Source organism: Anomaloglossus baeobatrachus, chromosome 3 (assembly GCF_048569485.1).
Source record: "Anomaloglossus baeobatrachus isolate aAnoBae1 chromosome 3, aAnoBae1.hap1, whole genome shotgun sequence".
Lineage (NCBI taxonomy): Eukaryota > Metazoa > Chordata > Amphibia > Anura > Aromobatidae > Anomaloglossus > Anomaloglossus baeobatrachus.
This window is the reverse complement of record NC_134355.1, coordinates 697002833-697074921: the sequence shown is the minus strand read 5'-3', so window position 1 is coordinate 697074921 and position 72089 is coordinate 697002833. Positions and strand designations below refer to the sequence as shown.

The window sequence follows — 72089 nt, the reverse complement described above, 5'->3', positions numbered from 1 at the left end:
GGTATTACTGGAGATTTCTCCGGTAGCCAGTCTGACGCGATATGCAAGTGTCAAGGATCCGTGTGACATGCGTATGCCATCTGTATGACATGCGCATGCCACCCGGATTCTGATTTTTTTTCTCGCTCCCGTAGGATTGTATGGGGGAGCGAGAGCTGAGACTCGATGAAATCGCAGCATGCTGCGATTTCACCGAGAGCACGAGACGTGCCGTAAAAAATTTAGCAAGAGGACACGGCCTCATTGATTAACACTGGTGCGAGTGCGATCCGATTTTCTATCAGATCGCACTCACACATAGAAATCGCAAGTGGAGAGGAGCCCTTAAGAGGAGACTTTGTGCAGCAGGCCTTCATGGTAAAATAGCTGCTAGGAAACCACTGCTAAGGACCGGCAACAAGCAGAAGAGACTTGTTTTGGCTAAAGAACACAAGGAATGGACATTAGACCGGTGAAAATCTGTGCTTTGGTCCGATGAGTCCAAATTTGAGATCTTTGGATCCAACCACTGTGTCTTTGTAGAAAAGGTGAACGGATTGACTCTACATGGCTGGTTCCCACCGTGAAGCATGGAGGAGGAGGTGTGATGGTGTGGGGGTGCTTTGCTGGTGACACTGTTGGGGATTTATTCAAAATTGAAGGCATACAGAACCAGCATGCCTACCACAGCATCTTGCAGCGGCGTGCTATTCCATTCGGTTTGCGTTGGACCATCATATATTTTTCAACAGGACAATGACCCCAAACACACCTCCAGGCTGTGTAAGGGCTATTTGACTAAGAATGAGAGTGATGGGGTGCTACACCAGATGACCTGGTCTCCACAGTCACCAGACCTGAACCCAATCGAGATGGTTTGGGGTTAGCTGGACCTCAGAGTGAAGGCAAAAGGGCCAACAAGTGCTAAGCATCTCTGGGAACTCCTTCAAGACTGTTGGAAGACCATTTCCGGTGACTACCTCTTGAAGCTCATCAAGAGAATGCCAAGAGTGTGCAAAGCAGTAATCAAAGCAAATGGTGGCTACTTTGAAGAACCTAGAATTTAAGACATATTTTCAGCTGTTTCACACTTTTTTGTTAAGTATTTCATTCCATGTTTTAATTCATAGTTTTGATGCCTTCAATGTGAATCTACAATTTTCAGAGTCATGAAAATGAAGAAAACTCTTTGAATGAGAACAAGCTTTTGTTCTGTACTGTACATGTCTACACAATGTTTTAATAATGAATATTAATCAAGTACAAAGAATAATTATTGGGAAAAAAAGTATGGTGATCACAATGCATTTATATACTAAAGAAGAGTATTATCTGGAAAAATTACATGACTTCATTATTTTTTATAATTTGATGATTTGCTAGGTATGGGAATCATATAAGAAATTGGTAATATTAAAGTTATGTGTTTATCAAGGACATAAGTGTCATATACATAAAAGGCCTTATTTGTATTCCAACTTTTATCTTTTATTTTTATTCCGATTTTCATTTTTCCTTTTTATTCCTATTTTTAATTTTATTTTAATTCAATATTTGAATTTTTAATCAAAATTTTAATTCTACAATTTTTATTTTTCCTTCTAATTTTTAATATCTCAATTAAGAAAACACTGCAATATTTAGTTAAGTAATATCTAATATAAGAATATTACTTTATTAATTATGAATTACATTAAAAGGAAAAGTTCCAATTTTTGGAAGAAAAGAACACTTCATTCATCGAGAAATTCATTCATTTACTTTCTAGTAATACATTATTCTTACATTAGTATGTTAACACAATAAGAATGAAATATTGGTTATAGTTACACATTTTCTTATATAGTAGGTTATTTAATAAATAGTAGACAAATTGAATAAATTAAATTAGAGTAATAAAGATGGAAGATCAAGGTATATCTAGGTTTACCTTCCTATATTAATATATTTTTAATCAATAATAATCATTTATAAAGAGTAATATTGTGTTTTGGTGGAATCATCCAGTCTTTACCTAAAGGTTATTTTATTGATTGTCAATTATTACCCCTTTGGTTTAGCATTTTAAAATGATCTAGCTAAATAAGCCACACTGTTGTCTTTCGTATTTATAATGTGGTACATATTATAGGTGCATATTATATTATTTCATATTTAGTATTACATTTTGGTTACATTCAAACACATGGCCACCTAAGGGTTGGAAAAGTAATTACACCAATGACGAAAAGGGTTATTGAAAATACTATCGTCTATACCATTATTACATCATTCTAAGTATCAATTATATTAATACTTTTACGATAATAATAATGACATGGTATTATAGTATTAGAGTTATGATACGCTGTGATGTGTATTAGTGGTAGTATCATTACCATATTTGGTATTTAGATTAGGGAATGAAGTCTTCAATCAAGTTTACAGAAAGATAAAAGACTTTTACTAATTTTTTAAGTCAAAAGTGATTCTAAAGTAAAAAAAAAAAAAAAGTTGCAAAAGCTGATACCCAAAAGTCCAAAAGGTAACGTCTCACATAAGACTGTGGAAATTACAATGCACTGAGCGCTTCTGGACTGCAGCAGGACGGTGATCTTATGATGCCAGGATGGACAATGTTGCAACCCTGACACATGTTCTGTGCATTAAGACTTCAGCACAGTTACCGAGGAGAGCAAGAAAGTGTTAACCCCTGTCATACTGACCAAGAACGTCTCATCACCTGTTCCAGGAATGACAACAGGCAGCACAGAGGATCCAAGGTGACTAATGTAAATTTCACTGCACAGATATCAGAGGCCTATGCTATTCTTCTACAATTATGAACTGTGGTTTATCAACATTGATTATGGACTTTGATTAAATATATGGATTTTGTAATAAAGAATAAAGTTTATGGATCTAACAATGATAAATGCAATATTGGACTGTATCAAATCGATAACCATTCATCTTTTATCAAAGGATTTATTTCAAAAGACTGTGTTTATGTCAGATTACATCGGAGGTAAGAAGACATCATCCCAGAGGACATCAGATGGTGACCGGATCTGTTTTGCATCTTTTTAGTTTTAGAAAAGTATAATTATGTATTTTATATGATTATCAGTCACGGCCTACCATAACATGAATCCACATTATTATATTGTTGAACATACAACATGAATAATGCAAAATAATGATTATTATTATTATTATTCATTATCATTGATATTAATCCACTATCACCAAAGAAGGAAAGAAGATCTGTTATCTTAATGATGTATTAATTTATTTGGAGGGTTTCATGTACATTTTCCCTCCACGTGGGGAATTGTAAAAAGTTCATATTTATTAAATAATTTATAATATAAAATAATACATCCAGATAATAGATCTATAGATGGCAGAATTAATAGATAACAGTACTTAAATTAATATTAAGGTATCTGTATTGAATATAGATAAATGCTTATATAGTATGGTATATATATATATATATATATATATATATATATATATATATACAGTTAGGTCTAGAAATATTTGGACAGTGACACAAGTTTTGTTATTTTAGCTGTTTACAAAAACATGTTCAGAAATACAATTCTATATATAATATGGGCTGAAAGTGCACACTATATATAACCAAAACTACCATATATTGATAGGAGTAATTGTAGCACAAACCAAAGAGAAAAAACTCCTAAAAACAATTTTTTATTCTAATCAATATTAAAATTATAGATATAAAATCACTGCTCATTTAAAATAACTACAGTGATATATTATAGTGAGTGTAATAGGGTGATAGACTCGATTGGTGGGGACAGTGTAAATAGTTTCCTGTTCTCAGGGTAGGGGCAACCTTAATAGTGCACACTCCCAGCTGCAATATGAGAGTTTTCACATCCAAATCGGAGAAAGGGTTTAGGAATCATAGCTCTGTAATGCATAGCCTCCTCTTTTTCAAGGGACCAAAAGAAATTGGACAAGGGACTCTAAGGGCTGCAATTAACTCTGAAGGCGTCTCCCTCGTTAACCTGTAATCAATGAAGTAGTTAAAAGGTCTGGGGTTTATTACAGGTGTGTGGTTTTGCATTTGGAAGCTGTTGCTGTGACCAGACAACATGCGGTCTAAGGAACTCTCAATTGAGGTGAAGCAGAACATCCTGAGGATGAAAAAAAAGAAAAAATCCATCAGAGAGATAGCAGACATGCTTGGAGTAGCAAAATCAATAGTCGGGTACATTCTGAGAAAAAAGGAATTGACTGGTGAGCTTGGGAACTCAAAAAGGCCTGGGCGTCCACGGATGACAACAGTGGTGGATGATCGCCGCATACTTTCTTTGGTGAAGAAGAACCCGTTCACAACATCAACTGAAGTCCAGAACACTCTCAGTGAAGTAGGTGTATCTGTCTCTAAGTCACCAGTAAAGAGAAGACTCCATGAAAGTAAATACAAAGGGTTCACATCTAGATGCAAACCATTCATCAATTCCAAAAATAGACAGGCCAGTTACATTTGCTGAAAAACACCTCATGAAGCCAGCTCAGTTCTGGAAAAGTATTCTATGGACAGATGAGACCAAGATCAACCTGTACCAGAATGATGGGAAGAAAAAAGTTTGGAGAAGAAAGGGAACGGCACATGATCCAAGGCACACCACATCCTCTGTAAAACATGGTGGAGGCAACGTGATGGCATGGGCATGCATGGCTTTCAATGGCACTGGGTCACTTGTGTTTATTGATGACATAACAGCAGACAAGAGTAGCCGGATGAATTCTGAAGTGTACCAGGATATACTTTCAGCCCAGATTCAGCCAAATGCCGCAAAGTTGATCGTACGGCGCTTCATAGTACAGATGGACAATGACCCCAAGCATACAGCCAAAGCTACCCAGGAGTTCATGAGTGCAAAAAAGTGGAACATTCTGCAATGGCCAAGTCAATCACCAGATCTTAACCCAATTGAGCATGCATTTCACTTGCTCAAATCCAGACTTAAGACGGAAAGACCCACAAACAAGCAAGACCTGAAGGCTGCGGCTGTAAAGGCCTGGCAAAGCATTAAGAAGGAGGAAACCCAGCGTTTGGTGATGTCCATGGGTTCCAGACTTAAGGCAGTGATTGCCTCCAAAGGATTCGCAACAAAATATTGAAAATAAAAATATTTTGTTTGGGTTTGGTTTATTTGTCCAATTACTTTTGACCTCCTAAAATGTGGAGTGTTTGTAAAGAAATGTGACAATTCCTACAATTTCTATCAGATATTTTTGTTCAAACCTTCAAATTAAACGTTACAATCTGCACTTGAATTCTGTTGTAGAGGTTTCATTTCAAATCCAATGTGGTGGCATGCAGAGCCCAACTCGCCAAAATTGTGTCACTGGCCAAATATTTCTGGACCTAACTGTATATATATTGTGTTTTTCCAAAAATAAGACACTGTCTTATATTTTTTTTTTTGCCCCCCAAAAAAGCACTAGGGCTTATTTTTGGAGGAGGTCTTATTCTTGGAGAAACACGGTTGGGGGTAAGTTTACCCCCCAAAAAAAGCAGACCCCCCCCACTTCCCAGGAGACTCATATTCACCAGACCAGGACGTCTGCGTGGCTCCCAGGTCCTCCTGTGATCTCCAGTCAGTGCTGCACGCCGTCCTACCCTGCTGCTAGCTGACACGCTGACACACACAGCAGATCACACACACACAGCAGATCAGACACACAAACACACACACACACACAGCAGATCAGACACACACAGCAGATCACACACACACAGCAGATCAGACACACACAGCAGATCGCAGATATACACAGCAGATCACACACAGCAGATCGCAGGCACACACAGCCATCACAGATACACACAGCCGTTCACAGATACACACATCCGATCACAGGCAAACACAGCAGATCACAGGCACACACATCCGATCACAGATGCACACATCCGATCACAGATACACACATCCGATCACAGATACACACAGCCGATCACAGGCACACACAGCCGATCACAGATACACACATCCGATCACAGATGCACACATCCGATCACAGATACACACATCCGATCACAGATACACACAGCCGATCACAGGCACACACAGCCGATCACAGATACACACAGCCGATCACAGGCACACACAGCCGATCACAGGCACACACAGCAGATCGCAGATATACATAGCCGATCACAGATACACACATCCGATCACAGATACACACATCCGATCACAGGCACACACAGCCGATCACAGATACACACAGCCGATCACAGGCACACACAGCCGATCACAGGCACACACAGCAGATCGCAGATATACATAGCCGATCACAGATACACACATCCGATCACAGATACACACATCCGATCACAGGCACACACAGCCGATCACAGATACACACAGCCGATCACAGGCACACACATCCGATCACAGGCACACACAGCCGATCACAGATACACACAGCCGATCACAGGCACACACAGCCGATCACAGATACACACAGCCGATCACAGGCACACACAGCCGATCACAGATACACACAGCCGATCACAGGCACACACAGCCGATCACAGGCACACACAGCCGATCACAGGCACACACAGCAGATCACAGATACATACATCCGATCACAGGCACACACAGCAGATCACAGATACATACATCCGATCACAGGCACACACATCCGATCACAGATGCACACATCCGATAGCAGGCACACACATCCGATCACAGATACATACATCCGATCACAGGCACACACAGCCGATCACAGGCACACACAGCCGATCACAGATACACACATCCGATCACAGGCACACACAGCCGATCACAGGCACACACAGCCGATCACAGATACACACATCCGATCACAGGCACACACATCCGATCACAGGCACACACAGCCGATCACAGGCACACACAGCCGATCACAGATACACACATCCGATCACAGGCACACACATCCGATCACAGATGCACACATCCGATAGCAGGCACACACAGCCGATCACAGATACACACATCCGATCACAGGCACACACAGCCGATCACAGGCACACACAGCCGATCACAGATACACACAGCCGATCACAGGCACACACAGCCGATCACAGATACACACAGCCGATCACAGGCACACACAGCCGATCACAGATACACACAGCCTATCACAGATACACACAGCCGATCACAGGCACACACATCCGATCACAGATGCACACATCCGATAGCAGGCACACACAGCCGATCACAGATACACACATCCGATCACAGGCACACACAGCCGATCACAGGCACACACAGCCGATCACAGGCACACACAGCCGATCACAGATACACACATCCGATCACAGGCACACACAGCAGATCACAGGCACACACAGCCGATCACAGGCACACACAGCCGATCACAGATACACACATCCGATCACAGGCACACACAGCCGATCACAGATACACACAGCCGATCACAGATACACACATCCGATCACAGGCACACACAGCCGGTCACAGGCACACACAGCCGATCACAGATACATACATCCGATCACAGATACACACATCCGATCACAGATACATACATCCGATCACAGATACACACATCCGATCACAGATACACACAGCCGATCACAGATACATACATCCGATCACAGATACACACATCCGATCACAGGCAAACACAGCAGATCACAGGCACACACAGCCGATCACAGATACACACATCCGATCACAGGCAAACACAGCAGATCACAGGCACACACAGCCGATCACAGGCACACACATCCGATCACAGATGCACACATCCGATAGCAGGCACACACAGCCGATCACAGATACACACATCCGATCACAGGCACACACAGCCGATCACAGGCACACACAGCCGATCACAGATACACACAGCCGATCACAGGCACACACAGCCGATCACAGATACACACAGCCGATCACAGGCACACACAGCCGATCACAGATACACACAGCCTATCACAGATACACACAGCCGATCACAGGCACACACATCCGATCACAGATGCACACATCCGATAGCAGGCACACACAGCCGATCACAGATACACACATCCGATCACAGGCACACACAGCCGATCACAGGCACACACAGCCGATCACAGGCACACACAGCCGATCACAGATACACACATCCGATCACAGGCACACACAGCAGATCACAGGCACACACAGCCGATCACAGGCACACACAGCCGATCACAGATACACACATCCGATCACAGGCACACACAGCCGATCACAGATACACACAGCCGATCACAGATACACACATCCGATCACAGGCACACACAGCCGGTCACAGGCACACACAGCCGATCACAGATACATACATCCGATCACAGATACACACATCCGATCACAGATACATACATCCGATCACAGATACACACATCCGATCACAGATACACACAGCCGATCACAGATACATACATCCGATCACAGATACACACATCCGATCACAGGCAAACACAGCAGATCACAGGCACACACAGCCGATCACAGATACACACATCCGATCACAGGCAAACACAGCAGATCACAGGCACACACAGCCGATCACAGGCACACACATCCGATCACAGATGCACACATCCGATAGCAGGCACACACAGCCGATCACAGATACACACATCCGATCACAGGCACACACAGCCGATCACAGGCACACACAGCCGATCACAGATACACACAGCCGATCACAGGCACACACAGCCGATCACAGATACACACAGCCGATCACAGGCACACACAGCCGATCACAGATACACACAGCCTATCACAGATACACACAGCCGATCACAGGCACACACATCCGATCACAGATGCACACATCCGATAGCAGGCACACACAGCCGATCACAGATACACACATCCGATCACAGGCACACACAGCCGATCACAGGCACACACAGCCGATCACAGGCACACACAGCCGATCACAGATACACACATCCGATCACAGGCACACACAGCAGATCACAGGCACACACAGCCGATCACAGGCACACACAGCCGATCACAGATACACACATCCGATCACAGGCACACACAGCCGATCACAGATACACACAGCCGATCACAGATACACACATCCGATCACAGGCACACACAGCCGGTCACAGGCACACACAGCCGATCACAGATACATACATCCGATCACAGATACACACATCCGATCACAAATACACACAGCCGATCACAGATACACACATCCGATCACAGATACACACAGCCGATCACAGATACACACATCCGATCACAGGCACACACAGCCGATCACAGATACACACAGCCGATCACAGATACACACATCCGATTGCAGACACACACAGCAGATCACACACACACACACACACACAGCAGATCACACACACACACATCACATCACATCCAGCACTTACGGCAGCAGGGAATAAGAGCAAGTCACGTGTCCGGCCGCAGGTCCTGTTCGTCGAGCACTGCCTCTCAGGATTCTCCCGGCGAGAAGAGATCGGTGTCGCTGGATGAGGTGAGTGTGTATGCGATCCAATGTGTGTGCGATTCGATGTGTGTGTGTGTGATTTGATGTTTGCGTGTGATCCGATATTTGTGTGTGCGATCTGATTATGTGTGCGATCTGACTGTGTGTGCGATCCGATGTTTATGTGTGAGATCTGGTGTGTGTGTGTGTGTGTATGCAGATCACAGGCACACACAGCCATCACAGATACACACAGCCGATTGCAGGCACACACAGCCGATCACAGATACATACATCCGATCACAGATACACACATCCGATTGCAGACACACACAGCAGATCGCAGATATACACAGCAGATCACTAGTGATGAGCGAGTATGCTTGTTACTACTCGGTACTCGCACGAGTATCACTGTACTCGTGCTACTTGGCGGGGACCGAGTAATCTCGCGATACTTGTGCTGTACTCGTGGTCTTCATCCCTGCATGTTGGCGCTCTTTTGAGAGCCAGCCCTCATGCAGGGATTGGCTGGCAGACCACTGCAATGCCACAGCCCTGTTAGTTGTGGAATTGCAGTGATTGGCCGGCCCGCACAGCGTGACCGAGCCTTTATACCGGCGGGCGCGCTGTGCTCTGAACACAGCCATCTCATATTCCCTGCTTTCCCCGCCCACAGGCGCCTATGATTGGTTACTGTGAGACATGCCCCCACGCTGAGTGACAGGTGTCTCACTGCACCCAATCACAGCAGCCGGTGGGCGTGTGTATACTGTGCAGTAAAATAAATAAATAATTAAAAAAAACGGCGTTCGGTCCCCCCCTATTTTAATACCAGCCAGTAAAAAGCCATACGGCTGAAGGCTGGTATTCTCAGGATGGGGAGCTCCACGTTATGGGGAGCCCCCCAGCCTAACAATATCAGTCAGCAGCCGCCCAGAATTGCCGCATACATTAGATGCGACAGTTCTGGGACTGTACCCGGCTCTTCCCGATTTACCCTAGTGCGTTGGCAAATCGGGGTAATAAGGAGTTATTGGCAGCCCATAGCTGCCACTAAATCCTAGATTAATCATGTCAGGCGTCTCCCGGAGATACCTTCCATGATTAATCTGTAAATTACAGTAAATAAACACACACACCCGAAAAAAAATCCTTTATTAGAAATAAAAAACAATAACAAAGTCCCTCATCACCAATTTATTAACCCCGACAAAGCCTCCATGTCCGGCGTAATCCATTGACCTCCAGCGTCGCTTCCAGCTCTGCTGCATGGAGGTGACAGGAGCTGCAGAATACACCGCCGCTCCGGTCAGCTTCACACAGCAACTGAGGTGAGTATAGCGATCAGCTGAGCTGTCACTGAGGTTACCTGGATCCAGCGGTGGCCGCGGGTAACCTCAGTGACAGCAGCTGATCGCTATACTCACCTCAGTTGCTGCATGGAGCTGACCGGAGCGGCGGTGAGTAGCGCGATCAGCTGAGCTGTCACTGAGGTTACCCGCGGCCACCGCTGCATCCAGGTAACCTCAGTGACAGCGGGTAACCTCAGTGACAGCTCAGCTGATCGCTATACTCACCTCAGTTGCTGTGTGAAGCTGACCGGAGCGGCGGTGTATTCTGCAGCTCCTGTCACCTCCATGCAGCAGAGCTGGAAGCGACGCTGGAGGTCCGTGGATTATGCCGGACATGGAGGGCTTTGTCGGGGTTAATAAATTGGTGATGAGGGACTTTGTTAGTGTTTTTTATTTCTAATAAAGGATTTTTCGGGTGTGTGTTTTTTAACTGTAATTTACAGATTAATCATGGAAGGAATCTCGGGGAGACGCCTGACATGATTAATCTAGGATTTAGTGGCAGCTATGGGCTGCCAATAACTCCTTATTACCCCGATTTACCAACGCACCAGGGCAAATCGGGAAGAGCCGGGTACAGTCCCAGAACTGTCGCATCTAATGTATGCGGCAATTCTGGGCGGCTGCTGACTGATATTGTTAGGCTGGGGGGCTCCCCATAACGTGGAGCTCCCCATCCTGAGAATACCAGCCTTCAGCCGTATGGCTTTATCTGGCTGGTATTAAAATTGGGGGGACCGCACGCCGTTTTTTTTAATTATTTAATTATTTATTTCACTGCACAGTATAGACACGCCCACCGGCTGCTGTGTTTGGGTGCAGTGTGACACCTGTCACTCAGCGTGGGGGCGTGTCTCACTGCAACCAATCATAGGCGCCGGTGGGCGGGGAAAGTAGGGAATACGAGATTGTTTAATGAGCGGCCGGCTTTTTCAAAAGAGGAAAAGCCGCCGGAGTTTAGTGAACAGCTGTGCAGCGCCGCAGCAGTGATCGGGGAACGGTAAGTAAGAGAGAGGGGGGAGAATGACCGACAGACTGTGAGAGGGGGACAGACAAGACAGAGAGAGACCGACAGAGCGAGACCGACCGACGGGAGATAGAATGAAAAAAAAAATGACCGACATCGCTAGTAAAAAGCACAAAACGTGCGTTTTGGACATCGGAGTGCCACACAATGTTTTACGTAAAATCTTTCATGTATTAATCTCAAAAAGTAACATACACCAGCTCTATCTCACTATTGGGTTTGTGCCCTTAACATTTCCGCCATGAAAATTCATTTTGGTGTCATTTTGGAAGGTTTTCTGGTGAGTCCGTAAAAATGGCGTAAAACGCGGACAAAATTGTTCACAGCTGTGACTTTTGAGTGATAAATGCTTCAAGGGGTCTTCCCCATGCTGTTGCCATGTCATTTGAGCACTCTTCTGAGACTTTTGTGACATTTTTAGGGTTTCTACATGCTGCCGGGGGTCATTTCATAAAAATACTCGGGTCTCCCATAGGATAACATTGGGCTCGGTGCTCGGGCCGAGTACACGAGTATCTTGGGATGCTCGGCCCGAGCCTCGAGCACCCGAGCTTTTTAGTTCTCGCTCATCACTACAGATCACAGATACATACATCCCATTGCAGGCAGATATACACAGCAGATCACACACAGCAGATCGCAGGCACACACAGCCGATCACAGATACATACATCCGATCGCAGGCACACACAGCCGATCACAGATACATACATCCGATCGCAGGCACACACAGCCGATTGCAGACACACACAGCAGATCACACACACACACACACATCACATCCAGCACTTACGGCAGCAGGGAATGAGAGCAAGTCACGTGTCCGGCCGCAGGTCCTGTTCGTCGAGCACTGCCTCTCAGGATTCTCCCGGCGAGAAGAGATCGGTGTCGCTGGATGAGGTAAGTGTATAGAGTGTGTATGCGATCCGATGTGTGTGCGATTCGATGTGTGTGTGATCTGATGTTTGTGTGTGCGATCTGATTATGTGTGCGATCTGACTGTGTGTGCGATCCGATGTTTGTGTGTGAGATCTGGTGTGTGTGTGTGAGATCTGGTGTGTGTGTGTGTGTGTGTGTGTGAGAGAGATCTGATGTTTGCGGGTGTGTGATCACTGCAGATCCTGCCGCTCAGTGTCGGGTGAGTGTAATTTCTGGGTGCCGCTGTCTATAATGAAGTGTCCTGCAGTATCTGTATCTTTTTTAGCTGCACGGACACTTCATACGCGACTAGGGCTTATTTTCGGGGGAGGGCTTATATTTAAGCCTTTCTCCGAAAATGCTGAAAATCCCTGCTAGGGCTTATTTTGGGGGGAGGTCTTATTTTTGGAAAAACACGGTGTGTGTATATATATTATATATATATCTGGAAATGTCTAGTGATTACATCATGCGTATAGTAGGATCTCCTTAAATAGCCTTATGAGCAGCTGCATTGGACATATACAGTTAGGTCCAGAAATCTTTGGCCAGTGACACAATTTTGGCGAGTTGGGCTCTGCATGCCACCACATTGGATTTGAAATGAAACCTCTACAACAGAATTCAAGTGCAGATTGTAACGTTTAATTTGAAGGTTTGAACAAAAATATCTGATAGAAATTGTAGGAATTGTCACATTTCTTTACAAACACTCCACATTTTAGGAGGTCAAAAGTAATTGGACAAATAAACCAAACCCAAACAAAATATTTTTATTTTCAATATTTTGTTGCAAATCCTTTGGAGGCAATCACTGCCTTAAGTCTGGAACCCATGGACATCACCAAACGCTGGGTTTCCTCCTTCTTAATGCTTTGCCAGGCCTTTACAGCCACAGCCTTCAGGTCTTGCTTGTTTGTGGGTCTTTCCGTCTTAAGTCTGGATTTGAGCAAGTGGAATGCATGCTCAATTGGGTTAAGATCTGGTGATTGACTTGGCCATTGCAGAATGTTCCACTTTTTTGCACTCATGAACTCCTGGGTAGCTTTGGCTGTATGCTTGGGGTCATTGTCCATCTGTACTATGAAGCGCCGTCCGATCAACTTTGCGGCATTTGGCTGAATCTGGGCTGAAAGTATATCCCGGTACACTTCAGAATTCATCCGGCTACTCTTGTCTGCTGTTATGTCATCAATAAACACAAGTGACCCAGTGCCATTGAAAGCCATGCATGCCCATGCCATCACGTTGCCTCCACCATGTTTTACAGAGGATGTGGTGTGCCTTGGATCATGTGCCGTTCCCTTTCTTCTCCACACTTTTTTCTTCCCATCATTCTGGTACAGGTTGATCTTTGTCTCATCTGTCCATAGAATACTTTTCCAGAACTGAGCTGGCTTCATGAGGTGTTTTTCAGCAAATTTAACTCTGGCCTGTCTATTTTTGGAATTGATGAATGGTTTGCATCTAGATGTGAACCCTTTGTATTTACTTTCATGGAGTCTTCTCTTTACTGGTGACTTAGAGACAGATACACCTACTTCACTGAGAGTGTTCTGGACTTCAGTTGATGTTGTGAACGGGTTCTTCTTCACCAAAGAAAGTATGCGGCGATCATCCACCACTGTTGTCATCCGTGGACGCCCAGGCCTTTTTGAGTTTCCAAGCTCACCAGTCAATTCCTTTTTTCTCAGAATGTACCCGACTGTTGATTTTGCTACTCCAAGCATGTCTGCTATCTCTCTGATGGATTTTTTCTTTTTTTTCATCCTCAGGATGTTCTGCTTCACCTCAATTGAGAGTTCCTTAGACCGCATGTTGTCTGGTCACAGCAACAGCTTCCAAATGCAAAACCACACACCTGTAATCAACCCCAGACCTTTTAACTACTTCATTGATTACAGGTTAATGAGGGAGACGCCTTCAGAGTTAATTGCAGCCCTTAGAGTCCCTTGTCCAATTACTTTTGGTCCCTTGAAAAAGAGGAGGCTATGCATTACAGAGCTATGATTCCTAAACCCTTTCTCCGATTTGGATGTGAAAACTCTCATATTGCAGCTGGGAGTGTGCACTTTCAGCCCATATTATATATATATAATTGTATTTCTGAACATGTTTTTGTAAACAGCTAAAATAACAAAACTTGTGTCACTGTCCAAATATTTCTGGACCTAACTGTATACCATGACACTTCTCGGGGGGAGAGAGCTGAGGTGGAGGGGGATCGTCCCTGCAGAAGGACACATGTGGAGGCTGCAGAGTCCTAACACCCATCCAAGATGAAGCAACATATGCTGGCCAGGTCTCCAGCATGACTCCTATTCAGGATCCTGGGAAAGACGAATGAAGACTTCTATTGATTTAGTAAGATATGGACCATTATTGAACTCTTCACGTACTGTAAGCAAACAAAGAGTCCTATTTTTTTCCTTTCTGTAACTGAATTCTTTGGCAACCATTTTACTCGATATAAAATACATCTATTTATTTTTTACATTTTTGAAGTTTGTCTTTCATGCGCCTTATCACGTATTTGAAGAAAAATATATTTAAGGGATATATTTTTAACAATCAGTCATGGGGCGGGGGCACAATGGCGGTGCTCGCTGTGTACAGCAGGGACTGTCCATGGCCACCTTAGTGATTGGGATTGAGCAGCTGCAGGGAGGAAATTTCTCTTCTTTTTAATTTTTCCCCTCAGGTATTACTCTTTAATTGACAATACATGACATTTCTGTGCAGACTGAATATTCCCTGACCCTGATTTCTCCAGACTTCTGCTCCTGACTGATGTCCCATTATTTCTCTCATCAGAGTGTTGCGGGCAGGGGCCGCTGCAGCTTCTCTCGGGGGCCTGCTCGGATCCGAGTTCGGTGCTGCGGCTCAAGTGGTGACCGGACCCGGGCTTGCACGGTCGCCCGTCCTCACAACCGTCGAAAAGGGAGATATTTACAAGGGAGGTGTTGCCGGTGACGCCACCCGTGGGTTGTGGTGAGGGATGGTGACACTGCCGCTGCCTGGTGACGGGACGCCCGGGGCTGATGGAGCGGGGCAGCAAGATGGGATCCCCTCCACGGGTAGGGGAGGTGTAGTCCCAGGGCCCTGTGTCAGTACACGGGAGTGATGGTTGCTGGAGGTGGCGCGCCGGGTTGGACCGGGGGACAGTGGTGTACTCACAGTTCAGTAATTTCACACAAGTCCAGTAGTAAACCATGTTGCCAGTGGCCGGCTGCCTTAGGAGGGTGCATTCAGGTCCCACATCCAGACTGATGAACAGGCATCCCTTCCTCCTGCACTTTGTGTTTGTCCTTCCTTTTTGGACGACTTCGCTTGGAACGGAGAAGTCCACTCCCGGTTCTATGTGTATTGGGAGCTGTGGCCCACAAAAGCTAACCCTTGGGATTTTAGTGGGTTCTGCCGGACACCCTATCCCCTGTGTTGGGCTTCCGTTTCGCTCTATCTGGGCAGTTTATGGGACAATATCTGGAACCTTGTCCCCGGCTGGTCAATTAACGAGGGAGCTTGCAACCGTCCTCATCCTAGGGTCCAGGCACCTCGACTGTGCACGGCCTCCGGATCGCATTCCCGCTGTCGGCACCGGTGGGTGCCCCGGTCAACTTAAGGTTTCCCGCGACCGGATCTCCATCGCCTGTGTCCCTGTTCACTCTCTGCCACCTAGCCTGGTAGTCCAAGGGCTCCTTCCCCTGACTACACTTCAGCTGTCAGGACTTAACTTCACTTCTGTCACTACTGAGCTCTCCACTTGAACTTACTCAGACTGTTCTGTCTTGTTCCCACCTCTGACACCTCAGGACCCCTAGGTGGGCGTTCACAACCGTCTGATCCCGCCCACTGGTGTGCCCCTATTATCATGAGGGGGTGGCTAGGGTTTAATGACTGTGTGGTATGTCTGAATGTGGGTTTCTGATGGTAGCAAGGAGGATTCTTTTGGGACTACCTGGTTTTGCCAGGGCATCACAAGAGCTCGGAAGTTCCCATAATTTCAGGGTTTTTGTCACTTTTTGAGGATTCTCAATGGATCTGAGATCTGATCTAAAGAGTTTGCTGCCAAGGACCTAAAATATCAGAGTTTTGTGCCTTGAGATGTGGCCTCCATCACTGAGGAAAAGCATCATCTCCACATTGTCCTGTATGATGGGAGAAGCTGATGATGTAGAAGGTTTAGATCCCATTCTTTATTCATGGCCCGGCCGTGTTCTTAGGCAAAATTAAAGGGGTTTTATCCGAGAAAATAACTGCAGGAAGCACCGGGACCGGACGGCAGAGAAGCTGAAAAATCAGCCACGTGAGGCCGGGATTAGCTGGATGTACAATTCAGTTAGCGGCCTAGTCACCCGTCAACAGTGTGAGGTAAACCATTAACCTGGACAGTCAGTGAGGTAACACCAGCAGAGAAGTCATCACTCAGGATCCTTCGATAGCTCAGCTGGTAGAGCGGAGGACTGTAGGTAGAACACAGACATCCTTAGGTCACTGGTTCGATTCCGGTTCGAAGGACTTTTTATTATTTATTCTTAGAATTATATAATTATCTTCAGATTGAAGAAACCACATTACTGACGAGGTCACAATATTCATTTTCCTAAACAATATCACCTGACGAGGAGCTTCTATTAGGGTAATTACATCTCCTCTCTTACTACAGGTAGGCGGCAGATATAGCAGATTATCTGAACACAAGGTTCTCCTCCTCATTTTTTTCCTCCTCCTCTTCCTCCTCCTCCAATCTCTTTCCTTCTTCCCTTCTTCACATTCTCCAAAAACTACATTTGTCTTTTCCCCTCTTTGTCCTCGACTCATTATTGTGATTTTTTGTCTTTAGTCTGTTTTCATTTCCACATTATTCATAGTCTCATTTGCTCCTTTCTTGAAATCTGTTTTATCTGTTTTCCTGGCTTCTTTTATATTCACCATAATAATAATAATAAAAATCTTTATTTCTATAGCGCCAACATATTCCACAGCGCTTTACAATTCAGGAAGATCATATACAAAAAAGTAACAGTGTAACATGAAATCCCGTTCTGAACGTGGTTTGATGTTTCTAGTTGACTTTGACTCATTCAATTGGGAATTAAAAAAAAAATTGCCAAAACTTGGCAGAAATGATCTCCCAATCTCCCCTCGAGTAATTGTATGTAAGTCTTTAAATCTTTATGCAATTTTGTCGACATGTTGGAGGAAACTGACTCTTAGCTCTAAAATGTCACAGAGGAGCTGAGCAAATAGACTATCCTTCCATTAATAATCACCGAAGAGCCGAGCACCGAAACTGTCCATCCATCACTAATCACCAAGGAGCAGAGCACAAAGACTGTCCGTCCATCACTAATCAACAAGGAGCCAAGTAGCAATACTGTCCATCCATTACTATTCACCAAGGAGCTGAGCACCGAGACTGTCCATCCATTATTAATAATGAGGAGCTGAGCAGCGGGATTGTCCATCCAGCACTAATCATCGAGGACCCAACCACCAAGACTGTCCATCCATTACTATTCACAGAGGAGCCGAGCACCAAGACTGTTCGTCCATTACTAATCACCAAGGAGCAGAGCACTGAGACTGTCTATCCATTACTAATCACAAGGAGCAGAGCACTGAGACTGTCCATCCATTACTTATCACTGAGGCACCGAGAACCGAGACTATCTGTCCATTACTAATCATCGAGGAGCCGAGCACTGAGACTGACCATCCATTGCTAATAACCAAGGAGCCGAGCCCTAAGAGTGTCTGTCCATTAGTAATCACCGGGGAGCCGAGCACCGAGACTGTCCATGCATTACTAATGACCGAGGAGTCGAGCACCGAGACTCGCCATCCATTACTAATTACAGACGAGCCAAGCACAGAGACTGTCCATCCGTTACTAATCACCGAGGAGCTGAGCACCGAGACTGTCCATCCATTACTAATCACCAAGGAGTCGAGCAACGAGACTGTCCATCCATCACTAATCACTGAGGAGCAGAGCACCAAAACTTTTTGTTCATTACTAATCACCGAGGAGCAGAGCACCGAAACTGTCCATCCACTACTAACCACAGAGGCGCCGAGAACCGAGACTATCTGTCCATTACTAATCACCGAGGAGCCGAGTACTGAGACTGTCCATCCATTGCTAATGACCGAGGAGCTGAGCATCAAGATTGTCCATCCATTACTACATTACTATTCACAGAGGAGCTGAGCACCAAGACTGTCCATCAATTACTAATCACCAAGGAGCAGAGCACTGACACTGTCTATTTATTACTAATCACTAAAGAGCAGAGCACTGAGACTGTCCATCCATTACTTATCACTGAGGCACCGAAAACCGAGACTGACCATCCATTGCTAATCACCAAGGAGCCGAGCACTAAGATTGTCTGTCCATTAGTAATCACCGGGGAGCCAAGCACCAAGACTGTCCATGCATTACTACTCACCGAGGAGTCGAGCACCGAGACTCTCCATCCATTACTAATCACAGACGAGCCAAGCACAGAGACTGTCCATCCATTACTAATCACCAAGGAGCAGAACACTGACACTCTCCATCCATTACTAATCACAGAGGCGCCGAGAACCAAGACCATCTGTTCATTACTAATCACAGAGGAGCCGAGCACTGAGACTGTCCATCCATTGCTAATGACCGAGGAGCCGAGCACCAAGATTGTCTGTCCATTACTAATCACTGAGGAGCCGAGCACAGAGACTGTCCATCCATTAGTAATCACTGAGGAGCCGATCACTGAGACTGTCCTTCTATTATTAATCACCGAGGAGCCGAGCACTGATGTGGCGCCCTGGACAAGCCAGGGGCCACAGGTAACAACACACACACACCCCCACCCCCAGCAGTTCACAGCAGACATCCTCAAAGTGACCTGCTTTCTTCCTCGGGCTCAGACAGACACACCAGGTGGGCGGAGTCAGGAGATGGAGACGCCCACCCAGGAGTTTAGCTGGCCTGAGGCAGGAAACAAGCGCAGTCAAGTTCAGGCAGAGGAAGAGAGAAGGTCTGCAGAGAGGCAGACATAGCCAGGGGCCTAGGTTGGAGCCTAGGGCCTCGTACAGAAAGTCAGGCAGATGGTAGTGGCCGTCTGCAGGGAGCCGGGGAGACAGTTGGTGGAACCGTAGGTAGCCGGGGTTGGGTGGTGGCCCACCGGTACTGAACCGGGGAGCCAGCTGGAAGCCGGAACGCAGGAGGAGTGTGCATGGAGGCGAAAGAAAGGACTTACATCACCAAACTGGGTCAGGGGAGAAACAACAACCGCAGCCGTCTGTGGGACCCGTCCATCCAGCCGTGTGTTTACTGAGAACTATGTCATCATCATTACCGGCTGAGTGAGTACCACCGTGCCGTGCGGCACCGCGCTGCCCCCGCGACCCTGCACCTCACCAGGCCCCGTAACCCGCCTGCTACCCATCCACCTACCTCACCGGGCCCCGGGACAACCAACCCCCTACCCACGGAGGGGAGAACTAACATCTAGCTGCTCCATTCGATCACTCCCGGGATCCCCGTCCAGAGCAGCGGTGGTGTTCCAATCTCACCACAACCTTGGGTGGCGTCACGAACAATCTCCCTTACCAAATCCCCTTTTACTGTGGAGCCTGGGATCACAGACCGGGTCACGCCATCGTGATACCCACAGAAGTGACCCCGTGGCCCGGATATGAGTACCCCTGGTCCCCGGGCGACACACTGAGACTGTCCGTCCATCACTAATCACAGAGGAGCCGAGCACTGAGACTATCCATCCATTGCTAATCACCAAGGAGCCGAGCACTAAGATTGTCTGTCCATTAGTAATCACCGGGGAGCCGAGCACCAAGACTGTCCATGCATTACTACTCTCACCGAGGAGTCGAGCACTGCAACTGTCCATCCATTACTAATCACCAAGGAGCAGAGCACTGACACTGTCCATCCATTACTAATCACAGAGGCGCCAAAAACCAAGGCCATCTGTTCATTACTAATCACCGAGGAGCCGAGCACTGAGACTGTCTATCCATTGTTAATGACCGAGGAGCCAAGCACCAAAATTGTCTGTCCATTACTAATCACTGACGAGCCGAGCACAGAGGCTGTCCTTCTATTATTAATCACCGAGGAGCCGAGCACTGAGACTGTCCGTCCATCACTAATCACAGAGGAGCCGAGCACTGAGACTGTCCATCCATTACTAATCACCAAGAAGCTGAGCACCGAGACTGGATATTACTAATCACTGAGGAGCCAAGCATCAAGATTGTCCGTCCATCACTAATCACGAAGGAACCGAGCACTAAGACTGTCCATCCATAACTATTCACAGAGGAGCAGAACACCGAGACTGTCCATCTATTACTAATCACCGAGGAGTAGAGGACCGAGACTGTCCATTACGAATCACCGAGGAGCAGAGCACTAATGCAAGCTTCACACGAGACGATCTATCGTGCGATTGCACGAGCGATCGTACCCGCCCCCGTCGTTTGTGCATCACGGGCAATTAGTTGCCCGTGGCGCACAAAGTTGTTAACCCCCGTCACACGTACTTACCTCCCGGATGACCTTGCTGTGGGCGGCGAACATCCACTTCCTGAAGGGGGAGGGACGTTCGGTGTCACAGCGACGTCACACAGCGGCCGCCCAATAGAAGAGGAGGGGCGGAGATGAGCGGGATGTAAACACCCCGCCCACCTCCTTCCTTCCGCATTGCCGGCGGGACGAAGGTAAGCTGTGTTCATCATTTCCGGGGTGTCACACGGAGCGATGTGTGCTGCCTTGGGAACAATGAACTACCGGACGGTCGATTTTTTGAAACTGAGCGATGTGTCAACGATGAACGAGAAGGTATTTCTGCTCATTTACCGTCGCACGTAGCTGTCACACACTACGATATATCAGACGATGCCGGATGTGCATCACTACCGACGTGACCCCGACGACATATCGCCCGATATATCGTACCGTGTGACGCCGGCATGAGACTGTCCATCCATTACTAATCATTGAGGAGCAGAGTGTCCTGGACGTGTACCGCCCCAGAAGCGGTCGAACCGCTCGCCTCCAGGCGTCGCTAGTCGTGGCTCGAGGGTCTCCGGACCCGGGGGCTCAGGGTCACTCCAAAACGTGCTGGAGGGTTATTTACAGGGGAGTTAGGTAGTTCATGATGCCACCCGTGGTGTGCGGTAATAGGGAGTACCGCCGCTGCCGTCGGGAGTACCCGGGGTGATGGAGTTGGGCAGCCAGATGACGTAACCCTCCATGGTTAGGGAAAGGCCCCGGAACCCTGAATGGTGGATTGATTGCAGTGGGAGTGCAGACTCGCTGATAGCAGTGGTTAATCAGGTACTTAGAAGGAAAGCAGATGCTGACAACATGGTAAACCAAGTCTCTGGGTGCCGCTGCCCTCTTGGGGAGCTTGTCTGGGTTCCGTCTCCTGCAGCACTGCCAGATGGTCTGGTCCTGCCTCCGTGCATAGAATTTAGAAGTGTCCAAGTGGCCCGTAAGCTTGAAGCTATCCGTGCCCCGCTCCTTACTATGAGCAGCAGAGGAGCTTGCTCTCAGGAGCTCACGCTTGGGATTTCTGTGGGCTGCTTTGTTTGGAAAGCCCTATCCCCTTTGTTGCAGTAGTGCCCCCGATCTCTGAGCTTTGTGGGAACAGTCCAGAAAGGCCCTCTCCCCCGCAGGTTAATTGCCGAGTTGCTTGAAGCCTCTCCCCGACCTAGGGTCCAGTACCCGACGTGCTTTCAGCCCCAGACCGGCTATTGGACCGCAGCTGCCGACCGTCCTCGTCGACTAGCCAGGCACCCAGTCCCAATATCCCGTGACCGGGTCTCTAACTCCTCCGGGTCCAGACCACCATCTGCAACCCAATCTTCTTCTCCCCTGGGAGCTCCAACTCCCTGCTTCCTCGAGCTCCTCACTGCTTGAGGGCTACCACTGAACTGTCTTGTCACCTCCCACCTCCCTGCCTGACCCCTAGGTGGGCATCCCTATTGCAGCTTAACAGCCCACTGGTGTGCCTGACAGGGTGTGGTGCGAAGTGTGGGATTTGTGGATGCTGATGGAGGCAGTAGAGCAAGTTGGGAACCCAGAACCATGGGGGGGTGGAGTCCTGCACCGGGAGATAAAGATCGTGCAGTACTCTGTGATGACCTGACTAGTCCAGGGGTGTCACAAGAGCACCGGGATTGTCTGTCCATTAGTAATCACCGAGGAGCCGAGCACCTAGACTGTCCATGTATTTCTACTCACCTAGGAGTCGAGCATCGAGACTCTCCATCCATTACTAATCACAAACGAGCCGATCACCGAGACTGTCCATCCATCACTAATCACCGAGGAGCCGAGCACCGAAACTGTCCATCCATTACTGTCCATCCCAGGAGTCGAGCATCGAGACTGTCCATCCATCACTAATCACTGAGGAACCGAGCACTGAGACTGTCTATCTGTGACGCCCTGGACCCCAGGGGTCACAGTACACTAACAACACACACACACACACCCTCCCCCGGCCAGGTACACCAGTCAAACAAAATCCTTGTTGCCTCCCTCCAGGGTCTGATGTCCACACCAGGTGGGGCGGAGCCAGGCGGTTGGCCCCACTCACTGAGGACTTCACAGGCCTTGAGGTGGGAAAAGCCAGTTAGTTGAAGTTAGTTGAAGGGAGTTGAGTGTGGAGGAGTTGAAGTTGAGAGGTGGAAGTGAGAGGAGCAATAACTGTGTGTGTCTGGGTTTGGAGCCCAGGCACAATCAGCAAGGTCAGCAGATGGTGGTGGCCGTCTGCAGGAGTTGGTGGAGGTCAGCGGAACCATAGGACCGGGGTCGGGCGGTGGCCCGCTGGTACCGAACCGGGGATCAGATTGAAGCCAAGCACCAAGGCAGGGTACTCAGACCCCGACTAGGCTAGGAGCCGCCGTAAAGGTCAAATTCTCTGATTGCGGTCTGGACCTCAGGGGTTCATTCCCAACCAAGTCCCGTCAGAAGGCAATAGCTCAACCCGTCCGAATAAGAGCCAGAGATCCAAGGGCCAGCGCCAGGGCAAAACGGGCTCTCCCGACACGTATACGCCGGGAAGCGGACTACTCTTGGGAAGCCATAGGAGTCAAACACTTACACACAGGTGCAGGGAAATGACAGCCGCCATCAACCCGTCCGGGGAGAGCGAAAATACCGCAGCCGGCTGCGGGCCCCATCTATCCAGCCGTTTGGTTTACCAGAGACTCTGTCCTTCTGTGTCTAGTGAGTGAGTACAACAGTGCCATCTGGCACCGCGCTGCACCGCAACATTGCACCCGCGCTCATGCTGCCTCCCCGCATCCGGCCCCTGCACCTGCACCTATATCTTCCCTCCCCAACCGGGGCCCCGGGACCAACAACCCCTACTCACGGAGGGGCTAACACCTCAGGAGTCGAGCACTGTGACTGTCCATCCATTACTAATCACAGAGGAGCCAAGCACTGAAACTGTCCATGCATTACGATTCACAGAGGAGTCGAGCACCAAGACTCTCCATTCATTACTAATCACAGACGAGCCAAGAATCAAGACTGTCTATCCATTAATAATCACTGAGGAGCAGATCACCGAGACTCTCCATTCATTACTAATCACTGAGGAGCCGAGCACTGAGACTGTCCATCCATTACTAATCACTGAGGAGACGAACACATAGACTGTCCGTCCATTACTAATCACTGAGTAGCCGAGAACCAAGACTTTCCATCCATTACTAATCACCGAGGAGCCGAGCACCAAGACTGTCCGTCCATTACTAATCAATGCTCACCAGTATTGTGCCGCCCACACGCCTGTAGCAGCCGGGCTGCTCGGATCCGGGCCCGCTGTGTGGCTCTAGGGATCCTCCGGACCCGGGGGTCACGCGGATACGCCAAATGAAAAGGGGGACATAGTTGTACGGGCTTGGTCATATTCAGTTTGTGACGCCACCCACGGTGTGTGGTGAAGTATGGCACCACCGCTGATGTTGTGGGACACCCGGGGGAGATGTAATGGCAGCTGGATGTTAACCCCTCCATGGGTAGGGATGGTTGCCCCGGTGGCTCCGTGCAGGCAATGGCGATGGCGGGGGCTTGCGCACCCGGATGTACCAGGGGATGTTTGGTTACTCAAAGTTGGACAAATCACACAAGTCTTTTGGTAAATCAAGGTGCTGGTGTCCGGCCGTCGCAGCCGGTTGTACTCTGGTCCCCCACCCGGGCTAGTGGTCGCCACCTTTCCCTCTGCACTGTTTGTGTTTGTGTTGGACTTCCCGGTATGGAACATGGGAGTCCGCTCCCGGCTTGTTGTGTACCTGAGGAGAAGTGCCCGCTGACGCTGACCCGTGGGATCTCCTGGGCCCTGGTGGTTGCCCTATCCCTCTCTGTGGGTGGTTGTCTGCTTTTGGGACTTTGGTTGGGACAGGACCTAAAATCCTGCCCTCAATTGGTTAATTAGCTAGGCCATTGGTTCCGGTCATGGCTTCAGGGTCCAAGTACCCCCTCTGTGCACGGTTTCCGGGTCGGTTCTCCGGTGTCGGTACCGGCGGACAACAACCCTGCCCCGGTTCACCTCGGATCTCCGGCTGCCATCTTTCCGTCGTCTGCTGATGGAGACCACTGTCTGCCACCTAGCCAAGGCACCAGGGCTCCAACCCTGGCACTGGTCAACTCGAGTTTCACCTCCACTGGAGCTACACCTAAGCCCCAGCTTCCACTCCTCTCAACTTGAACTCTAGATTTTTTCTCCCTCTCTCCTTCTCCTTTCTGACGTGTTTCCCACCCCGGGCTGTCTAGACCCTTAGGTGGGCGTTTCCTAACTGTCTGGTCCCGCCCACTGGTGTGCCTGTCTTCCCCTGAGGGGGGTGACAAGGGTTTCAGGTCGGCTGAATGTAACCTTGTGAGGGATGGTGTAGTGCGGGGACTAATGTGTGACTACCTGGTTCTGCCAGAGTGTCACATTCCCCCGTGGTTTAATACAGACCGTCCGCGGGCTGTCCAACCACCAGCATTTATTTGAACTGGAACTGAAAAGTAGAAATAGAAACAGTTTACAAGTGTAATGCTGCCACCAGGGGGAGCCAGAGCTCTGCAGCAGACAACACTACACAGAGCAATGAGAACCAGGAAGGAAATGCACAGCGTTCTCATGCACTGCCTAATCAGCACAGCTGAGAGGCAGAACTGCAGGGTATGTGAGGAATAGTCAGACAGGCTGGGTCAAACACCATACGGGCAGAAGCAGGACCGGAGGAGCGAGCAGAAGCGAAGTCAAATTCAGGCTAAGGTCAGTACCGGAGGAAGCAACCGAGTGGGGAATAGGAGGGGGGGACACAGGACAGGAGGGACGACCAGGGGACAGAACACAGACAAGGGCACGGGGGCACAGGAACAGACCGATCAGGATATCACTCACAGGACCTGCAATCAGAGGCAAAGCAGAGCTAAGCTTATAGCCGGCGCTGGTTCACTGGAAGTGTCAGCTTTTAAGGCATCCAGGGTCTGGAAGTGAGGCCTGAGAGAACGCTCCGCCCCCTAGCCATGTGGATAGGGAGGCGAATCATGACAACAAGTATATTAAGATTTGTACATTGGTTTTCTTCCCTTACGGGAGGTGCATTTCTTAAACGTTACACATTTAAAGCAGCACGGGACGGACCAGGTCCTTCTCACCGCACACCCACCCAAAATAACCTGCCCCCTGGTGCCACCGCTAACACAGGTACGTACCCCTTTGCCCAGGTCCAGGAACAGGTCAGGTGTGCCCCCCACACGGGCCGGGTGAAAAGTTCCTTACCCGACAGTCTTTTTGGCACGGGCCCCAAGTCCGGGGACCCCTGACCTGGAGGGTAGTCACCAGTCTCAATGGTGACTGGGCCTCGGCCTACTCTACCGCAGGCCCTTCCTCCAATCAGCCTCTCCAGAGACTGCTGCGGGATGAGAAAGGTGGTCAGGGACTATTTACAAGGCCCAAACGTTTTTGGGTTTGCCTGCCAGTTAATGGCCGTGGTCCATTTTTAAAACTTTCTTAAAACATCAGGAACTTTAGCTGTAAACCCGTGAACGGTCCCAACAGGGACTTACACAACTGGGGTAGCCGGGGTTCTGCTACCTAATCATCTTCTTCTGGGCTGGAAAGTGGCAGAGAGGGGTGGAGGTAGATTCTTTCTCCATCATACTGAGGTAGCCAGGCAGCACCGGGCACGTAGGGCAAGGTGATCGGCATGACTTGGGTGATCGCCGGGGCCACCGATTCCCCCGCTCCTGCGACTGGAGCTAGAGCCGCCATGTCTCCGTCATCTGCCACATCTGCATGTCACCGCTCCAGCAGCAGGCGCTGCTCCGCCATCAGGATTAGGCGCGGACATCTTTCCGCTGGGCTGTTGTTTTTCGCGCCTAAAAATGGCGGCAAAATGGCGACTTCTCCAAAATTTTCAACGGATCACCGCTGACTGTCCAAAGCAAGGCGCACTTCCACCAGGTAGGTGGATGGGTTACAATCCTGTTCGTGACGCCAGTTTTTGGGGTGTGCTGCCCCCACGCCTGTAGCAGCCAGGCTGCTCAGATCTGGATCCGCTGTGTGGCTCGAGGGATCCTCCGGGCCCGGGGGTTACGCGGACGCGCCAAATGAAAAGGGGGACGTAGTTGTACGGGCTTGGCCATATTCATTTCGTGATGCCACCCACGGTGTGTGGTGAAGTGTGGCTCCACCGCTGCTGTTGTGGGACAACCAAGTGAGATGTAATGGCAGCTGGATGTTAACCCTTCCGTGGGTATGGATGGTTGCCCCGGGACCCAGTGGCTCCGTGCAGGGAATGGAGATGGCGGGGGCTTGTACGCCCGGAGGTACCAGGGGATGTTTGGTTACTCACAGTTGGACAAATCACACGAGTCTTTTGGTAAATAAAGGTGCTGGTGGCCGGCCACCGCAGCCGGTTGTACTCTGGTCCCTTATACATACTGAAACTTGAGCCAATAATAGCCCCTTATTCTCTATCCATGTTCGCATTGCACTTTATTTAGCCGCAGCCATTTGCCATGTTCCCTTATACATACTGACACTTGATTTCTGTTAATATGTATACCAACAGTTAGGATGATCCACGGGGACTTTGTGTATGTATCCTTTCCCTGACCTATGCTTCTTAATGTTATTTACATGTATTTGGAACTATTTATATTAAAATTATTGCTTATTTGCACGTAAACACTCCGTTTCTGTCTTTGTATATCAGTTTATTGGAGTGTGCTGTCTCTGGGACATCCTGGTGGGTTAAATCATACCCTTTACCAGTATGACCCTTTTGAGACCATAAGGTTTAACCATGAGGCTCTTTGTTTGGACATTACGTCCAGTGGCCTGGTCACTGATCAACATATTACTTATACAAGACACACAATATACACTTTGGCCACAACAAGTCCAATTACCTGTTGAAACACATAGACAGTGGGGGGGTGACATCTTCAAAAAGCACAAAGGGGCAGGACTTCAGGGATAGGTGGCTTCTTCAAAAAGAACAATGGGGAGGTGCAAAGGGAACATTTTCAGAAGGATGAGGGACAAACAGGGGCTATTAACAGTTCTGTTACTTCTTCATTACTTAATCACGAGGGTAGATGTGGGGATCCCACTCTGTCATGGCTCCAGGCAGCAGGTAGGCCAAGGAGATCATTGTCTGGGTCTCCTGCGTGCTTGTTGCAGGTCTGCTTCAGGGTGCTGCGGCCTAGGTTCGGGCAGGAGTGAAGCTGCGGCAAGCTGGTTCCGCCGGGGCTGCTTCCTCATGCAGTACGTGGACATTTAGGGCATACCACCCCCGGTTCCCCATCAGCCGCGTATATTCTACCAGGTCGCCAGGCTGGACATCGCGCCCTGGGTGGCCTCTCTCTAGATGTTCTTCTATATCCCGGCGGGAGACAAACACATCCTTTCCCAGGCCGGGCTCCCGTATGAAGCCCCAGCCCTCCTCCAGTCTAAAGTCCAGGACTTGGCCCCTCCTGACTGGGCCCTGGGACCCTTTGCGTGATCTCCTGATGCGGGCCTTGGAGGCCAGGTTGGTTGACTCTATTGCTTTTCTCTTTTCCTCCCAGCTTTTCTCTTTTCCTCCCGGCACTCCCTTTCATACCGGAATTGTTCCAGCTGCCGTGCGCAGGCTATGTGGGTGGCAAGCGGGGTCGAGGCAGGGAGTATTGGATAAGCCAATCCCAGGTCGTGGTCGGTGCTGCGTTCCAATTTATCCCAGGCGAGGACGCGCCAGGTACGCCGGTGGGAGGGCTTGGTAAGGGACCCACTAGTTGGTCGGGGTCTGGGCTGTCTAGGGCGCCATCCTCACTGTCGGAATCAGCGGTAATCGCCCAAGCCTCGGTGTGGTCAGCGGGGACCTCCTGCAAGCCTGCAGGAGGGCTGGGCGGCAGTGCTTCATTGCGCCCTGGGCTTGGCCAAGTAGGGGCGGCATGCTGCTTACGCGGGTGCACCACTACGGCCTGCTCTCTCTGGCCCATGACCTCGGGTGTCGCCCGGTTCTTCTTGGCACTTGCTCCTCCAGCTCCTTCATCAATCCACCTCTCCACCTCCGCTTGCAAGGTGCTCAACCTCCGGATGAGGAGCTCCACTTCTTCCCGGAAAAGGTTTAGCTCGGGGTCTTGTTGCTTGCTCCCTAGGGTGCCTGGCTGCAGGTGTTCTGCCATGTTTCCAGCCTGGTTCCTGCTCGCGTCTGCACTGCTCGAGCACTCGACCACGCCACTCGGCTGCACCCTTTTCCAGTCTGGAGGCGGGGCCGGGGGCTGCACCAGCGCTTGGCGCCAAGCTGGCACCAAGCCCACCACGGCCAGCATCACTCCGCCTACGATCCAGTACATTCTGTCAGCATTCTGGTCTGGCATCTATAATTACTTTTGCAGACTTTTAGCTCGCTGATGCGCCATTTCTTTATCCCCCTCCTTGCAGAGCGGAGGCTGGCCTTAACTTCGCGCTCTTTTCTCAAGACAAGGGGGTGGGGCTTATTTTCACGCTCTTTCTTCAGGCACGCCCCTCTTCCTCCCGCGCTCAGCAAGGCTAATGGCGGCGGCAGCTTTTTCACACAGTAAAACACAGTTAATCACAGTCTTGTCACACAGTTCTGTAAGGCGCACAGTACCCGGTAGGACCGGGCACGAAATCCTGTTCGTGACGCCAAGGTTGACTCGCCCACCCCAGGGCTCTGGGACACCCGGTGTCGGGCCGGACTAGTCCGGGGGTAGTCAGCGGTGGCAGGGCCCGACTCCGTGAGCCTGGCGGGGTCAACTAATATGGCGGCTGTGGGGGTGGTGATTGTAATAAAGTTTATGGAAAATATATTCGTGACGCCACCTGTGGATTACGGCTATGGAGCCGCTGCTGCTGGATAGGGCCTCCGGGGCTGATGTAATGGCAGCTGGGATGGTTCTGCTCCCCACAGGTGGAACGGTACCCCGGGGCAACCGTTGGTGCTTGTAAGAGTCTATGCAATGGTGGTGCAGTGTAGAACAAAAGGGAGGAGACACCAGGAGTTGCAGTTTCAAGGTCTTTTACTCACTGTTTCTGAGTCCAGGTGTCGACAAACCAGTTGCCCAATGGTATGCTGGGATCGACTGTCAGGGACCTCCGCCGATCCCAGGTAATTCTTAGGGTTAATACCGGTGCACCACTTTTATGTCTCTTTCCACTGGCTTCTCAGCCTTGACTTTGATAGATGAACTTGTCTTGGCCTCTACCATAGAATCTGGTCAAGGGGGCTTGCTGACTGGAATCTTAGCCTCTTCCCAGGGGATCTACGGCAGGTTGTGGCCCTGGGCGCTTGCAACCACCCTGAGCCTGGGTGTCCCTTTATGATGAAATGTCTTTCTTCCTCTGTCTGGAGACCGTCCCCGAATGCAGCCAGATCCCTCTACCCGATCTTCCTGTGGAGCAGGCCACGAGCAAATATGCCCTTCCGTGGCCCTGGGATCCTTTCTTCTCTGTCTGTGGTGTCACCTGGGCCTAGCTGGGCCCCGGGATCTCCACCAGGAAACTTCTCTCTCCGTCACTTTCTCTTCACTCTCTCACCGACTACTCTCCTTACTGACTGACTTTGAACTTCCTGTCTCTACTCTCACTTTCAGTTAGCTCCTCCCACTTTCCTCGTTGCTAGGCCCCACCCTATGGGAGAAGAGATGGGTCTTACGGCCCCCATGACTACAGCATGGGGGTAGCTGCCACTATCTCCGGTCTCAAAATATGCCTGACAATAGGTGTAGTGTGAATTTGCCTGTGAACCGGTTTGTACCCTTGTCCTTACCTGAGGTGCATATCTCTGTGGCGACGGAAGCCTCAGGAGCGCCACAGCCACATTGAGCTTTAGGAAGTAAGAGGAGAAGAAGGAAGATATGGAAGATAGACACTCTGGGATTCTGGACAGCAGAGATGTGACATCTAGGCCAGAGAGGTAGATCTGAGTGTTGTCAGCATATAGGTGGTACTGAATGCCATGGGACTTTATGAGTTGTCCCAGGCCATATGTGTAGATGGCATAACTGGTGCAATATGTGATGTGACCTTCCTGATGCCTCACACACAAATCCTACAGAGCATGAGGCCTTCTGGATGCACAGGAGCCATCACTGCCGCACATGGACTGAAGGGGGAAGAGGAAAGAACCAGACTCCTGTAAAGTAATAAAATGTTTTTTCCCTTATTCACTTTTTCCTTCTTTTATCATTCTGATCATCCTGCTCGGTGTCTTTCCCTTTTTCCCTCCTTCCTTCCTCTATTCTCCCTCTCTTCATCCTGCTCAGTGTGTTTCCCTTTTTCTCTACTTCCTTTCTTCTGTTCTCCCTCTGTTCATCCTACTCGGTGTCTTTCCCTTTTTCCCTCCTTCCTTCTTCTATTCTCCCTCTGTTCATCCTGCTCGATGTCTTTCCCTTTTTCTCTTCTTTCTTTCTTCTTTTCTCCCTCTGTTCATCCTGCTCGGTGTCTTTCCCTTTTTCTCTCCTTCCTTTCTTCTTTTCTCCCTCTGTTCATCCTGCTCGGTGTCTTTCCCTTTTTCCCTCCTTCCTTTCTTCTTTTCTCCCTCTGTTCATCATGCTCTGTGTCTTTCCCTTTTTTCCTCCTTCTTTTCTCCCTCTGTTCATCCTGCTCGATGTCTTTCCCTTTTTCCCTTTCTTTCTTTCTTTCTTTCTTTCTTTCTTCTTTTATCCCTCTGTTCATCCTGCTCAGTGTGTTTCCCTTTTTCTCTACTTCCTTTCTTCTGTTCTCCCTCTGTTCATCCTACTCGGTGTCTTTCCCTTTTTCCCTCCTTCCTTCTTCTATTCTCCCTCTGTTCATCCTGCTCGGTTTCTTTTCCTTTTTCCCTCCTTCCTTTCTTCGTTTCTCCCTCTGTTCATCCTGCTTGGTGTCTTTTCCTTTTTTCCTCCTTCCTTTCTTCGTTTCTCCCTCTGTTTATCCTGCTTGGTGTCTTTCCCTTTTTCCCCTCCTTCCTTTCTTCTTTTCTCCCTCTGTTCATCCTACTCGGTGTCTTTCCCTTTTTCCCTCCTCCGTTTCTTCTTTTCTCCCTTTGTTCATCCTGCTCGGTGTCTTTCCCTTTTTCCTTCCTTTCTTTCTTCGTTTCTCCCTCTCTTCATCCTGCTTGGTGTCTTTCCATTTTTCCCTCCTTCCTTTCTTGTTTTCTCCCTCTGTTCATCCTGCTCGGTGTCTTTCCCTTTTTCCCTCCTTCCTTTCTTCTTTTATGCCTCTGTTCATCCTGCTCGGTGTCTTTCACTTTTTCCTTCCTTTCTTTCTTTGTTTCTCCCTCTTTTCATCCTGCTTGGTGTCTTTTCCTTTTTCCCCCTTCCTTTCTTCTTTTCTCCCTCTCTTCATCCTGCTCGGTGTCTTTCCCTTTTTCCCTCCTTTATTTCTTCTTTTCTCCCTCTGTACATCCTGCTCGGTGTCTTTCCCTTTTTCCCTCCTTTCTTTCTTCTTTTCTCCCTCTGTTTATCCTGCTCGGTGTCTCTCTCTTTTTCCCTCCTTCCTTTCTTCTTTTATCCCTCTGTTCATCCTGCTCGGTGTCTTTCCCTTTTTCCCTCCTTCCTTTCTTCTTTTCTGCCTCTGTTCATCCTGCTCGGTGTCTTTCCCTTTTTCCTTCCTTTCTTTCTTCTTTTCTCCCTCTGTTCCTCCTGCTGTGTCTTTTCCTTTTTCCCTCCTTTCTTTCTTCTTTTCTCCCTCTGTTCCTCCTGCTCGATGTCTTTCCCTTTTTCCCTCCTTTCTTTCTTCTTTTCTCCCTCTGTTCATCCTGCTCAGTGTCTTTCTCTTTTTCTCTCCTTCCTTGCTTCTTTTCTCCCTCTGTACATCCTGCTCGGTGTCTTACCCTTTTTCTCTCTTTCTCTTCTACTTTTATCCCCCTCTTCATCCTATTCGTTATCTTTTCCTTTTTCCTTCTTTTTCCTCCTTCCTTTCTTCTTTTATCCCTCTGTTCATCCTGCTCGGTGTCTTTCCCTTTTTCCCTCCTTCCTTTCTTCTTTTATCCCTCTGTTCATCCTGCTCGGTGTCTTTCCCTTTTCCCTCCTTCTTTTCTTCTTTTCTCCCTCTGTTCATCCTGCTCGATGTGTGCCGCCCCCGCGTCAGCAGCCGGGCTGCTCGGATCCGGATCCACAGTGGCTTGAGGGATCTCCGGACCCGGGGGTCGGAGTCGTGCGGCAACTCGGAATAAAGGGTGGGTATTTACAGGGGGGTGTTAAGTTTGAAGTTTGTGACGCAACCCGTGGTGTGTGGTAAGGTGGAGTACCACCGCTGCAGTTGGGAGTACCTGGTGGTGTGGGCAGCCAGGTATTTATCCCCTCCACGGGTAGAAGGGGTGCCCCAGGACTCGATGTGGGTGACGGGGAGGTGCCGTTGGGACGGTAAGGGTCACTTTTGTACTCACTATGTCTAATAACGCTGACACCAACAACTGTGGTAAACCAAAGTTCTTGACACCGCTGCCGCTGGGAGGTAGCACACCTGGATCCCGTGCCCGTAGGTGTTGCCTGTTAGTCTGTGACCTTTACCTTGGCACCTAGTTTCTCTGGTTGGTCTCTTGAGTATAAAACTGGTCGGGTCCCGCTCACCAGTGTGGCTAACTGGGTGAGCTTGCTCTCAGGGTTCACGCTTCGGATTTTCTGGACTGTGTAGTGGGAAAGTCCTATCCCGCTCATTAAGCTAGTACCCCGATTTTGGAGTGGGTGGAGAACAGACCTTGAAGACTCCGTCCTCGTCGGGTAAATTGCCAGGACGCCTGAAGCCACTTTCTGACCTAGGGTCCACGTACCCCGTCGGGCCCTGGCCCCTGCCCGGTGATGGCACAAGGCCGCCGGCTGTCCTCCTCGACAGTCCGTGCCCCTTGTCATGATCCCCTGCGACCGGGGTCCAGCTCCTACCAGGCCCAAACCAACGTCTGCCACCTATTAACTCAAGGAGCCCAACTCCTGACCTCTCCTCTTGAGAGTCACTGCTCAACTCACTTGTGACCTCTCCTATTGAGAGTCACTGCTTAACTGACTGTCTCCTGACACTCCTGACCTCCCCTTAATCAACCCCCCAGTGGGTGACCCTATTCCCTTCAGGCCATCCACTGGTGTGTCTGGTGGGTGTGGCGCAGAGTGTTCCAAGGATTTTGATTAGCTTGTTCTTGGTAACACCAAAGGTCAGGGACCCGTAACCAAGGAGGATTGGATATCATGCAGAAGGGCAGATTGCACAATATCCTGTGACGACCTGATAGGCCAGGGTGTCACAGGTGTCTTTCACCTTTTCCTTCTATTTCCCTCCTTCCTTTCTTCTTTTATCCCTTTGTTCATCCTGCTTGGTGTCTTTTCCTTTTACCTCTTTTTTCTCTTCCTTTCTTTCTTCTTTTATCCCTCTGTTCCTCCTGCTCTGTGTCTTTCCCTTTTTCCCTTCTTCCTTTCTTCTTTTCTCCCTCTGTTCTTCCTGCTCGGTGTCTTTCCCTTTTTCCTCCTTCCTTTCTTCAATTCTCCCTCTGTTCCTCCTCCTCGGTGTCTTTCAATTTTTCGCTCCTTCTTTTCTTCTTTTCTCCCTCTGTTCATCCTGCTTGGTGTCTTTCCCTTTTTCCCTCTTTCTTTTCTTCTTTTCTCCCTCTGTTCATCCTCCTCGGTGTCTTTCCCTTTTTCTCTCCTTCCTTTCTTCTTTTCTCCCTCTGTTCATCCTCCTCGGTGTCTTTCACTTTTTGCCTCCTTCTTTTCTCCATCTGTTCATCCTGCTCAGTGTCTTTCCCTTTTTCCCTCTTTCTTTTCTTCTTTTATCCCTCTGTTCATCCTGCTTGGTGTCTTTCCCTTTTTCCCTCTTTCTTTTCTTCTTTTATCCCTCTGTTCATCCTCCTCGGTGTCTTTCCCTTTTTCTCTCCTTTCTTTCTTCTTTTCTCCCTCTGTTCATCTTCCTCGGTGTCTTTCACTTTTTGCCTCCTTCTTTTCTCCATCTGTTCATCCTGCTCAGTGTCTTTCCCTTTTTCCCTTCTTTCTTCCTTCTTTTATCCCTCTGTTCGTCCTGCTTGGTATTTTTCCCTTCCAAGTGTTTTTTTTTACAGCTGATTTTGAGCTCAGTCCAAGGTTCTGACTGACTATGAGATAGAGATATAGGAGAAATTCTTCCCCGGGAGCTGAGGCTGGTGATGTGCAGAGGACAATGTCCGTGTCCTCCGATGCTCCGTACTGAATGCTGGTTCATGTTAAAGGAAAAAAAGCATTTTTCCTTTAACATGAAATCGATGACAGTTCACTATACCACCAACGTTCACATGAGCTCCTGCAGCCTCTGGTAGAGCTGCGCGGTCCGGATCTCCACCCACGCCGCGGTTCTGCTGGACCAGATCTCTCCTCCTGGGACGATGCAGCACAGTGTATCAGTCATTGGGCAGCAGTATGATGTCGGCGCTCGCTGTCTATAACAGGCACTGTCCGTGGCCACTTTGGTGACTGGGAGTGAGCAGCTGCAGACAGGAAATTTCTCTTCCTTTTCATTTTTCCCCTCAGGTTTTACTCTTTAATTGACCAATACATGATATTTCTGTGCAGACTGAATATTTCCTGCTCTGCCCCCGATTACTCCAGACTTCTGTGTGACGCCCTGGGCAAGCCAGGGGTCACAGGTCACAACACCACACGCACCCCACATTCCCTGCAGGAACACCAAGGTCAAAACACAAATCCTTGTTGCCTTCCTCCAGGGGCTGATGTCCACACCAGGGGGTGGGCCAGGTGGTTGGCTCCACCCACCGAGGAGTTCACAGCCCTGGAGGCGGGAAAACCAGGCAGTTCAGTTGAGTTTGAGAGTTTGAAGTGTGAGGAGTAAACAGTGGAGTTGTAGTGAGAGAAGGAAGAAGTGAAAAGAGAAAAGTGACAGCAAGAAGCCTGTAGTTGGTCCGGGTGTGTGCCCCGGACTGAGACAGCAAGGTTGGCAGACGGCGGTGACCGTCTGCAGGAGAGATTGCTCGGAGGTTGCCGAAAGGACCGTGGACGGGTGGTGACCCGGCGGTACCGGAGCGGTATACAAAGAACAGTCAGCACCAGGGCAGGGGCCTTTCGGATCCCGGCAAGGCTAGGAGTCGCCATAATTTGCCAAATCCGTCAGTGAAGGGGACTACTGGGTCTCCCAACAACCAAGTCCCGATTGAAGGCAACAGTCCGACTGTTAAGGGGAGACACCGCCACCGCCAAGGCACCAGTTTCCCAGGGCCAGCGCCTGCGGGCAAGAGAGGGGCTCCTCCGGCTCATATCCAGGTTGGGGAGCGGGTTACCGGTGGGAATCCATCACTACCAAAGGACTACACATAGGTACAGGGAAGAGACCGTCACCGCTAACTGCAGGGAACATCAGCACCGTAGCCGTCCGAGGGACCCGTCCAACCAGCCGCTTGTTTACCGAGAACTTTGTCATTATCCTTTGGCTGAGTGAGTACCTCCGTGCCGTGCGGCACAGAGCTGCCCCTGCGCCCCTGCACCTCCACAGGCCCCATAACCCGCCTGTCCACCATCCCAACCCCATCACTGGGCCCCAGGACCACCAAACCCCCTACCCACGGAGGGGAAAATCAACAACTGGCTGCTCCATACCACCACTCCCGGGATCCCCAGACAGAGCAGCGGTGGTGTCCACACAATCACCACAACCGTGGGTGGCGTCACGGACAATAAACTATCCCAACAACCAAACCCCTTTCACTCACGGGCGAGGAGCGCCGCTCGAGTCCCCGGGATCCGGCCCATCGCTCGAGCCACCGAGCAGCAGCAGGCCGCAGCAGCAGCGGCAGCCGGACCCGAGCAGTGGGAGAGCGCAGCGTCCCCTCCTCCGCCCGAGACAACTTGGCGTCACGAACAGGATCTTACCGCTCTGCCGTTGGGTAGAGGTGCGCCTTGTGACCGCCGGAGGTGTCCGGCCGGAAAATTTCAGAAGCCGCCATCTTTGGCGCAAAGAGTTCCCGCTCGAGCGTCTTCTCGAGTAGCAGAGGCGCGAAGGCCAAAACCCCGCCCCAATAGAGGAGGGGCCAGCAAGACGCTAAGGGGGACACGGATGGACGAAATGGCAGCTGGCTGCATGTGAACGCAGCTATAAAAGCAGGGACGCCAGGACCCTGCAACCATCTTGTTCCTGGGAGAGACCGCCAGCAACATGTGGATGCCGTCTAGAAGCACCGTAGCCCCCGCGCCGGGAACCGCGGCGTGGGTGGAGATCCGGACCGCGCAGCTCTACCAGAGGCTGCAGGTCAAGATGCAGCTCCTCATGGAGGAGTGGGAGACTGACATGGCTGATGTCATAGCGGCCGTGCGGAGACGTGAGGAGGAAGCTGAGGAAGGGAGGGTGAGTGACCCACGCCCCGATGCCCTTGAAGGGCCGGTCATCGCGGCTGCGGGACCCGGTCCAGACCCTCTCCCCCTGCTACCTCCCTCGCCACCCGTCCCGGAAGCCGTGACCCCGCCACTAGGCCCGCTGCCACCGCAACTGGTAGCTATACCCAGCATGCCCGCCCAGCGGGCCGACCTGCAGCCGGAGCCAGTAGCCGCCCGGAGGTGTTGCCGTGGAAGGCCCCGAAGCCCGAACTGGAGGCGTCCCCCGAGAGGTCCCCCGAGCCAGAGCCGACAGCCTGCTCCGTGCCGAAGGCCCAGCAGCGGAAAGCCCCTGTGCCCATCCCCTACACCTCGGCTGAGGTTGCGCCGGGTTGCCGCTGCAAGGCGGCGCCCAAGGCCAAGACGCCGCGGGACCTGCCGCCCAGATCCCTAACAGTGGGCAGCGTCCAAAATGTCCCGCGGGGCCCGACCCGTGCGCCGGATCTCGCAGCAGCGCCGTACTGGGACAGGGAACCGGTACCGCTGGGCCTGGAAATCGGTGAGAGGGAAAGAAAGAAGGCAGAGTTGGTGGCCCGTGCAATCCGGGAAAAAGAGAACCTCCGTCAGGCGACTTTCCGTGTCCGGGGCCCGCTGTACGAGGGACAGGTGAGGCGGTTTGATGTCCGCCGGGGCTATGGATTTATTTATGAACCGGGCCTGGAGGCCGAAGTGTTTATAGCCCGGCGGGATGTGAATGCTCACCTGCCCGAAGAGCACCCCGGTCGTAACCTGATGCCGGGCGACATAGTTCAGTACACCCGGCACTGTGGAGAGAGGGGGTGGTTTGCCCTAGATGCGAAATAGAGGGGCAGCCAGGAGGCCCGTGTGAGTGCTGCATCCCCTCCCTCAGGTGAAGCCGAAGACTCTGAGTAGGGCAGCGTAACCCTGTTGTCCAGTCCCCATTGGGACCAGAAAGTCTGTTTGTGTTTGCAAGTTGTTGAAAATGAAAATGATAAGTAAATGGAACCGAACAGTTACCTGATTGTCCTACCGTGATTTGGAAAACCGGCCGTTGCCGGCACCGTTGTCCCCGTGGGGACCGTTTTCAAATTGTTTGCATGAGGAACTGCTCATGGACAAGCCCGTGAACTTGCAGGGCAACCACAGACGTTAGTGGCTTGTAAATAAGTTGAGTTACCGTTACCGTTTCCGCAATTGCCGCCTCCGGAGAGGCAGGTTGGAGGGAGGGCCCGCAGTAGAGCCGGCTGGGGCCCAGCCACCACAGGAACCGGTGGCTACCCTCTGGAGGGGAAGGACAGATCCCGCTCAGGTAACTTGGTGCAGGACTGGGGTCAAGGGGTGCTGCCTGTTTTCTAGGGGCAGCATCAGGGCCAGGTTGCTTGGGTGGGAGAGAGCGGAGACCGTAACCGTTAACCGTTAAAACCGTAACGTTTAAGAAATGTGCCTCCCGCTGTGGGATGATGTTAGTATACCTGTATATGTGTTACCGTTTTTTATCTTTTCAGAAAAACAAAAGGAAAATAAAACCAGTGTTGGACGGGCAGCCCGAGGACGGTCTGCGTTTTGCTAAGGGGGAATGTGACGCCCTGGGCAAGCCATGGGTCACAGGTCACAACACCACACGCACCCCACATTCCCTGCAGGAACACCAAGGTCAAAACACAAATCCTTGTTGCCTTCCTCCAGGAGCTGATGTCCACACCAGGGGGTGGGCCAGGTGGTTGGCTCCACCCACCGAGGAGTTCACAGCCCTGGAGGCGGGAAAACCAGGCAGTTCAGTTGAGTTTGAGAGTTTGAAGTGTGAGGAGTAAACAGTGGAGTTGTAGTGAGAGAAGGAAGAAGTGAAAAGAGAAAAGTGACATCAAGAAGCCTGAAGTTGGTCCGGGTGTGTGCCCCGGACTGAGACAGCAAGGTTGGCAGACGGCGGTGACCGTCTGCAGGAGAGATTGCTCGGAGGTTGCCGAAAGGACCGTGGACGGGTGGTGACCCGGCGGTACCGGAGCGGTATACAAAGAACAGTCAGCACCAGGGCAGGGGCCTTTCGGATCCCGGCAAGGCTAGGAGTCGCCATAATTTGCCAAATCCGTCAGTGAAGGGGACCACTGGGTCTCCCAACAACCAAGTCCCGATTGAAGGCAACAGTCCGACCGTTAAGGGGAGACACCGCCACCGCCAAGGCACCAGTTTCCCAGGGCCAGCGCCTGCGGGCAAGAGAGGGGCTCCTCCGGCTCATATCCAGGTCGGGGAGCGGGTTACCGGTGGGAATCCATCGCTACCAAAGGACTACACATAGTTGCAGGGAAGAGACCGTCACCGCTAACTGTAGGGAACATCAGCACCGAAGCCGTCCGAGGGACCCGTCCAACCAGCCGCTTGTTTACCGAGAACTTTGTCATTATCCTTTGGCTGAGTGAGTACCTCCGTGCCGTGCGGCACAGCTCTGCCCCTGCGCCCCTGCACCTCCACAGGCCCCATAACTCGCCCGTCCACCATCCCAACCCCATCACTGGGCCCCAGGACCACCAAACCCCCTACCCACAGAGGGGCAAATCAACAACTGGCTGCTCCATACCACCACTCCCGGGATCCCCAGACAGAGCAGCGGTGGTGTCCACACAATCACCACAACCGTGGGTGGCGTCATGGACAATAAACTACCCCAACAACTAAACCCCTTTTACTCACGGGCGAGGAACACCGCTCGAGTCCCCGGGATCCGGCCCATCGCTCGAGCCACCGAGCAGCAGCAGGCCGCAGCAGCCGGACCCGAGCAGTGGGAGAGCGCAGCATCCCCTCCTCCGCCCGCGACATCTGCCCTTCCCTCGGTGGCTGGATATCGGCCTCAGGGCAGATCTTAACTGACTACCATGTTTTCTCTCATCAGAGCTTGGAAGTTCACATAATTTCAGGGGTTTAGTCACATTTTGAGGATTCTCGGTGGGACTGAGAATTGTGGAGTTTCCTGCCAAGGACCTAAAATATCAGAGTTTTGTTCCACGAGACACTTAGTTCTCACTTTTGCCTTGAGATGTGGCTTCCATCACTGGGGAAAAGCATCATCTCCACATTGTCCTGTATGGTGGGAGAAGCTGATGATGTAGAAGGTTTAGATCCCATTCTTTATTCATGGCCGTGTTCTTAGGCAAAAATAAAGGGGTTTCATCCGAGGAAATAACAGCAGGAAGCACCGGGACCGGACGGCAGAGAAGCTGAAAAATCAGCCACGTGAGGCCGGGATTAGCTGGATATACAATTCAGTTAGCGGCCTAGTCACCCGTCAACAGTGTGAGGTAAACCATTAACCTGGACAGTCAGCCAGGTGACACCAGCAGAGTAGTCATCACTCAGGATCCTTCGATAGCTCAGCTGGTAGAGCGGAGGACTGTAGGTGGAACACAGACATCCTTAGGTCACTGGTTCGATTCCAGTTCGAAGGACTATTTATTCTTAGAATTATATAATTATCTTCAGATTGAAGAAACCACATTACTGACGAGGTCACAATATTCATTTTCCTAAACAATATCACCTGACGAGGAGCTTCTATAAGGGTAATTACATCTCCTCTCTTACTACAGGTAGGCGGCAGATATAGCAGATTATTATTATTATTATTATTATTTATTTATAGAGCACCATTAATTCCATGGTGCTGTACATGAGAAGGGGGTTACATACAAAATACGTATACAAGTTACAGTAGACAGACTAGTACAGAGGGAAGAGGGCCCTACCCTTGCGGGCTTACATTCTATAGGATTATGGGGAGGAGACAATAGGTGGGGTGTAGGTCAGGCGGCGGCTCCGCACGGTGGTCGGGCGGCAGCTCCGCACGGTGGTCGGGCGGCAGCTCCGCACGGTGGTCGGGCGGCAGCTCCGCACGGTGGTCGGGCGGCAGCGAGTTCATTGTAGATTGTAGGCATTTCTGAACAGATGAGTTTTCAGGTTCCGTTTGAAGTTTGCAAGGGTAGGGGATAGTCTGACGTGTTGAGGCAGCGAGTTCCAGGAGACTGGGGATGCTCGGGAGAAGTCTTGGAGTCGGTTGCGTGAGGAGCGAATGAGAGAGGAGGAGAGGAGGAGATCTTGGGAGGACCGGAGGTGACGTGTTGGAGTGTAGTGGGAGAGTAGTTCGGAGATGTACGGAGGGGAAAGATTATGCACAGCTTTGTAGGTCAGTGTTAGAAGTTTGAATTGGATACGGTGGAAGATTGGAAGCCAGTGGAGGGACATGCAGAGGGGAGAAGCGGGGTGGTATTGAGGAGAGAGGTGGATAAGTCGGGCAGCAGAGTTAAGGATGGACTGGAGAGGGGCGAGCGTGTTGGCAGGGAGGCCACAGAGGAGGATGTTACAGTAGTCGAGGCGGGAGATTATGAGGGCATGCACTAGCATTTAGTAGATTATCTGAACACAAGGTTCTCCTCCTCATTTTTTTCCTCCTCCTCTTCCTCCTCCTCCAATCTCTTTCTTTCCTTCTTCCCTTCTTCACATTCTCCAAAAACTACATTTGTCTTTTCCCCTCTTTGTCCTCGACTCATTATTGTGATTTTTTGTCTTTAGTCTGTTTGATTTCATTTCCACGTTATTCATAGTCTCATTTGCTCCTTTCTTGAAATCTGTTTTATCTGTTTTCCTGGCTTCTTTTATATTCACCATAATAATAATAAAAATCTTTATTTCTATAGCGCCAACATATTCCACAGCGCTTTACAATTCAGGAGGGTCATATACAAACAAGTAACAGTGTAACATGAAATCCCGTTCTGAACGTGGTTTGATGTTTCTTGTTGACTTTGACTTGGGAATTAAAAAAATAAATTGCCAAAACTTGTCAGAAATGATCTCCCCTCGAGTCATTTTATGTAAGTCTGTAAATTTTTATGCGATTTTGTCAACATGTTGGAGAAAACTTTGACTCTTAGGCCTAAAAGACACGGCATGAAAATCGGAGCGAGTGTAATGTGATAAAACATCATATTCCACTCGGACCAATACTAGCCTGTGTGTCAGCGCACAAGAGCGATTATTTTCTCAGCCCTAATCAGACCGAGAAAACAGTTGCAGCATGCTGCCGGTGTAATACAATCCTTGTTTCTCTCGCACCCATTCAAGTCTATGGGGCGAGAGAAAAATCGCACCGTACTTGCAGTACACCGGTGTACCGCGAGTGCAGGGCGAGAAAGGCAATAGCCAGCTACGGAGGAGAGAGGCAGAGAAATCCCTCCCCTCCTCAGAGCCAGCCCTCCCCTCCTCAGTGTCAGCCCGCCCCCCACAGCTGAGGTCCGATCGCATGATCGGACCTCAGTCGCAGTGACACTTGCATGTCACTCGACTCTTGCTGTGCTGCCAGCGTGAGCCGAATGTCATGCGTGGATCACAGTAGATCCCCGTGTGGCCCAGGCCTTAGCTCTAAAATGTCACAGAGGAGCCGAGCACCAAGACTGTCCATCCATCACTATTCACTAAAGAGCTGAGCACCAAGACTGTCCATCCATTACTAATTGCAGAAGAGCCGAGCACCAAGACTGTCCGTTCATTACTAACCACAGAAGAGCTGAGCACCGAGACTGTCCATCCATTACTAATCACTGAAGAGTCGAGCACCGAGACTGTCCGTCCATCACTAATCACTGAAGACCTGAACACCGAGACTGTCCATCCATTACTATTCACAGAAGAGCTGAGCACCGAGACTGTCCAACCATCACTAATCACAGAAGAGCCGACCACCGAGACTCTCCGTCCATTACTAATCACAGAGGAGCCGAGCACCGAGACTGTCCATCCATTACTAATCACCGAGGAGCCGAGCACCAAGACTGTCTATCCATTACTAATTGCAGAAGAGCCGAGCACCAAGACTGTCCGTTCATTACTAACCACAGAAGAGCTGAGCACCGAGACTGTCCATCCATTACTAATCACTGAAGAGTCGAGCACCGAGACTGTCCGTCCATCACTAATCACTGAAGACCTGAACACCGAGACTGTCCATCCATTACTATTCACAGAAGAGCTGAGCACCGAGACTGTCCATCCATCACTAATCACAGAAGAGCCGACCACCGAGACTCTCCGTCCATTACTAATCACAGAGGAGCCGAGCACCGAGACTGTCCATCCATTACTAATCACCGAGGAGCCGAGCAACAAGACTGTCCATCCATTACTAATTGCAGAAGAGCCGAGCACCAAGACTGTCCGTTCATTACTAACCACAGAAGAGCTGAGCACCGAGACTGTCCATCCATTACTAATCACTGAAGAGTCGAGCACCGAGACTGTCCGTCCATCACTAATCACTGAAGACCTGAACACCGAGACTGTCCATCCATTACTATTCACAGAAGAGCTGAGCACCGAGACTGTCCATCCATCACTAATCACAGAAGAGCCGACCACCGAGACTCTCCGTCCATTACTAATCACAGAGGAGCCGAGCACCGAGACTGTCCATCCATTACTAATCACCGAGGAGCCGAGCAACAAGACTGTCCGTCCATTACTAATTACAGAAGAGCCGAGCACCGAGATTGTCCATCCATTACTAATCACCGAGGAGCCGAGCAACAAGACTGTCCATCCATCACTATTCACTAAAGAGCTGAGCACCAACACTGTCCGTCCATTACTAACCACAGAAGAGCTGAGCACCGAGACTGTCCATCCATTACTAATCACTGAAGAGCTGAGCACCGAGACTGTCTGTCCATCACTAATCACTGAAGACCCGAACACCGAGACTGTCCATCCATTACTATTCACAGAAGAGCTGAGCACCGAGACTGTCCATCCACCACTAATCACAGAAGAGCCGACCACCGAGACTGTCCATCCATTACTAATCACTGAGGAGCCGAGCAACAAGACTGTCCATCCATTACTAATTGCAGAAGAGCCGAGCACCAAGACTGTCCGTCCATTACTAACCACAGATGAGCTGAGCACCGAGACTGTACATCCATTACTAATCACTGAAGAGCCAAACACCAAGACTGTCCATCCATTACTATTCACAGAAGAGCTGAGCACCGAGACTGTCCGTCCATAACTAATCACAGAGGAGCCGATCACCGAGACTGTCCGTCCATAACTAATCACAGAGGAGCCGATCACCGAGACTGTCCGTCCATAACTAATCACAGAGGAGCCGATCACCGAGACTGTCCGTCCATTAGTAATCACAGAGGAGCCGAGCACCGAGACTGTCCGTCCATTACTAATTACAGAAGAGCCGAGCACCGAGACTGTCCATCCATTACTAATCACTGAAGAGCCGAGCACCGAGACTGTACGTCTATTAGTAATCACAGAGGAGCCGATCACCGAGACTGTCCGTCCATTACTAATTACAGAGGAGCCGAGCACCGAGACTGTTGGTCCATAACTAATCACAGAGGAGCCGATCACCGAGACTGTCCATCCATCACTAATCACAGAAGAGCCAAGCACCAAGACTGTTCATCCATTACTAATTGCAGAAGAGCCGAGCACCAAGACTGTCCGTCCATTACTAACCACATATGAGCTGAGCATCGAGACTGTCCATCCATTACTAATCACTGAAGAGCCGAACACCGAGACTGTCCATCCATTACTATTCACAGAAGAGCTGAGCACCGAGACTGTCCGTCCATAACTAATCACAGAGGAGCCGATCACCGAGACTGTCCGTCCATTACTAATCACAGAAGAGCCGAGCACCGAGACTGTCCGTCTATTAGTAATCACAGAGGAGCCGAGCACCAAGACTGTCCGTCCATTACTAATTACAGAAGAGCCGAGCACCGAGACTGTCCATCCATTACTAATCACTGAAGAGTCGAGCACCGAGACTGTCCATCCATTACTAATCACTGAAGAGCCGAACACCGAGACTGTCCATCTGTGACGCCCTGGGCAAGCCAGGGGTCAAAGGTCATCACACCACCACACCCTACACCCCAGTTAGGAACACCCAGGCTACCAAAATCCTTGTTGCCTTCCTCCAGGGGCTGATGTTCACACCAGGGGGTGGGCCAGGCGGTTGGCTCTGCCCACCGAGGAGTTCACAGCCCTGGAGGCGGGAGGAACCAGGCAGATAGAGTTTGGAGGAGGAAGTGGAAGGAGTGGAAGTAGAAGCCAGACTAGAGTCTGAGGAGGAGTTCAGTTAGGGAAGTGAAGGAGTAAACAGAAGAGTCAAGTGAGGGAAGTGAAAGTAGTAGTGAAGCTAAAGAGAGAAGCTGAAGTGACAGTAGTAAAGCCTGAAGTTGGTCCGGCTGTGTGCCCGGACAGTGACAGCAAGGTCAGCAGACGGCGGTGATAGTCCGCAGGGGTGACTGCTCGGAGGTTGCTGGAAGGACCGCGGACGGGTAGTGGCCCGGCGGTCTGGAGCAGTATACGAAGAACAGTCAGCACCAGGGCAGGGGCCTCTCGGATCCCGGCAAGGCTAGGAGTCGCCATAATTTGCCAAATCCGTCAGTGAAGGGGACGTCTGTCTCCAAACAACCAAGTCGCGATTGAAGGCAACAGTCCAACCGTAACAGAGAGACACCGCCACCGCCAGGGCACCAGTTTCTCAGGGCCAGCGCCTGCGGGCAAAGTAGGGCTCCTCCGGCCCATATCCAAGCCGGGGAGCGGGTTACCGGTGGGAACCCATCGCTACCAACACAGAAACATTAGGTGCAGGAAAAGGGACATCACCGTCACCTACTGGGGAAAAGCAAGTGCAGCCGTCCGTGGGAACCGTCTTTCCAGCCGTGTGTTTTACCGAAAAACTGTGTCAACGTCTCAGGGTGAGTGAGTACCACAGTGCCGCAAGGCACAGCGCTGCCCCCGCGTCCCTGCGCCCACCAAGCCCTGCATCACCCACCTCATCACTGGGCCCCGGGATCACCAACCCCTACCCACGGAGGGGCAACACAACAACTGGCTGCTCCATACCATCCTTCCCGGGATCCCCATACAGAGCAGCGGTGGTGTCAACAAATCACCACAACCGTGGGTGGCGTCACGGACAATAACCAATCCCTACACCCAAAATCCCCTTTCACTCACGGGCGAGGAGCGCCGCTAGAGTCCCCGGGATCCGGCCCATCGCTCGAGCCACCGAGCAGCAGCAGGCCGCAGCAGCCGCGGCAGCCGGACCCGAGCAGCAGTGGGAGAGCGCGGCATCCCCTCCTCCGCCCGCGACAACTTGGCGTCACGAACAGGATCTTACCGCTCTGCTGTTGGGTAGAGGTGCGCCTTGTAACCGCCGGAGGTATCCGGCTGAAAAATTTCAGAAGTCGCCATCTTTGGCGCGAAAAGTTCTCGCTCGAGTGTCTTCTCGAGTAGCAGAGGCGCGAAGGCCAAAACCCCGCCCCGATAGAGGAGGGGCCGAAAAGAAGCTAAGGGGGACGCGATGGCGGCTGGCTGCATGTGAGAGCAGCTATAAAAGCAGGGACGCCAGGACTCTGCAGACATCTTGTTCCTGGGAAAAGCCGCCAGCAGCATGTGGATGCCGTCCCGCAACACCGTAGCCCCCGCGCCTGGAACTGTGGCGTGGGTGGAGATCCGGACCGCGCAGCTCTACCAACGGCTGCAGGTTAAGATGCAGCTCCTCATGGAGGAGTGGGAGACCGACATGGCGGGCGTTATAGCAGCCGTGCGGAGACGCGAGGAGGAAGCGGAGAAAGGGAGGGTGAGTGACCCACGCCCCGATGCCTTTGAAGGGTCGGTCATCGCGGCTGCGGGACCCGGTCCAAGCCCTCTTCCCCCGCTGCCTCCCTCGCCACCCGTCTCGGAGGCCGTGACCCCGCCACTAGGCCTGCTACCACCGCAACTGGTAGCACTACCCAGCATGCCCGCCCAGGCGAGCCGACCTGCAGCCGGAGCCTGTAGTCGACCGGAGGTGCTGCCTTGGAAGGCTCCAAAAACCGCACCGGAGGTGTCTCCAGAGGAAATCCCCGAGCCGGAGCTGATGGACCGTTCCGAGCCGGAGGCCCAGCTGCGGAAAGCCCCTGTACCCATCCCCCACACCTCGGCTGAGGTAGCGCCGGGTTGTCGCTGCAAGGTGGCGCCTAAGGCCAAGACGCCGCGGGACTTGTCGCCCAGATCTCTGACAGTGGGCAACGTCCAGAATGTCCCGTCGGGCCCGACCCGTGCGCCGGAGCTCGCAGCAGCGCCGTATTGGGACAGGGAGCCGCTACCGCTGGGCCTGGAGATCGGTGAGAGAGAGAGGAAGAAGGCGGAGGTGGTGGCCCGAGCCATTAGAGAAAAAGAAAGCCTCCATCAAGCAACATTCCGGGTCCGGGGCCCACTTTACGAAGGGCAGGTGAGGCGGTTTGATGTACGCCAGGGCTATGGGTTTATATACGAACCGGGCCTGGAGGCCGAAGTGTTTATAGCCCGGCGGGATGTGAATGCCCACTTGCCCGAGGAGCACCCCGGCCGTAATCTGATGCCGGGTGACATTGTGCAGTATACCCGGCACTGTGGAGAGAGGGGGTGGTTCGCCCTAGATGCCAAACTGAGGGGCAGCCAGGAGAGCCGAGTGAGTTCTGCACCCCCTCCCTCGGATGAAGCTAAATATCTGGAGTAAGGGCAGCAGAGCACCGTTGTCCAGTCCCCGTTGGGACCACCACTGAGTTGTGTTTGTTTGGAAAAAGTTGCAAATGATAAAAGAAGATAAAACCGAGAAGTAATCTGATTGTCTAACTGTGATTGAGGAAACCGGCCGTTACCGGCACCGTTGTCCCCGTGGGGACCGTTTAAAAAGTTTGCATGGAGGACTTTCCATGGACAAGCCCGTGAACTTGCAGGGCAACCACAAACGTTAGTGGCTTGTAAATAAGTTGTTTACCGTTACCGTTTCCGCAGTGCCGCCTCCGGAGAGGCAGGTTGGAGGGAGGGCCCTCAGCAGAGCAGGCTGGGGCCCAGCCACCACAGGAACCGGTGGCTACCCTCTGGAGGGGAAGGACAGATCCCGCTCGGGTAACTTGTGCTGGACTTGGGTCAAGGGGTGCTGCCTGGGTTTTAGGGGCAGCATCAGGGCCAGGTTGTTTGGGTGGGAGAGAGCGGAGACCGTAACCGTAAACCGTTTTGCAACTTTTAAGAAATGTGCCTCCCGTTGTGGGATGATGTGATGCTTTAAATGTTACCGTTTACCTTTTACATATTTTACAGAAAATAAAACCGGTGTTGGACGGGCAGCCCGCGGACGGTCTGCATTTTGCTAAGGGGGAATGTGACGCCCTGGGCAAGCCAGGGGTCACAGGTCATCACACCACCACACCCTACACCCCAGTTAGGAACACCCAGGCTACCAAAATCCTTGTTGCCTTCCTCCAGGGGCTGATGTTCACACCAGGGGGTGGGCCAGGCGGTTGGCTCCGCCCACCGAGGAGTTCACAGCCCTGGAGGCGGGAGGAACCAGGCAGATAGAGTTTGGAGGAGGAAGTGGAAGGAGTGGAAGTAGAAGCCAGACTAGAGTCTGAGGAGGAGTTCAGTTAGGGAAGTGAAGGAGTAAACAGAAGAGTCAAGTGAGGGAAGTGAAAGTAGTAGTGAAGCTAAAGAGAGAAGCTGAAGTGACAGTAGTAAAGCCTGAAGTTGGTCCGGCTGTATGCCCGGACAGTGACAGCAAGGTCAGCAGACGGTGGTGATAGTCCGCAGGGGTGACTGCTCGGAGGTTGCTGGAAGGACCGCGGACGGGTAGTGGCCCGGCGGTCTGGAGCAGTATACGAAGAACAGTCAGCACCAGGGCAAGGGCCTCTCGGATCCCGGCAAGGCTAGAAGTCGCCATAATTTGCCAAATCCGTCAGTGAAGGGGACGTCTGTCTCCAAACAACCAAGTCCCGATTGAAGGCAACAGTCCAACCGTAACAGAGAGACACCGCCACCGCCAGGGCACCAGTTTCTCAGGGCCAGCGCCTGCGGGCAAGGTAGGGCTCCTCCGGCCCATATCCAAGCCGGGGAGCGGGTTACCGGTGGGAACCCATCGCTACCAACACAGAAACATTAGGTGCAGGAAAAGGGACATCACCGTCACCTACTGGGGAAAAGCAAGTGCAGCCGTCCGTGGGAACCGTTTTTCCAGCCGTGTGTTTTACCGAAAAACTGTGTCAACGTCTCAGGCTGAGTGAGTGCCACAGTGCCGCAAGGCACAGCGCTGCCCCCGCGTCCCTGCGCCCACCAAGCCCTGCATCACCCACCTCATCACTGGGCCCCGGGATCACCAACCCCTACCTACGGAGGGGCAACACAACAACTGGCTGCTCCATACCATCCTTCCCGGGATCCCCATACAGAGCAGCGGTGATGTCAACAAATCACCACAACCGTGGGTGGCGTCACGGACAATAACCAATCCCTACACCCAAAATGCCGTTTCACTCACGGGCGAGGAGCGTCGCTAGAGTCCCCGGGATCCGGCCCATCGCTCGAGCCACCGAGCAGCAGCAGGCCGCAGCAGCCGCGGCAGCCGGACCCGAGCAGCAGTGGGAGAGCGCGGCGTCCCCTCCTCCGCCCGCGACACATCCATCACTAATCACAGAAGAGTCAAGCACCAAGACTGTCCGTCTATTACTAATGTGGCGCCCTGGACTAGCCAGGTCGTCACAGGTACTACAGCACACACCCCCGCCCTGAGACAGGCACATCAGCCAGACACAAAATCCTTGTTGCCTCCCTCCAGGGGCTGATATCCACACCAGGTGGGGTGGAGCCAGGCGGTTGGCCCCACCCTCTGAGGAGTTCACAGTCCTGGAGGCGGGAAAAGGAGGTCAGTCAGTTAGGGAAGTACAAGAAAGAAGAGTGACGAGGTAGTAGAGGAGCAAACTGACCGTGTCCGGGTGTGTGGCCCGGGCACTAAGAGCAAGGTTGGCAGACAGTGGTGGCCGTCTGCAGGAGAGGCAGATCAACGTGGAACCGTAGGACCGGGGACGGGCGGTGACCCGCCGGTACCGAACCGGGGAGTGAAGTGAAGCCAGCACACACAGGCAGGGTCTACGGACCCCGACCAGGCTTGGAATCGCCATTAGAGGTCAAATCCGTCAGTGACCGGAACCCCAGGGGTTTCCTAACAGCTAAGACCCGATTGAAGGCAACCGTCTGACCAGCAAAAGGAAATACAGCTACCGCCACAGCTAGAGTTCCAAGGGGCAGAGTCTGCGGGCAAAAGGGCTCCTCCGGCACATACACATGCTGGGGAGCGGGTTACCGGTGGGAATCCACCGGGACCGAACATACACAAAGGTGCAGGGAAAGGCAGCCACCACTAACCGTTCAGGAGAAGCCACAGCAGCCGGCTGCGGGACCCGTCCATCCAGCCGTTTGGTTTACCAGAGACTTTGCGTACCTTTGTGGCTGAGTGAGTACTACCGTGCCGTCTGGCACCACGCTGCGCAGTCCAAGCGACCCGTCACCCATCTAACCCTGCCTCCCTGTCATCTCACCGGGCCCCGGGACCACCAACCCCTACCCACGGAGGGGGAAAACAACATCCCAGCTTCTCCCTGCCATCGCTCCCGGGATCCCCGTCACCAGCAGCGGTGGTGCCCAATCTCACCACAACCCGTGGGTGGCGTCACGGACCAAATCCCCAAACCAAACTACCCCCTTTCACTCACGGGCGAGTCCCCGGATCCGGCCCACCGCTCGAGCAGCGCCGGACCCGAGCGTTAGCGAGCGCAGTGCAGCGGCGTCCTTCCCCGCCCGCGACACTAATCACAGAGGAGCCGAGCACCAAGACTGTCCATCCATTACTAATCACAGAAGTGCTGAGCACCGAGACTGTCCATCCATTACTAATCACAGAAGAGCCGAGCACCGAGACTGTCCATCCATTACTAATCACAGAAGAGCTGAGCACCGAGACTGTCCATCCATTACTTATCACAGAAGAGCTGAGCACCGAGACTGTCCATCCATTACTAATCACAGAAGAGCCGAGCACCGAGACTGTCCATCCATTACTAATCACAGAAGAGCCGAGCACCGAGACTGTCCATCCATTACTAATCACAGAAGAGCTGAGCACCGAAACTGTCCATCCATTACTAATCACCGAGGAGCCGAGCACTGAGACTGTTCGTCCATTGCTAATCATGAGGAGTAGAGCAAAGAGACTGTCTTGGAGGACGGTCAATAGATCGAGTCTAATAACCAGTCTGGGACCGAAAGCACAGCGGGGAATTAGACCCTAGGTCGGGGAGTAGCTTCAGGCAACCTAGCAATTAACCTGAGGACGATAGTGACTTATGGACTGTCTCCACGAAGCTCAGAGATCAGGGCCACTAGCGCAACAAGGGGGATAGGGCTTTCCAACCCACGCAGCCCACAGAAATCCCAAGCGTGATCCCTTGAGAGCACAGCTCCACTACAAACAGCTTTACACCAACGGGCCACCAGAACACTTCTAATTTGTGCACGGAGGCAGACTCCAGACCAGCCGGCAGTACTATAGGGGACGAATACCCGGACGAGTTCCCCCAAGAGGGCAGCGGCACCCAGAGACTTGGTTTACCTTGTTGTCAGAGTCCGCTTTTCGTCACCGATGCTGCCTGAGTGAGTACATGGCCTTCCCCTGCCCCAGCGTCCCCAGCATCAAGAGTCCAAGGGTCTCCCCCTACCCGTGAAGGGAACGTCATCTGGCTGCCCCACTCCATCTCCCCCGGGTACTCCCGTGGGCAGCGGCGGTACTCAACCTTACCGCGAACCACGGGTGGCGTCACGAAATAAAACTCCCCTGTAAATAGCCCCCTTTTTCATTTGAGAGTGGCCGCAAGACCCCGGGTCCGGAGACCCTCGAGCCACAGCAGCAAACCCCCGGATCCGAGCGGTTCGACCGCTGCAGGGGCGGCACATGGGCATGATGTCAGCAGAGGCCCCTCCTCTTCTGATCACATGGGCGTGACATCAGCAGAGGTCCCTTAGCCCACTGGGATTTAGCCTCTACTGTACAGGCAAAGACCGTGGCCGCCCGGTGTCTGGGAGTGAGCGGCTGAAGGGAGAAGATTTCTCTTGATTTTCTATTTTTCCCTTCAGTTTTTACACTTTAATTGACCAATACTTGAAGTTTCTGTAAAAAAGGAATATTTTCTGTGCTGCCCCTGATTTCTGCAGACTTCTGCCCTTAATTATGGATAGTAATGTATAATCATCTCCAGCATTATTATACCACATTACAGACGCAGCCACAATATTAATTTTCCTACAAGATTCCTCCTCCCCCGCCCGCTCTCCTGATAATGAGCTTCTATTAGGGTGATTATGGTTCCTCTTGGATTATCCAGACCCTTCCTCTTCTCTGATCACTTTCCTCTGGTTGTATCTGACCTCAGTCAGTAGAAGCTTCAGAGATAACAGGGGAGAGATGTGTGCAGGGCAGTGTGAGACCTCTGTGTCCAGCTGCTGCACTGGAGACTGAGCCCCCCAGGGGGACAACGTGTGCAATGGCTGAAGGTAAGAGCTGAACTGCCTGTACTGTACGGACCCCCATCTATACTGTAAGTAAGGGGCTTCATGGAAAGCTGCAAGAGCCATCACCAGCCGTAACCTGTCCGTGTCTCTCTGCAGCACCGAGCCGCTGTTTATATTATTCATTAACCATCTATAATTAGGGTTATAGAAAAAGATAGTCTGCACTCCAGCATATTGGCAGAGAGCGCCCCTGAAGAATGCTCTTATTTATAGAAGACCCTGTATAAAAAAATAATTACCGTCCCTGGGTGGGCTTGAACCACCAACCTTTCAGTTAACAGCCAATTGCGCCACAGAGACTGTTTAGCCTGTCATTGAGGAAGGACAGGTATAGTGCAGCTACCACAGCCTCTTATACACACCGGGGTGCAGTCCACCTACCACAGCCTCCTATACACACCGGCCTCCAATTCTCAGATTAAATGAGATTTTTGCAGAAAAAAAAAAAAAAAACAGTCGGCAGGATTTGAACCTGCACAGGGAGACCCCAATGGTTTTCTAGTCCATCGCCTTAACCACTCGGCCACAACTACAGAAGTGAGGGCTGATTGTGGAGTCACCGGCTCATTATCTACACAATTTGCTGAATTCTGAGGGGGGAGGGGAACATCAGTGTCACCGACTCAGCGCTCAACTCCACAATGTGCCCAAAAGAGGAACGTCACCTCCTACTGTAATAGGGAGGTATCGGGTCACCTCGTACTGTAATAGGGAGGTACCGGGTCAGGTGAAAAGTAAAAAGATAATATCCCACCATTCAAAAAAAAAAAAAAATTTTGGAGAATGCGGGCATCGATCCCGCTACCTCTCGCATGCTAAGCGAGCGCTCTACCATCTGAGCTAATTCCCCTGGATGCTGATAGCTACTGTCCAGACTGAGACAAGAAAGAATAAGTAACTATGTAATAGGAATAAACTGTGGCGCCCTGGACAAGCCAGGTCGTCACAGAACTACACCAACACACCCCACACCCCGGTCAGGCACACCAAAGCCAAAACACAAAATCCTTGTTGCCTTCCTCCAGGGGCTGATGTCCACACCTGGGGGTGGGCCAGGCGGTTGGTCCCGCCCACCGAGGAGTTCACAGTCCTGAAGGCGGGAAAAGGAGAGAGTTTAGTGGAGTTGAGAGTTGGAAGTGGAAATGAGGAGAGTGAAGTGGTAAAGGAGCAGACAGAAAGCGGTCCGGGTGTGTGGCCCGGACGGTACAGCAAGGATGGCAGACGGTGGTGACCGTCTGCAGGAGAGGCCGATTGGAGTGAGCCGTAAGGGCGGTGGCCTGGCGGTACCGGACCGGTGAGCAATGAGAAGCCAGCACCATCCGGCAGGGCTTACGGACCCCGACAAGGCTAGGAGTCGCCGTTGAAATTGTCAAATCCGTTAGCGAAGGGAACCTCCTGGGTGTCCCAGCAGCCAAGTCCCGATAGAAGGCGACAGCTCAAACTGTGAAGGGAAACACAGTCACCGCTAAGGCTAAAGTTCCCAGGGCCAGAGCCTGTGGGCAAAAGGGGCTCCTTCAGCACCCATTCAAGCTGGGGAGCGGGTTACCGGTGGGAACCCATTGGAACCATACACACTACACAGGTGCAGGGAAAGGCAGTCACCATCAACCTGCCGGGAGGAGAAACACCGCAGCCGTCTGTGGGACCCATCCATCCAGCCGTGTGTTTTACCGGAGACTGTGTATTCGTTACTGGCTGAGTGAGTACCACCGTGCCGTGCGGCACAGCGCTGCCCCGCGACCCTGCACCTCACCAGGCCCCGTAACCCGCCTGCCAACCATCCCTACCTACCCCTCACCGGGCCCCGGGACAACCAACCCCCTAACCACGGAGGGGAGAAAACAACAAATCCAAGCTGCTCCCTGTCACCGCTCCCGGGATCCCCGTCCAGAGCAGCGGTGGTGTCACAACCTCACCACAACCGTGGGTGGCGTCACGGACAATATCTCTAAATCCCCAAAACCATTCCCCTTTTCACTCACGGGCGAGGAACGCCGCTCGAGTCCCCGGGATCCGGCCTACCGCTCGAGCCACCACCGAGCAGCAGTAGCAGCAGCAGCCGGACCCGAGCAGTGGGAGAGCGTAGCGTCCCCTCCTCCGCCCGCGACAACTTGGCGTCACGAACAGGATTTTACCGCTCTGCCGTCTGGTAGAGGTGCGCCTTGTGACTGCCGGAGGTGTCCGGCTGAAAAATTTGAGAAGCCGCCATTTTGGGCATGAAAAATCCCCGCTCGAGCGTCTCCTCGAGCAGTGGAGGCGCGAAAGCCGAAACCCCGCCCCTGTAGAGGAGGAGCCAGAAAAAGACTAAGGGGGACGGATGGCGTCTGGCCGCATGTAGCCCGCGGGTATAAAAGCAGGGACGCCAGGACCCTGCGGCCATCTTTCTGTTCCTGGAAGAGGCCGCCGGAACGATGTACATGCCGTCCCGCAGCACCGTAGCCCCCGCGCCTGGAACCGCGGCGTGGGTGGAGGTCCGGACCGCCCAGCTCCAACAGCGGCTGCAGGTCAAGATGCAACTCCTCTTGGAGGAGTGGGAGGCCGACATGGCGGAGGTGGTGGCGGCCGTACGGAGACGCGAGGAGTAGAGTTGAGCGCGGTTCGTGGTTCTCCAGTTCACGGCTCGAGTGATTTTGGGGGCTGTTCTAGATCGAACTAGAACTCGAGCTTTTTTCCTAAAGCTCGATAGTTCTAGATACATTCGAGAACGGTTCTAGCAGCAAAAAGACCAGCTAATTACTAGCTGGCTTTCCGCTGTAATAGTGTAAGTCACTCTGTGACTCACACTATTATGACATTTTTAGTGTATAGTGTGCGGGAACAGCGCATTCAGATCACTGCTGTATGGATAATGGCGATCGCTATTTTTTTTTTTTTCCTTGTCTTCCTTCCCTAAGCGCGCGCGTGTAGTGGGGCGGGCCAGCATGTCAGCCAATCCCAGACACACACACAGCTAAGTGGACTTTTAGCCAGAGAAGCAACGGCATGTGTGATAGGATGTCCATGTCACATGTCCCTGCATTATAAAACCGGACATTTTCCTCCAGCACGCCATTATCTGCCTTCTGCGTCCTTGGTGTCAGTCATCACTGGCGCAGCTCCTATCGCCGATACCGCTGTATACGCTCCATACACAGCGCTATACAGAATAGGGATAGCACTTTCTATCAGTCCTTTTAAGGGCTCATACCGGCAGGGTCAGAGCCATAGGTGACAGGTCCTGAAAACAGAGTTAACAGCTACACAAGATGACAGCGTCTGTGTAGCTAAGGTCAGGGATTTCCTCGCTGCATTTCCCTATTAGGAGGGATAGAAAGGCAGGCTTCCTTTCCTCTACCCAGACCCACAACCCTGCCACTGTACCCTCCTGCCCTTTGCACACTCAAACTCATGGTTACTAAGCCATTATACTAGCAAACACTGAGTGAACTTAGTGGCATCCTAAACGTGGCTGTTGGACTTCTGTATAGTCCCACTAGTGCAAAGACATTTGCAGCACGTCTGCCTGCATTGCACACTCCAACTCATTCTTACTAAGCCATTATACTAGCAATTTATGCTGCCAGTTTAAGGGCCGTAGTTGCATTGTCAGGGATATTTATTCTTTATTATTCTACTGTTAATAAAGATAGACCACCGCTGCAATCTACACCACCGCTCAATTTTTACTACCACATTTTAAGTGCACAATCTTGTCGCAATCACCATGAGTGGCAAAATGACAGATGCTGGTGGAAAGGGGAAGAGGCGTGGTGGAAAAGGAAAAAAAGGGTTTGTCCGTGGGGAAGGTGGCAAAGCTCCATTATCATCTGCTGAAGATAGACCATCTGCTCCCAAGCTACAGTGAGTACAGACCAGGAAATGGTCTGCAGTGATGCCCAGAACCTTTGTGACTCAGATTCAGGCCGTGATGATCAAGTTTCTGAGCATAATGTTGACCCTGTGTCACAAACTGTAACACCTGTGGTTATAGACAATGAGGAACATACTGATGACGATGAGACCCAGATACCAGATTGGGATGACAACTTAAATATTCGGTCAGGGCAAGAGGAGGCTAGGTCTGAGGGTGAGGGGAGTGCAAACACAACAATTGATGATGAAGTTCTAGATCCCACCTACTGTCAACCCCCAGTCAGGCACTCGAGGAGGTCAACAGAGGTGGTGGAGGAGGATGCAACCGACGAAGAAGTTACCTTGCGCCTTCCTGGACAGAGTCGGAGCACTGGTAGCACGTCTACAACTGCATCATCAGCCACCACTCTGCCTCTGAGCACTAGTCGGGGGGGCTCAGCAGGTCGCATGCCCTCTAAGCCTTGCCTAGCCTGGTCCTTTTTTGACATAGAAAAAGATCGCCCAAATTATGTGATGTGTAAAATTTGTCGTGATTCTGTTAGTAGAGGTCAAAACCTCAGCAGTTTGACAACTTCTTCCATGAATCGTCACATGAATAAATATCATAGGTCCCGGTGGGAAGCTCACTGTGCTGCAATGCAGCCTAGCGGAGTGGACCATCCACGGCCTGCCCCTTCCAGTGCATCCGCGCGCTCTTCATCTTCTAGGACTGTGGGGACAGCTGTCACACCTGGTTTTCCACGCACAACTTCCACCACTGTAACCGCAACAGGCAGTTTGCTTGGTAGGTCGTCAGTTGGTTTGGAAGGGAAAACAAGTGCGTGTGTACAGCTCTCTCAGACATCGATAGCACCAACGTTGGATGAAGGCAACATCATGTCTCCGCCTGCACTTTCCTCACAAACCTGCATTTTTCCAGGGACACCTTACTCACCACCGTCTACACACAGCAGCCAGATCTCTGTCCCTCAGATGTGGACAAATAAAAGGCCATTTCCTGCGACCCATGACAAAGCTAAGAGGTTGACTCTATCCCTCTGTAAGCTCTTGGCTACCGAAATGCTGCCTTTCCGCCTAGTGGACACACAGGATTTTAGAGACCTTATGTCTGTCGCTGTGCCCCAGTACCAGATGCCTAGTCGCCACTACTTCTCTAAGAAAGGTGTGCCCGCGCTACACCAGCATGTCGCACACAACATCACCGCTTCCTTGAGAAACTCTGTGTGTGAACGGGTGCATTTCACCACCGATACTTTGACCAGTAAGCATGGACAGGGACGTTACATGTTGTCACGCTCCCCGGGTCCCGATGTCGTTTCTCACTCACCGCTCCGGTCCCCGGGTCCCCTGCCTCCAGCCACACGTCCTCCTCGGCACCACTCCCTGCTCTGGCCTCCGGCACCCGGGCGTCACGCATGTGCATTAGGGAGCGCGCGCGGTCACTGACTTCCTCTTAAAGGCCCTGCACTCCCTAAACAGGATATTACATCAGTCAGGGCCAGGTATATTAGGAGCTCCCTGCCTGGAGGGCGTCGCCTGTTCGTCAAGTTCTGCAAGCTAGGAGTCCAGGTCCCCATGTGCCTTGCCTGTGCTAACTCTGTCTCTTTCGTAGAGTCTGCTCTGCCTCCGTAACCGGCTCCTGAATCCGGGTTTGCCTAGAGGTCCTCCGGTGTCCGTCAGCGGGGAATCCCACCACCGTTACATCTGCCTGTGCCTGTCTGTGATCCCCGGCTTCACCCGGCTGCCTCCTCATCACATCCAGCTAACCCGGATCCCGTCTGAGCTTCCCAACCAGCACCCGTACCGGACTCCCTTAATTGTCTCCAAGAACTCTGTGGTTCTAAAGACTCCGTTCTTCCCGTTCCCTGAGGGACGCTATCCCGGTTCCTCTAGTACTCTGGCTACCGTGTACCTAGGCCCTCTGGTGGGGTGACCGGACAGTCCCTGTATAGGGGTTAGCTCCAGGTTGCCTCACTGGGGGAGTCTGGTGCACGGCCCAGAGGATCCACCATCACCCGGACCTAACAGAACGAACAGGCCATGGATCCCGCCGAAGCACTAGCATCCCAACTGGCCGGATTGCAGCAGGAGCTGGTACGTCAGCGAGAGACCCAATCCCGTATGTTGGCCTTCATGACGTCAGTGGACACCCGCCTGAACACACTGCAATCCACAGCCACGTCCCTGTTCACTTCCGCCACATCCACGGCTTCCGTAGGGACAACTTCTGCGACCTCGCAACTGAGACTAGCCTCTCCGCCTCGGTTTGCCGGGGACCCCAAGAACTGCCGTGGGTTCTTGAACCAGTGCTCGCTGCACTTCAAGCTGCTCCCACATCTCTTCGCTTCCGACCAAGCTGAGGTTGCCTTCGTCATGTCTCATCTGGAGGGTGAAGCACTGGCATGGATGAACCCCTTGTGGGAGAGGGAAGATCCAGTAACCACCAACATCCAGGACTTCCTGCACACCTTCCGCACCACGTTCGATGAACCCGGACGTGCTTCTTCATCCGCCTCATCCCTCCTCAGGCTACGCCAAGGAACTTTGACAGTTGGTCAGTATGCCATCCGGTTCCGCACGCTGGCATCTGAATTGGGGTGGAACAAGGAAGCCTTGACTGCCGCCTTCTGGGAGGGGCTTACCGGTCGTATCAAGGATGAGCTGGCCGGTCGAGACGTCCCCTCCACATTGGACTCCCTGATCGCCCTCGCAACCCGGATAGACCTCCGCTTTCAAGAAAGGTCTAAGGAAATGTCCCACGAGCGGCGCCCTGTAAGGCACTCCGCTTCTCCACAGAAGCCTATCCTCTCCTCATCCGGGCTCTCTGGCTCCTCCATCCATGAGCCCATGGAGTCCATGCAAGTGGACCGGCTACGGTCCTCCGAGCAGCGTCGAGCGGAACGAGCCGCCAAGGGTCTCTGCTTCTATTGTGGAGATGGCGCACACCAGGTGCGTGCCTGCCCAGCGAAACCGGGAAACTCCAAAGCCTAGGGTTGGTAGGAGAGGTCACCCTAGGTACTGGGAAGCTCTCTGACCCAGTGACATGGACTGTACAGGTGACAACAGGAGAAACCCGCTTCACGGCAGAGGCATATCTCGACTCCGGGGCAGCGGGTAACTTCATCCACCAGGCCACAGTTGACAAGTACCAGTTACCTGTCACCCCACTGCAGACACCGCTTGTGATAGCCTCTGTGGATGGGAAACCCCTCTCTGATTCCGTCCTGTTCGTCACTAAACCTGTGAAACTGCGTATCGGTGCGCTACACACCGAAGAAATCGCCTTCTATGTTCTACCACGCATGTCTCATCCGCTCCTGCTGGGTTTACCCTGGTTACAGGTACATGAACCTACGGTCAGCTGGCGTACTGGAGAAATCATCCGCTGGGGCCCGTCTTGTCATGAGAACTGCCTCCAGTCAGTCCAGCCCGTCCGTCGTCCTCCGGCCCCGGACTCCTTACCTGGTCTTCCTCCAGTTCTCCCTTCCATGTTGTCTATGATCTTCAGCCTTGTGTGCCGTTACCAGTCTCTCCAGCTTCCGATGTACCTGCAGCAGATGCCCTGACCAGAGATTTCTCCGCTATATGGGCCTCAGTCAAGACCTCCCTGGGACATGCTGCTGCTCGAATGAAGAAACATGCGGACAAGAGACGTCTTGATCCTCCTTGCTTCTCTCCTGGGGACTTGGTCTGGCTTGCCTCCAAGTACGTCCGACTCAAGATTCCTTCGTACAAGCTGGGTCCGCGGTACATCGGTCCCTTCAAGGTCCTCAGGAAGATCAACGAGGTGTCCTACAAGTTGCAGCTACCGCCCTCCATGCGGATACCCAACTCCTTCCATGTGTCCTTGCTGAAACCTGTTGTCCTTGGTCCCTTCTATTCTGATGCCAGTCCTCCTCCTCCCATAGCCGATGATGACATCTATGCGGTAAGAGATATCGTGGCCATAAAGACCGTCAGGGGACGGCAGTACTTCCTGGTCGATTGGGCAGGTTATGGTCTCGAGGATAGGTCCTGGGAACCCCGGGAGAATGTGGGTACTCCTCTGATTCGTGCCTTTCTGTCCCGGTTGCGGGGAGGGGGGCCTGGGAAGGGGGGTCCTGTCATGCTCCCCGGGTCCCGACGTCGTTTCTCACTCACCGCTCCGGTCCCCGGGTCCCCTGCCTCCAGCCACACGTCCTCCTCGGCACCACTCCCTGCTCTGGCCTCCGGCACCCGGGCGTCATGCATGTGCATTAGGGCACGCGCGCGGTCACTGACTTCCTCTTAAAGGCCCTGCACTGCCTAAACAGGATATTACATCAGTCAGGGTCAGGTATATTAGGAGCTCCCTGCCTGGAGGGCGTCGCCTGTTCGTCAAGTTCTGCAAGCTAGGAGTCCAGGTCCCCATGTGCCTTGCCTGTGCTAACTCTGTCTCTTTCGTAGAGTCTGCTCTGCCTCCGTAACCGGCTCCTGAATCCGGGTTTGCCTAGAGGTCCTCCGGTGTCCGTCAGCGGGGAATCCCACCACCGTTACATCTGCCTGTGCCTGTCTGTGATCCCCGGCTTCACCCGGCTGCCTCCCCGTCACATCCAGCTAACCCGGATGCCGTCTGAGCTTCCTAACCAGCACCCGTACTGGACTCCCTTAATTGTCTCCAAGAACTCTGTGGTTCTAAAGACTCCGTTCTTCCCGTTCCCTGAGGGACGCTATCCCGGTCCCGCTAGTACTCCGGCTACCGTGTACCTAGGCCCTCTGGTGGGGTGACCGGACAGTCCCTGTATAGGGGTTAGCTCCAGGTTGCCTCACTGGGGGAGTCTGGTGCACGGCCCAGAGGATCCACTATCACCCGGACCTAACACATGTCGCTGACTGGGCACTGGGTAACTATGGTGATAAATGGTGAAGGGTCTGCTGCACAAGTCTTGCCGTCCCCACGACTTGTGTGTCAATCCTCTGTCTGTCCAAGTTCCGCCACTGCTTCTGCCTCCTCCACCTCATCTGGGTCCTCCACCTCCGCCCCAAGCCTGCCTGGTCAGGCCACCAGCGTTCTCACTGCGCAGAAGGAATCACGCACGCCTCATTACTATGCTGGCAGCAGAGCGCAACGGCATCAGGCGGTCTTTAGCTTGACATGTCTTGGGAATAGGAGTCACACAGCTGAGGAGTTGTGGTCAGCTCTGCGGTCCGAGTTTAATAAATGGTTGTCTCCACTCAACCTGCAGCCTGGTAAGGCCGTGTGCGACAATGCTGCAAACCTGGGTGCGGCCCTTCGCCTGGGCAAGGTGACACACGTGCCTTGTATGGCTCACGTGTTGAACCTTGTTGTCCAGCAATTCTTAACACACTATCCCGGCCTAGATGGCCTTCTGACCAGGGCACGAAAACTGTCTGCTCACTTCCGCCGTTCAACCGCCGCAGTTGAGCGACTTGCATCTCTCCAGAAGTCTTTCGGCCTGCCGGTTCATCGCCTGAAATGCGATGTGGCGACACGCTGGAATTCGACTCTCCACATGTTACAGCGACTGTGGCAGCACCGCCGAGCCCTGGTGCAATACGTCATGACGTATAGCCTGTGCCAACGAGATGCAGAGGTGGGGCAGATCACCCTGATGGAGTGGTCTCAGATCAAGGACCTATGCACCCTTCTGCACAGTTTCGACATGGCGACGAATATGTTTAGCGCTGACAATGCCTTTATCAGCATGACAATTCCAGTCATTTACATGCTGGAGCACACGCTAAACACTATTCGGAGTCAGGGGGTGGGACAACAGGAAGGGGAGGAACTACAGGAGGATTCATATGCGCAAGGGACAACAACATCACCAAGGTCCAAACGTTCATCATCACCAACGCAGCAGGCATGGGACCATGGGGGACAGGGATCAACAAGGGCACATAGTAGCAGGCGAAATGTTGAGGAAGGTGCAGGAGAACATGAAGAAATGGAGGACAAACTGTCCATGGACATGGAAGACTCAGCGGATGAGGGAGACCTTGGTCAAATTTCAGTTGAAAGAGGTTGGGAGAGATGTCAGAGGAAGAAAGAACGGGTAGCACCTTTATGCCACAAACACAGCGTGGACTTGGTCCGCATGGCTGCGCAAGACACATGAGTGCCTTCTTGTTGCACTACCTCCAACATGACCCTCGTATTGTCAAAATTAGAAGTGATGATGACTACTGGCTTGCGAACTATTAGATCCCCGGTACAAGTCCAAATTTTGTGACATAATTCCAGCCATAGAAAGGGACGCACGTATGCAGGAGTATCAGCAGAAGCTGTTACTCGATCTTAGCTCGGCTTTTCCACCACACAACCATGCAGGTGCAGGGAGTGATTCTCCCAGTTGTAACTTGCCAAACATGGGACGGTTTCGTCATCTTCAACAGTCTACCCGTACCAGTAGCACCGTATCTGGTGCTGGTAACAGCAATTTTATGGAATCTTTTCATAATTTTTTTAGACCCTCCTTTGCAAGGCCAACAGAGACAACAAGTCTGACACATAGTCAACGGCTGGAGAGGATGATACAGGAGTATCTCCAAATGAACATCGATGCCATGACTTTGCGAATGGAGCCTTGCTCATTTTGGGCTTCAAATCTAGAAAAATGGCCAGAGCTATCCAGTTACGCCTTGGAGATTTTGTCGTGTCCAGCTGCCAGCGTTGTCTCTGAACGTGTCTTCAGTGCTACTGGGTGTGTGCTGACAGATAAGCGCACGCGTCTGTCCAGTGACAATGTGGACAGACTAACGTTCATCAAAATGAACAAGTCATGGATCCACCAGGAATTTACTACCCCTGTGTCATCCTGGGGAGAGTAAATGCTTGTGGATTTGGAATGTGCTTGATGCAAATCAAAACATCCTGTTTGCAACTAGGGCACAAGTGCTGCCACTGAAGGGGTGGGTGTGTGTGGGGCACAATTTTTGGAAAAAAGGGAGACTCCGCTTGGAGTCACCTTGCGGTGTTTTACATGATTTTAGAAGGGCGTGCCATGCCTATATCTGTGTGTCCTCCTCTTTTTCCTTGTCCAGCTCTTTTGTTTTCGCATGAGTATATGTCCTTGTGACTTTCCCATGTGTTTGTGTTGTGTTGTGAGTTGTTTGTCACCTTTTGGACACCTTTGAGGGTGTTTTCTAGGTGTTTTTATGTGTTTGTGAATGCCTGCCATTGTTTCCTATGCAGTTCGAGTTCGGTTCGTCGAACGTTCAACGAACCGAACTCGAACGGGAGCTCCGTTCGGCGAACCGACCTCGAGCCGAACCGCGACCGGTTCGCTCATCTCTAGCAAGGAGGAGGGAGTCTTGGAAGGGAGGGTAAGTGACCCACGCCCCTGTACCCCTAGTGGGTCGGTCATCGCGGCCGAGGGACCCGGTCCATACCCGCACGCCCTGCTACCTTCCCCACTACCCGTGTTGGCTGCTGCTACCCCGCCACTAGGCCCGCTACCACCATCGGTAGCGGTACCCCGCCCATCCGCCCAGGCAGACCGGCCTGCAGCTGGAGCCCATGACCGATCGGAGCTGCTCCCGTGGAAGGTGCCGAAGCCCGAACCGGAGGCACCTGTGAAGACTTCCCCTGAACCGGGGCCGACAGGCCGCTCCGTGCAGGAGGTCCAGCGGGAAACGATCCCTGTGCCCATCCCCCACGCCTCGGCTGAGGCCGCGCCGGGTTGCCACTGCAGGGCAGCACCCAAGGCCATGACACCGCGGGACCTTCCCCCCAGGATGCCAATCCTGGGCAGCATGAAGGAGGTCTCGCGGGGCCCGACCCGTGCGCCGGAGCCTGCAATGGCCCCTTACTGGGACAGAGGACAGACCCCGCTGGGCCAAGAAATTGCAGAGAGGGAGCGAAGGAAGGCGGAGATGGTGGCCCGTACGATCCGGGAGAAGGAAAGCCTCCGCCAAGCAACCTTCCGTGTCCGGGGCCCGCTCTATGAAGGGCGAGTGAGGAGGTTTGACGTCCATCGGGGCTATGGGTTTATATATGAACCGGGCCTGGAGGCCGAAGTTTTTGTGGCCCGACGAGACGTCAATGCTCATCTGCTGGAGGACCATCCTGGCCGCAACCTGATGCCAGGAGACTTGGTACAGTACACCAGGCACTGCGGGGAGAGAGGGTGGTTCGCGTTGGATGCGAAGCTGAGGGGCAGTCAAGAGGCCCGAGTATCTACCGAGCCACCTCCCCTGGCCGACACCGTAGATGAGCAGTGAAGTCAGCAGTCCTCCGCCTAAAAGTTGTCCCCGTTGGGACCACCAGCAATGTTGTTTACAGTTTCCAATGATAAGAAAAGATGATTACCGAAGAAGTTTACCTGATTTGCAACTTGATTGAACCGGTTGTTGCCGGCAACTGGTCCCCGGAGGGACCTATTTTACCCACCACGTAGAAACTGCTACGGACAAGCCCGAGAACTAGCAGGGCAATCACGAACTTGTGGTGTGTAAATAAAATATATGCTGGCTTGTACCGTGACCGCCTCCGGAGAGGCTGATTTGGAGGATGGGCCTGGAGGGAAGGGATGGCCCAGGCCCGCCACTACCGTAACCGGTGGCGATCCTCCGGGGGGTTCGGGGGTTCCCCATGGACTTGGGGCCCCTGAAAGGGACAGAACCCGCTCAGGCAACTTGGTGCTGGACTGGGGTCAAGGGGTGCTGCCCATTTGCTTAGGGGCAGCATCAGGGCCAGGTTGCTTGGGTGGGAGAGAGCGGAAGCCGCAACCGTTATTTACAAAAATTTTGGTAACGTTTAAAGTAATGTGCCTCCCGATGTGGGAAGAGTGAAAAATATGCTTATGTTTTTACATGTTTTACCGTTTTACCTTTTTTCCAGTTTGTGAAAATAAAACCGGTGATAGACGGGCAGCCCGCGGACGGTCTGCATTTTACTAAGGGGGAATGTGGCGCCCTGGACAAGCCAGGTCGTCACAGGAACTACACCAACACACCCCACACCCCGGTCAGGCACACCAAAGCCAAAACACAAAATCCTTGTTGCCTTCCTCCAGGGGCTGATGTCCACACAAGGGGGTGGGCCAGGCAGTTGGTCCCGCCCACCGAGGAGTTCACAGTCCTGGAGGCGGGAAAAGGAGATAGTTTAGTGGAGTTGAGAGTTGGAAGTGGAAGTGAGGAGAGTGAAGTGGTAAAGGAGCAGACAGAAAGCGGTCCGGGTGTGAGGCCCGGACGGTACAGCAAGGTTGGCAGACGGTGGTGACCGTCTGCAGGAGAGGCCGATTGGAGTGGCCGTAAGGACCGTGGATGGGCGGTGGCCCGGCGGTACCGGACCGGTGAACAAAGAGAAGCCAGCACCATCCGGCAGGGCTTACGGACCCCGACAAGGCTAGGAGTCGCCGTTGAAATTGTCGTCAAATCCGTTAGCGAAGGGAACCTCCTGGGTTTCCCAGCAGCCAAGTCCCGATAGAAGGCGACAGCTCAAACCGTGAAGGGAAACACAGTCACCGCCAAGGCTAAAATTCCCAAGGCTTGATTGGTTCAGATCGGCATGGATCTGATTGGAAGGCTGTTATTTATAAGCATGCACCTTCTCATTGTGAAACCACCCCCGGAAGAAGGATCAACACGAAACCTATAGGTCGGGGCTCATCCCTCATCCCACACTTAGGTATGCTAGTCTGCTTAGTATTGTGACCTTACAAATCGTTTGTACACTGTTACATGGCTTATTGAACTTACTATATGGTCACGGTGGGACATTGTGTGTTTATCAGCACATTTCTATCTCTGGAACACCTCTGTCTTTTCACGGGCAGCTGTCAGCTGGGCTGTCATTAGTGTCGGCTTATTTCAGAGCGGTCTTACATGCCTATGTGGTATGAGGGCGCCATCTGCTGGTGTTTACCGTTTATTTCACGACTTTTACATTTCTATGTATTTTTTGTATTTGCTATAATGCCTTTATAATATCTAATAAAACTATTTGTACCTTTTGTAATCAAGCTGTTGTACAGAATTTTCTTTTCTTTTCATTTAAAGTTCCCAGGGCCAGAGCCTGCGGGCAAAAGGGGCTCCTTCAGCACCCATTCAAGCTGGGGAGCGGGTTACCGGTGGGAACCCATTGGAACCGTACACACTACACAGGTGCAGGGAAAGGCAGTCACCATCAACCTGCCGGGAGGAGAAACACCGCAGCCGTCTGTGGGACCCGTCCATCCAGCCGTGTGTTTTACCGAGACTGTGTATTCGTTACTGGCTGAGTGAGTACCACCGTGCCGTGCGGCACAGCGCTGCCCCCGCGACCCTGCACCTCACCAGGCCCCGTAACCCTCCTGCCAACCATCCCTACCTACCCCTCACCGATACATGCGCATACATACATATACTATTTTGGCTGTTTAATCATTGCTTCCACTATTCTAGGCATTAATTATACTCCAGTGAGATTAATTATATATAAAGTTTAAATACGGGTGATGAACTAAAGCTTTTAACATTCTTTTCATACTTGCCCATAAGTCTGCCCATATCCAAGATGGCTGCACGTGCGCACGCATGCCTGGTGCTGCTCGCGATCTCGCGCACACTGAGGAGCTCCGTTCCGGCGAAAAGTGTAATCCCCTTTGTGGATGTCACTTCCGCCGGGGAGACCCGGAAGTGACGCGCGGGCCGCGGACATTGTCACTACGCATGCGGCGCCAAAACGGCGGTAATTATGAACACTATTAGGGTGGCTATATAATGTGAGACTCACCACACAGGATCACACGGCCCCCCGAGGAAGCTTTGCGAAACGCGTCGGGGCTTTTCTCCTCTCCCACAGGACCTCTATCTGCAGCAGTGGCACTTGCACATCACCTATGGGTAAGCCTGGTCCCTCTGTGTAGGGCTGGATTCATTTTCCCTTCCACTTGGAACTCGCTTTGGGTTTTCTATGTGGAGACCTTCATGCATGGTTTTTGCCAAATACTATATGTATGGGGACATGGGCTATACCCTGTTATTACTTCATGCTGCTGAGGCCCTATTTAGGGAACACTCTGATTCTGTATCTCCATTCACTTATCTGTATTTTACCATCTTTTATGTAAAATGAAAGTGCTTCTTGTTGTATGCATTCTTCTTAATAAATATTTTGCATTATATAGTTGCACTCTTTAATTGTCTATTATGTGTGGCCAACTAAAACTCAGTATATTCCCCCTTTGTTTACTACCCCTCACCGGGCCCCGGGACAACCAACCCCCTACCCACGGAGGGGAGAAAACAACATCCAAGCTGCTCCCTGTCACCGCTCCCGGGATCCCCGTCCAGAGCAGCGGTGGTGTCACCAATATCACCACAACCATGGGTGGCGTCACAGACAATATCCCTAAATCCCCCAAACCATTCCCCTTTTCACTCACGGGCGAGGAACGCCGCTCGAGTCCCCGGGATCTGGCCCACCGCTCGAGCCACCACCGAGCAGCAGTAGCAGCAGCAGCCGGCCCCGAGCAGTGGGAGAGCGCAGCGTCCCCTCCTCCGCCCGCGACAAAACCCTGTAATATTATTATTATTTATTTATAGAACACCAGTGATTCCATGGTGCTGTACATGAGAAGGGGGTTACATACAGAATACATATACACGTTACAATAGATAGACTGGTACAGAGGGAAGAGGGCCCTGCCCTTGTGAGCATACATCATTAGGAATTTGGGGAGGAGACAGTGGTTGGGCAGCAGCTCCATCACGGTGGTTAGGCGGCAGCTTCGCACGGTGGTGAGGCGGCAGCTCTGGCACGGTGGTGAGGCGGCAGCTCCGAACGGTGGTGAGGCGGCAGTTCCGCACGGTGGGGAGGCGGCAGCTCTGGCACAGTGGTGAGGCGGCAGCTCCAGCAGGGTGGTGAGGTGGCAGCTTTGCATGGTGGTGAGGCGGTGGCTCCTCACGGTGGTGAGACGGCAGCTCCGGCACGGTGGTGAGGCGGCAGCTCCGCACAGTGGTTAGTCAGCAGCTCTGCACGGTGGTGAGGTGGCAGCTCCGGCACGGTGGTGAGGCGGCAGCTCTGGCACGGTGGTGAGGCGGCAGCTCCGGCACGGTGGTGAGGCGGCAGCTCTGGCACGGTGGTGAGGCGGCAGCTCTGGCATGGTGGTGAGGCGGCAGCTCCGAACGGTGGTGAGGCGGCAGTTCCGCACGGTGGGGAGGCGGCAGCTCTGGCACAGTGGTGAGGCGGCAGCTCCAGCAGGGTGGTGAGGTGGCAGCTTTGCATGGTGGTGAGGCGGTGGCTCCTCACGGTGGTGAGACGGCAGCTCCGGCACGGTGGTGAGGCGGCAGCTCCGCACGGTGGTTAGTCAGCAGCTCTGGCACAGTGGTGAGGCGGCAGCTCCAGCAGGGTGGTGAGGTGGCAGCTTTGCATGGTGGTGAGGCGGTGGCTCCTCACGGTGGTGAGACGGCAGCTCTGGCACGGTGGTGAGGCGGCAGTTCCGCATGGTGGGGAGGCGGCAGTTGTGAGGCGGCAGCTCCAGCAGGGTGGTTAGGTGGCAGCTTTGCACGGTGGTGAGGCGGTGGCTCCTCACGGTGGTGAGACGGCAGCTCCGGCACAGTGGTGAGGCGGCAGCTCCGCACGGTGGTTAGTCAGCAGCTCTACACGGTGGTGAGGCGGCAGCTCCGCACGGTGGTTAGTCAGCAGCTCTGCACGGTGGTGAGGTGGCAGCTCCGGCACGGTGGTGAGGCGGCAGTTCCGCACGGTGGGGAGGCGGCAGCTCTGGCACAGTGGTGAGGCGGCAGCTCCAGCAGGGTGGTGAGGTGGCAGCTTTGCATGGTGGTGAGGCGGTGGCTCCTCACGGTGGTGAGACGGCAGCTCCGGCATGGTGGTGAGGCGGCAGCTCCGCACGGTGGTTAGTCAGCAGCTCTGCACGGTGGTGAGGTGGCAGCTCCGGCACGGTGGTGAGGCGGCAGCTCTGGCACGGTGGTGAGGCGGCAGCTCCGGCACGGTGGTGAGGCGGCAGCTCTGGCACGGTGGTGAGGCGGCAGCTCTGGCATGGTGGTGAGGCGGCAGCTCCGAACGGTGGTGAGGCGGCAGTTCCGCACGGTGGGGAGGCGGCAGCTCTGGCACAGTGGTGAGGCGGCAGCTCCAGCAGGGTGGTGAGGTGGCAGCTTTGCATGGTGGTGAGGCGGTGGCTCCTCACGGTGGTGAGACGGCAGCTCCGGCATGGTGGGGAGGCGGCAGCTCCGCACGGTGGTTAGTCAGCAGCTCTGGCACAGTGGTGAGGCGGCAGCTCCAGCAGGGTGGTGAGGTGGCAGCTTTGCATGGTGGTGAGGCGGTGGCTCCTCACGGTGGTGAGACGGCAGCTCTGGCACGGTGGTGAGGCGGCAGTTCCGCATGGTGGGGAGGCGGCAGTTGTGAGGCGGCAGCTCCAGCAGGGTGGTTAGGTGGCAGCTTTGCACGGTGGTGAGGCGGTGGCTCCTCACGGTGGTGAGACGGCAGCTCCGGCACAGTGGTGAGGCGGCAGCTCCGCACGGTGGTTAGTCAGCAGCTCTACACGGTGGTGAGGCGGCAGCTCCGCACGGTGGTTAGTCAGCAGCTCTGCACGGTGGTGAGGTGGCAGCTCCGGCACGGTGGTGAGGCGGCAGTTCCGCACGGTGGGGAGGCGGCAGCTCTGGCACAGTGGTGAGGCGGCAGCTCCAGCAGGGTGGTGAGGTGGCAGCTTTGCATGGTGGTGAGGCGGTGGCTCCTCACGGTGGTGAGACGGCAGCTCCGGCATGGTGGTGAGGCGGCAGCTCCGCACGGTGGTTAGTCAGCAGCTCTGCACGGTGGTGAGGCGGCAGCTCCGGCACGGTGGTGAGGCGGCAGCTCTGGCACGGTGGTGAGGCGGCAGCTCTGGCATGGTGGTGAGGCGGCAGCTCCGCGCGGTGGTGAAGCAGCAGCTCTGGCACAGTGGTGAGGCGGCAGCTCCGGCACGGTGGTGAGGCGGCAGCTCCGGCACGGTGGTGAGGCGGCAGCTCCGCATGGTGGTGAGGCGGTAGCTCGGCACGGTGGTGAGGCGGCAGCTCCGCACGGTGGTGGGGCAGTTGCTGTGGTGGTGGTGACGCAGTTGCGTCATTGGAGGTTATAAGCATTTCTGAACAGATGAGTTTTCAGGTTCTGTTTGAAGCTTGCAAGTGTAGCAGATAATCTGCGTGTTGAGGCAGCGAGTTCCAGAAGACAGGGGAAGCTCAGGAGAAGTCTTGGAGGCGGTTGCAGGAGGAGCGAATGAGAGAGGAAGAGAGAAGGAGATCTTGGGAGGACCGGAGATTACACATTGGAGTGTATCGGGAGATTAATTTGGAGATATATGTATTATTTTATGGGGTGCATTATATTATATGGAGGACTAATGGGTGTGCATTATTCCATATCAAGGACTTTGGGGTGTGAATTATACATATGGAGAACTATGGGGTGTATCATTCTATATATAGGGCTATGGGGGGGCACATTATAATATATGGAGGACTGTGGGGAGTGCATTACCTTATATGAAGGGATGTGGGTGCATCATATTATGTAGAGGACTAATGGGGGCTTTATATTTTATGGAGAACTATTTGGAAGGCTAAGTGGAGGCCATTGTACTATTTGTAGGGCTATGAGGGAGCCTATATGGTGGTCTATTTGAGGGCCGTTATACTGTATGAAATCAATTATTTAGTGTGAAGGTTTGTGTGGGGTCCATCATACTGTGTGGACGGCTGTGTTGGGGTCATTATGTAAGAGAGTGAATTATGACAATACAGGGCGAGCATTAGGACCCTGCAGAGTCTGCCTGTCTGTCTGAGCGATAAACAGGAAGTAGTTGTAGAGATCCAGGAAATGCGGAGAGGGAGTTGGGTGTCCATGGCAACGGGTTTTTGAAAACGTAGTAGGTGAAGCAATATGGGCCTTAAGAAAGTTGGTTGCAAGCCCCGGTTGGTGACCAAGAGACTTGTTGGTGAACAGAGCCAGTGACAGCATCTGAGGAGAGTGAAGGGAAACAGAAATTGCGAAGACAATACCACATCACTGTGTGATAAGCGATCCAGTTGTGCGGACCTGGGTCCAACTGAAAGAGCATCTGAGGAGAAGCTGAGGAGATGTTTCCCTCCCTGACAGAGCAAGTGATTGATGTCCAGTAAGGCCGCGAGTGACTGCGATAAGAGAGACGGCGTCCGGTGTCATCCCCATTGGAAGGATTCTGACAAGCCCTGGAAAGGAGTGATCCCCAGACTGCGTCCTGAGGCTACAGAATTAAAGTGCTTGACAGGTGACTCTGGCATTGGC

General features: G+C 52.3%; 4 non-coding genes across 4 annotated transcripts; 2 read left to right on the top strand and 2 right to left on the bottom strand.

Moving 5' to 3' along the window:
* The first annotated feature begins 17197 nt into the window (after nucleotides 1-17197).
* Nucleotides 17198-17283, top strand: TRNAY-GUA (transfer RNA tyrosine (anticodon GUA)). Its single transcript is given in 2 exon segments — nucleotides 17198-17234; nucleotides 17248-17283. It is a non-coding gene; the product is annotated as a tRNA-Tyr (tRNA).
* Nucleotides 17284-40933: 23650 nt separating this feature from the next.
* TRNAY-GUA (transfer RNA tyrosine (anticodon GUA)) lies at nucleotides 40934-41019 on the top strand. The gene is given in 2 exon segments: nucleotides 40934-40970; nucleotides 40984-41019. It is a non-coding gene; the product is annotated as a tRNA-Tyr (tRNA).
* A 12449-nt stretch (nucleotides 41020-53468) lies between these two features.
* On the bottom strand, nucleotides 53469-53550 carry TRNAS-AGA (transfer RNA serine (anticodon AGA)). Its single transcript has one exon. It is a non-coding gene; the product is annotated as a tRNA-Ser (tRNA).
* Nucleotides 53551-53794: 244 nt separating this feature from the next.
* TRNAA-AGC (transfer RNA alanine (anticodon AGC)) lies at nucleotides 53795-53867 on the bottom strand. Its single transcript has one exon. It is a non-coding gene; the product is annotated as a tRNA-Ala (tRNA).
* Nucleotides 53868-72089: the final 18222 nt, after the last annotated feature.